This window comes from Puma concolor, chromosome A2 (assembly GCF_028749965.1).
Source record: "Puma concolor isolate L17-30 chromosome A2, mPumCon1.1.hap2, whole genome shotgun sequence".
Classification (NCBI taxonomy): domain Eukaryota; kingdom Metazoa; phylum Chordata; class Mammalia; order Carnivora; family Felidae; genus Puma; species Puma concolor.
The window spans coordinates 131,619,849-131,690,910 of NC_141668.1; the positions used below are offsets into that span (position 1 = coordinate 131,619,849).

Sequence of the window (71,062 nt, forward strand, 5' to 3'; positions counted from 1 at the left end):
ATTTATTTTTGGGACAGAGAGAGACAGAGCATGAACGGGGGAGGGGCAGAGAGAGAGGGAGACACAGAATCGGAAACAGGCTCCAGGCTCCGAGCCATCAGCCCAGAGCCTGACGCGGAGCTCGAACTCACGGACCGCGAGATCGTGACCTGGCTGAAGTCGGACGCAGGTATGCTCTTTTGAAGGGGCACATGCGCCCCAATGTTTATAGCAGCACTATCCACAATAACCAAGGTATGGAAAGAGCCCAAATGTCCATTGATGGATGAATGGATAAAGAAGATGTGGTGTATATATATATATATATTTATATATATATATATATGGTATATATATATACACACCACATCTTAATACACACACACACACACACACACACACACACACACAATGGAGTATTACTCAGCAATCGAAAATAATGAAATCTTGCCATTTGCAACTACGTGGATGGAACAAGAGGGTATTATGCTAAACAAAATTAGTCAAAGAAAGACAGATATATGACTTCACTCATATGAGGACTCAGGTGAACATAAATGAAGGGAAGCAAAAATAATGTAAAAATGGGGGGTGGGGAGAAAACATAAGAGACTCTTAAATATGGAGAATAAATAGTGGGTTGCTGGAAGGGTTGTGGGAGGGGGGATGGGCTAAATGGGTAAGAGGCATTAAGGAATCTACTCCTGAAATCCTTGTTGCACTATATGTTAACTAACTTGGAGGTCAATTACAAAATAAATAAATTTTAAAAAAAGAACCTTGGGAGAAATTCTGTGATTTGGTCTTGTACCCAGAACCAGCGTTTGACAAGGGTCCCTGTGGGCTCTGTGATGGCGGCTCCAAGCTCCACCTCACCTCACCCAGTTCCTTCCGAAAACTCCTCCAAAGGCCCTTTCCTGCTCTGAACTTGAAAATGCATTTACTAGAAAGAGCTGAATTGGCATGGAATGACTAAAAGAGGTGCCATTTAGCAGAGCGATGAGTGGAAATGTCTTCCAAATTAGGATGAAGTGTGTTACTTTCCAGAGTTGTCCTAAGCAAACTTCTTCCAGGACTGTCTCAGTGCTGCTGACCACAGTTATTCCCACCAAGACTGGAGACCATGGTGAACACCGTGGCTGGTCAGACTCTCTGAAGGGGAAAAAGAGTGCTCCTCATCACCTGGCTGGGAGACTTCCCCAAGTGGGTGAGGATGTTTCCAAAGTACTTTTATGGTATTGATGGCATGGTTAAGATTCACTGGGTAAATGATGCATCTATTCAAAAGAAGCTCAGGTTCAAAGCACACCTAACCTCCTTGTCAGCAGGATCCTTGTTGAGCATTAGAACTCCTACCAATTCTCAAGTTCTCCATCACAGGCACTCATGACTTCCACCCTGCTCTCACAGACACAGTGACTTTTCTGAAGGTGGAGGCTTTAGATGGTCACCCTCAGAGGGGTGGACAGGAGCGCAAGAGTGAGAAGTCTTGCTTAGTCTCAGATTTGAGACCCTGGTAATCAACCCAGGCAATGATGGGCTTGGGGTTCCTCCCAGCACCCCTCTTTGATAGCTGGATGTCTTAGGGCACAAAGGGAGGATTACCCCCTCCTCCAGCATCTTGTCACCAAAGAGATGGTTCTGCTATGGTGACACATACCCACAGGCATATCTCTACTTCTTGTGAAACATAAACAAAAATCATCATCGTAAGTCTTGCCATAACCGTGTGAGAGCAGGTGGTGGGACATGCCATGTTCTTTGCTCCTGGTGTTTCCACCTTGGTCCTTCCTCCATTCTGCCAGCTGTGAGCTCTGTACTCCTAGCCTCAGGGAGAGGATGACTCAGCAGAAACTCTGAGAGAAATGAGTGTCAGCTTTTGGCTTTCGAGTTTCAAAAGCTTAGGCCCCCTGGGCATGAGAGAGACTGACGGCATAAATAATACATGTGGGAGAAGAGTGGGAGAAGAGTTGGGGGGGGGGGGGCGGGGGGGGGGAAGGGAAGCTTCTGGACCTGGAGGGTCCAGAAGGGAGGATTTCTGGGCTGGGGGAAGGGAGAGAGGTGGAGGGGTTGTAATAAAGGAGAAGGGACTCAGCTTCTAGACCCTGCCCAGTCCCGCATGAAGGAAGCACTTGGGTCATCAGCTGGGGATGCCCAGTGAGGCTCCACCAGCCCCTCGATACACTGCAGTCTCTTCTTGTAGTCACCTGACACCATAGACAGAGGAGCTACAGAGGTGGTTCTTCCTGTGAATGGCTGCTGAGGTCCCTTTTGGGGTAGTCAGCACACTGGCTCAGAGGAGCACCTCCAACAGTGTCCTAAGACCTTGGGTTCTGGCACCTTCCATCATCCCAGGTGGATGCTACCATTTCAATATCAACTGTAGGGGTGGGTTGGGGGCTGGACACCCATTGGGGATAATAGTGATGGAAGAGACAGAGCACCCTCATTACTACCCATCAAGAGGCACCTGCTGAGGCAGGACAGGGTGAACACTTGGATAAGAAGGGCTGTGGGTTTACGCACATCTCGTAGGATCAGCTGTAACTGCATCATTTCTGTCCCTCCTTGGAGAGCTTAACTGGGTACAAATGTGAGAGAGAAGCCCCCTCTTCCTTCCTCCCTTGCACAAGCTCCGGGGACTTGGTCTGTTTCCTCAGCTCTGCTAACTGGCCCCTGGGGACGCTCCTCCTCAACCAGGCGGCCCCAGGGGCGGAGTCTCCCAACTGCCCCCTGCCTCGCCCTGACCCCCATCCCCCACACACGTCCACAGGCCTTTTCATTTAAAGAGTTCATTGCTGCAGGAAACAGATGGGAGTAACAAAAATAATAAACAGTGAGAATTTCAAAGGTTCCGGAAACTTCGAGTCATGGTCTCAGGACTGCAGTTAAAGACTTCCTTCTGAGATGATTCCTGAAAGCGATTGCAGCCACTGTTTATGTGAGCTTCTGGGATGGCCAGGCAGGTAGTGGCAGTGTTGAGAATTGTCAGCAACGGGGCCCGGACTGTAATCCTCACAGCGGTCCTGTGGAGGGAGGGTGTTGTTACCGCCGGTTTACAGATGTGAAAATTGAGTTTGGAGAGCAGGACTGGGCCTCATGATTTATGGGGGCCCAGAGCAAAATGAAAATACAGTGCCCTTGTTCAGAAAGGATTAAGAATTTCAAGATGGGAGTAGCAGCGTGGGGCATGCTCAGGGCCCTTCTGAGCATGGGCCTGTGTGACTACGCAGGACCCAGACCCCGTCAGAAGGAGGAGTCAGCTTGTCCAGTGACACCCAATGGGTGAGAGGTAAACCCAGCTTTCAGGATAAGGTCTAGGGCAGCCTTAAACCGAATTTGGCTGCCTTGTGTTTACCTGCAGGTGCCCCGATTCTCTCCTTCCCAATGACCACAGCTGGTGACATCTTGGCTGTGATGCTTATTTCTATGACTTACAAAGAATACCAAAAAGCAGAGCATGACTTCAAGACACCAACACTACACAAATCCCGATGTTGTTTCAAGACGCCCTTTGGCTTTTGCTACATGGGAGCCGAAAGACGAGTGGGCATTGCCCTATCCTTAGCCTTCTCCATTCAATTAACTTGACATGTAAACATTTTTGAGACAGATGATTCTCATTTTCAGTGCAGTTTGAAAGTCCCTAGGGGCAGGAAGAATACTCAGGCCTCCCTCACTTCAGAAGTGGTGTCTTCACTCCAATTTATGTGGACTTTATTTTAAGGGATGGCAGAGGGCTCAGCCCATACGGAGCCTCTCCAGAGGGAGCTGGATAATATATGGTTTTCCATACACGTTGGATGCAGTAGCTTAAAACATGTTTATGTGAGTATTTTTGTGTGTTTTATTCTATTATCATAGTTGTTCTCAGTGGAGAGTGCCACTTTACCCCCCCCAGGGGACCTTTGGCAGTGTCTGGGGACATTTTTGTTGTCTTGGCTGGGTATGGAGAGCTGCTCAATGTCCTGCAATGCGTGGGGCAGTCCTCTTATGGCAAAGAATGATCCAGTCCCAAATGTCCATAGTGTTGAGAAGCCCTGACCAGATATCATAAGTCATTTTGGTTTTTTCAAGTAATGAAATAGAACTTTAGCACTGGAACCCCACTTAGGAAAAATCTACACTTAGGAAATGAAGTTTGTTTTGTTTTTTTTAATAAAGTTTATTTATTTATTTTGAGAGAGAGAGTGCAAGCTGAGGAGGGGCAGAGAGAGGGAGACAGAGAATCCCGAGGAGACGCCACACTCATAGCGCAGAGCCTGAGGAGGGGCTCGAACCCATGAACTGAGGGATCTTGACCTGAGCGGACACCAAGAGGTTGATGCCTCACTGACAGAACCACGCAGGCACCCCCAGGAAAAGAAGTTTGGAGAGACGGCAACTGAATTTGCGACCGCTGTATAAGAACTAACTGGGCTTCAAATCAGAGGTCACTTGAACTTCAGATAAGTGTCCAAATGACCCCAAGAAGTTTGACCTGTTACCCTCATTTGGTTGATGGATGAAGAAACTGAGCCTCGTAGAAGAGAAATAATTAGGGAAGGGCTTCCTGGAGGGGGGATCGTACAGAGATGCCTTTGCAGAGCCAGGCACAACCAGGGGATTTCTTTAGCCTTAAGAGACCCACTTTTGCCTCTTAGCACTGCACCTGCTCTGGTTATCCCAGCTGGTTGGACACCCACTTCTCCGCCTCTGGCTCAAAAATCCCCCTCCCTGTATTTGCTCACATTGGCTCCTGGTTTCCTTGCCTTACATCCACCCCATACTGGACTTCGAGGGAACTACTCTCCTAGGATCTTGGGATACACTGGCCCCAGTCTCAGAGCCTAGGAATGGGGCAGGGAAACCCCAGGCCACAGCAATGGATTTGGGAGAGTCTCGTGACCCAATCAGAGCCAGTGAGAAGCTATGAGAGGCTTGCTGTCTTACCGCTACCCCAGGTGAACTAAGGGGCTGCCACATAAAATACAGGAGGTGCAGTTAATTTTGAATTTCAGACAAGCAATGAATAAAAAAAAAACTGTGAAGTTTTTCTCACTAAATATTTGGGACCCACTTACACTGAAAAGAATTAGTGGGGCACACTTATGCTATAAAAGCATTTATTGTTTATCTTAAATTCAAACCAAACTGACATCCTGTGTTTCTATTTGCTAAATTTGGCAATCCATCAGAGGAAGTTAAAGAGGACAGATGCCTCCTGGTGACATCATCTGAGTCCTGAATCAACTGTACCTGAAGCCAAACTACCCAGGCACTTATAGCTGAATGACTGTTAAGGAATTTTCTGGACCTTCTCAAAACCTTGGCCTTAGGAACCTTGGAAAGAGAGCCTCCTAAGGGTGTCCTAGACTTCCTCCTGTCATCCACAGTGCTCACTGTCCAGGACAATAGAGGCTTGTTGAATCACAAGGCTCTGGGCCTCAGTCCCTGGTAATAACTACCTTTATTGTTTTGAGCATCCACAGTGTGCTGGACGCTGTACTGGAGCCTTAACCTCAGTAACTTCCCACCCTTCAGATGTATTTGAGGTCGGTAATATCACACCCATTTCACAGACGAGAAAACAGAGGTCTAGAAAGTCGACATCCTTTAGAGCACAGGCTGGAAACTTGAGAAATGGAGAATGTGGAGCAGGCCCTCATGCCCCCAGCGCAGTGCCCCTTCCTTTCCAGGTTGCCATCTCCCGGCCCCCACGTCCTGCCTGCCAGTCGGCCCCTTGGACAGCCCCAGGGTCATTCACGACCCTGCCTCCCTCTCTCGGCCCCAGAGGACCCCCTTTAGCTGCCCACCTCCTGCTTGAAACAAGCCACTGAACATGTGGAAGCCCTAGGAGGCCTTTTCTTTGACGACCTTTGCTTCAAGGGCTCATGGAAATTCTTGCCCCGACTGCTGTTGAAGCAAGCAGCCCAGGTACACAGGCCTCAGGAGGCCAGACGGCTGGCAACATCTGCTTCCAATTACCCTGGGGAGGGACTTCACTGCCAGCCCCCGGTAACAGGAGCCCCTGGCCTCTGATTTATGGCCCATTTGGAATGAAGCCTCGGGAGCAATTACTTGCTGGATGGAGCCAGGCGAGGGGCCGAGAGCTTTGCAAAGCAAAAAGCAGATCTGACTGGCTCTGCTCCCTCCCCAGGCAGATAAGAATCATCTAGTGAGTACTATCTTATTTATTTAAATTACCAAACTTTTATGGACCTGCCTACGTGCCAGGCACTATTCTGAGAGTTTCATGAATATTCGCTCCATTAAGCCTCCTCTGAGGGAGATGCTATTATCATCCCATTTAACGGGTGAGAAACTGAGGCCCCCAGAGGCGTCATAACTTGCCGCACTCACACAGCCAGGGCCATGCGCCCGGCTGGGATTTGAATCCAGGCACCAGGATCTGTGGAGAACATCAGGCTGCCTTGTGAATGAATCATCTTTCAAGCACGAATACAGGGCCACCAGACTGGCCGCTCAGAAACCCCAGGGGCTTCGATCCACAGAGTGAAAGCCAGAGTGCTTCATCTGTGAGGGCCAACCGGACCTGCCTGCCTTTTCTCTTCTTGCTCAGCCTGCTGCAGCCGCCCGCCCCTTCTTGCTTCTTCTGTTTGTTGGCTTGTTTCTTTTCTTTTTAACAGCTTTATTGAGATATAATTAACATACCATAAAGCTCACCCACTGAAAGTGTGCAGTTCAGTGGTTGTTATCTGTTTTCACAGAGTTGTGCAATTATCACCACAGTCTAATTGTAGAATATTTTTATCATCCCCCATCGAAACTGCATCCCCATTACCAGCCCCTCTCACCAGCACCCCCCCCCCCCCGCCCGGCCCCCGCCCCTGCACTTCTCGCCAGCCCTAGGCAGCCACGGATCCACATTCTGTCTGCACAGGTTTGTCTACTCTGGGTATTTCATATACATGGAATACCACCATCCGTGTCTGTCTGGCTTCTTGCACACAATTCCAGATTCATCTAGCTTGTATCATCGGTACCTCGTTCCTTTTTTGTGGCCAAATAATATTCTGACGGATGGCTATAGCCCCTTTCCTGCGTCTATTCATCAGTTGGCCAACGCGGGGTTGCTCCCACTTTTTGGGTTATGAATAACGCCGCTGCGAATATACGTGTAGTCTGTGTGGACCATTCTGGTTTCCCGACATGCTGAGCATGCTCTCCCTGCAGAGCCTTCGTCCTTGGTGTTCCCTCTCCTCCAGATCTTCCTGGGACTTGTCCCCCTCACTGCACATCTCTGCTCACATATAACCTCATGTGATCCTCCCTGACCACCCTCCCCGCGCATGATCCCCGTATTTTACCTTGTCCCGACCAGAAATCACTTTTATTCTTACCTGAATACCTGATTTCTCTCTGCCTGCTCTCCTTGCATGGAAGCTCCCTGGCCAAGGGTCTTTCTTGTTCCCTGCTGGACCCTCAGTGATGGGCACACCGGCAGTGCTCAGACAGTGTGTGTGTCGCAGGGTGCTGTGTGGAAGAATGGTAGGGCCTTTCAGAGTGGGTGCTCAGGCTGGAAACATATGGAGATGTTACTCCTTAGGAGCTCTGTGATGTGAGCAGTTCATTTTCTTTTTCTATGCCTCAGTTTCCCCAACTGTCAAAGAGAACATTTCTTTACTGGCTGGTTGTGAGGGTTGTGTTAGTCAGCATTGTCAAGACAAACGGAACCAGCTAAACAGATAAGAGTTAGGATAAGAACATGACTCAAGTGGTGGTGGAGGCTGAGGAGACCCAGGGGTCTGTGTCTGCCGGGGACCCAGGAGAAGGGGGGCTGTTCTGAGAACTGGAGGGCAGACAGTGCGAGTCCCTCGTCGAGGACTCAGATCTCAAGGAGTCCCAAATGCCCCCTTCCTCGGTCTTTATGTTCCATTCTGGCCTTCAAGGGATTGGCAGAGGTCCACCCACCCTGGGAGGGCAAGCCGCTTTACTAGGTCCTCTGGTTTTATTATTTTTTTATTTTTTATTTTTTTATTTTTAAATGTTTATTTATTTTTGAGAGAGACAGATCATGAGCAGGGAAGGGGCAGAGGGAGAAAGGGAGACACAGAATCTGAAGCAGGCTCCAGGCCCCAAGCTGTCAGCACAGAGCCCGACGTGGGGCTCGAACTCACGAACCGTGAGATCATGACCTGAGCCAAAGTCGGACGCTCAACCGACTGAGCCACCCAGGCGCCCCTAGGTCCTCTGATTTTAAATGCAATCTCTTCTGGAAACACCCTCACAGACCTGCCCAGAAATAGTTTAATCTCTGCACCCCACATCCCAATCATACTGACCCAGAAAGTTAACTACCACAAAGCTAATGGGAAGTGATGTGAGTGAAATGCTCAGTGTATGTTGGCTACCTGTATGTGGAGAAATAAAACCATCAGGAGGGCAGAGGCAGTGAGGAGGATGCAGGAAGACAAGGTGGGAGGGAATCAGTGAGGGCTTTCTGGAAGAGGTGGCATGTAAGCTTGAGGAAGTAGGAGGTAGCCCAGGGCATACGACATCCCTCCTCCTGCCGAAGCAGACAGTTTCTAGGCAGACATCCCACCAGCTTGGCCTCCCTGCAGGCAAGTCTGACACCTGGGGGAAGATTCTCGGCAGAAGAGGTGACAGGACATGGTTGTTAAGCCCAGAGTTCAGGTCAGACCAGGTCACTGGGTATTCAAATCCCCTGGCTTCCCAGCTGCCTACCTGGGTGTCCTACCTGGGTGTCCCTGGCCATCATGCTGAACCTCTCTGAGCCTCCACATCCTCACCCATAAATAGGGATGGTGGTCATGGCACAGGAGTGTCGTGAGAATATTCAGCCAGGGAATGCACGGAGGCACGTAGCACATGGTCAGTGTCAGGGTGAGCCTTGGCCAAATCCCTCTTGAGCCTCAGTTCTGTTGCTTCCACTTCTCTTCAGAGCAACAGTAAAGCAGACAACTGGTCTTGAACCCGGGCTTTCTACTTAAAGAGCTGGAGCAGAGACTAGGAGGATGGAGTCTAGTTCATTCAGCTCTGAGCCTGCAGTGTGGTCCTGGGAAAGTGAACCACCCCTGCTGAGCCTGGGGCGGGGGAAACTGCGGCGGGTGCAGGGGAAATGAGATAAAGGTGGTCCAGCCCTTGCTGTCTGCCGCCTCCCTGGGAATCCCTAGGAGCCTTCCCCAGCCCCTTCTCCACCCCCATCCCTCTCCCAGAGCTTAATTGGGCAGCTGCAGTCACTTGGCATTTAACCTTCTCCCCATCTGCCCTCCAGGGAAAGAATTAACGCTAATCCCGGAGCTGCTTCCCCCGCCGCCAGGGAAGTGTGTGAGTGCAGAGAGCAGGGAGCCAGCTCCGGCGGGCCTCCAGAGTAGCCCAGTGACCTGCCCCTCCTGTTCCGACCAGTGGGGGGCCAGACCCCCAAGCCAGTGAGTCACCCTCCTTCCACCCCATCTAGCCTGGCACTGCCCGCTGGAAATCTGACGGAGCCACCTGAGGCATTTTCAATTTTTGAGCAGCCACGTTCAAAAAGAAAAAGAAATAGATGAAGTTTTAATAACACACTCTACTTAACCCAATATATCCCCCAAATATGATCTTTTCAACGTAAAACCAATACGCACAGTTATTGGCCAGATACTTTACATTCTTCTGAGCATACTAAACCTTCCAAATGCAGAGTGCGTTTTACACTTTTACAGCGCTTTTCAATTTGGATACTAAATTTTCATGGGAATACTTGATCTGGGTTTAGATTTTATAAAACGTATAGTTGGAAACGTACATTCACCTCCTCAGGTTGCTCCAGACCGACAGAAAAGTTTTCGAGTAACGATTGAGTATCTCTTTTTCCATTTAAATGTAAATTAATTAAAATGATAAAACATGAACAATTCAGCTCCTCAGTCACAGTAATCACCCTGAGAGGGCTCCCTGTGGCTGCTGGTTGCGGTACTGGGGGGCAGGGCTCTGGTCTCTGAGGCGAGTTCCCTCAGCTGGCCTCCCTGGAAGGTGTGTGGGGGGCGGGTAGCACGCGAAGAGGTGGGAACTCTGCCTCCGCTTTGCTGTGTGACCTTGAGTAAGTCTCTGGGCCTCTCCAGGCCTTTCTTTCCCCAGCTATCAAAACTTCCCATTCCAAGAAACCAAGGGCTTGCGACTCACCGCGGTCTGTTCTAGGCTCTGGAAGTGTGCAGTCACTGCTGGGAAGAGAAACAAAGCAGGAAGAAGGGAGGAGGGCTGTTATTTTGGATCAAGGGGACAGAGGCCACTCGGTCTTCCGGGCTGACCAGTCACTCCCTAACATCCCTTGCAGCTTGATCAAGGACCTATCCCGTGCTTGGCTTATGCAGGGGCGTGGGAGGCCCTAAAACAGAGGGTGGTGAGCAGGCGGCTGTGGGGCGGGTCCTGGCTCACATTTGCCCCGCAGCGCAGCAAGAGGGGGTTGGGCACCTGAGCTGGCAAGCACAGCCTGCCAGGCAGGTGTGTCCCCCAGACTGGGAGACAGTGAATCACAGCTGCTGGACTGAGCCTGGCCTGCGCCAAGGACCACGGTCCGGAGGAACATCTGGACCCCAGCCTGTCTTGAGCGTTTAGCTCCTTTCCTTCTGTCATCTTTCCCCCTTTATCGTCTGTCTCAGCGTCATTCGCTTCTTTCTCTCTCTCTCCTCCCACGCCCCTTACTTCCCCTCCATCCACCCACCCCGTATTTACGGAGGGCTTATTCTGTGACAGACACTGTGGTAAGCTCTGGGGACGCTGCACTAAGACGCTGTGGTCCTCAAGGAAAAACTGAGGTGTCACCGCAAACAAAACTACAGTACCAGCTTAGGAGAGAGATGTGCGCTCTTCGAGGAGAACACCGAGGTGCACTGGAGGAATTTGATCCTCTTTTACCTGGAAAGATACTTAGAATTAAAAGCCAAACGACTGGGGAACTATTTGCACCCTCTGGGATGCCTAAGGAGCCCACATCCATGCACACAGCACGCTGTTCAAGGCCACTCCCTTCACGGCTGAGCCTGCTCCATTTTCTTTCTTCTTTTTCTTTTTGTTGGCTCATCTTCTATTCCACACAAAATAATAGTACGGAATGAGGAGATGAGGGCACTAACTTCCTGACTCAGTGATTACAACATGAGGTCAGTCAAGAATAAAAATGTCATGGAATCAATTCATGCATCTGTCTGTTGACAATTTATTAAGCATCTACCGCCTTTTCAGGTTGAAGCTCCAGCAGGGAACAAGACAGAATCCCTGGTCTCAGGGATTTTGTGTCCAGTGTGGGTAACAGGCAGGACATTAAAAAAAAGGCTCTTTGGGGGCACCTCAGTGGTTCAATAGAGCCTGCTTCGGATCCTCTGTCCCTCTCTCTCTCTGCCCTTCCCCTGCTCTCATGCTCTCTCTCTCTCAAAAGTAAATAAACACTTTTAAAAAAAGGCTCTTTAGGGGCGCCTGGGTGGCGCAGTCGGTTGAGCGTCCGACTTCAGCCAGGTCACGATCTCGCGGTCCGTGAGTTCGAGCCCCGCGTCGGGCTCTGGGCTGATGGCTCAGAGCCTGGAGCCTGTTTCCGATTCTGTGTCTCCCTCTCTGTCTGCCCCTCCCCCGTTCATGCTCTGTCTCTCTCTGTCCCAAAAATAAATAAAAAACGTTGAAAAAAAATAAAAAAATAAAATAAAAGGCTCTTTGAGGTGACGAGTGGGAACAGGCAGGATAGTTGCTGGGGAGACTCGTGGAGGTCACCACAGTGTAAACCATTGAGGGTGGGAAAGGACATTGCTAAATGTGACAGCTAAGGAGAGCCTTGAAGCATGAGGAATGGTGAGCTAGGAAAAAAGGGAGGAGAAATTGTTCCAGGCAGAGGGCACTGCTTGGAAAAGTTTAGACCTTCATACACACACACATACACTGTGGACACAAAGTAGGTCCATTTTGTATGTATCTGGATCAGGGAATCCCAAAAGATTGGGCTGAAGAGGTAAACGGGTCAGATTACAAAGGATGCAGTAAACTATGCCAAGGAGATTGGACATTTTTCGAAGATCAATAGGAAGCCTTTGAAGAATTAGAAGCCTGAGAGTAAGGTTCAAGTGTGTGTTTTAGAAAGATTACATTGGCTACAACCTGAATAATGGAGGGAGAAGCTGCAGCCAGAGAGACCAGTTAAGGGGCTGTTGCCAAAATCCAGGGGGTACTGATAGTGGCTTAAAATAGGCAAAAGGCAGTGGGGATGGAGAGACATGATGGAGGTCAAGGTCAAGATCAAGGTGAAGGCCACAGAAACTGCTTATGAGGGGAAGGAGGAATCAAGGATGACCCCAACTTTGTGGCTTCAGCAATTGCAGGGGCTGATGGGGCTCTTAGGCAATGGGAATGCTGGACGGGAACAGCTTGGGAGGAAGAAGTTTGGATGTTCAGCTTCAGGTTGGATGATGAGTTTGGGATCCTTGTGAATCGCACCGTGGAGGTATTCACGAGGCAGGTGAATCGGCTGCAGATCTGGAAATGGGAGGTACGGGGTGACTGACAAGACTGAAGCTGGGAGAAGCTGCAGAAATTCAGGGAGACTATATCATATATAGCTTTCCCCAAGAAGGAACCAAATACACTGGGTTGGTTGGTTGGATCAACTCCTGGGTTCTTGGGCCTGCCCCTCACCGGCTGGGTGAATTTTTCCCAGCCACATCTCCTCTCTGGGCCTCAGTTTCCCCCATCTATGAAACGCTGGAGCTTGGAGAAAATCATTGACCACCTTCTGTCCCACAGGAAGCACCCTCAGAGTTCCTAGGAAGTCCTTCAGTGGTCGAGGCATCAGCTGAGGTGGCACTGGGCGGCTGTGGCTTGGGACGGTCACCTCAGCTTCAAGCACAGTAGTTCCATCACATTTTGGCAATTTGACCTTCTAACTGTTTTGACTTGGAGAAAGGGCTCCATGACCCAAAAAAAGTTGACGAGAGGATGACCTCTCATGTGCCATCTGGCAGAGGGTAGAGCCACACCCAGCGGGGAGTTTCTCTGATGCCAGAAAGAACGACGTCTCCATGAGTTGGAGGAAGTTCACAGCAACCACCGACCTTACAGCACCTTTTGGTGCGTGCTCCCGATTCAGGGGACACTCATGATCACTGTGTTCACGGGGTCCCAGTGGACTCGTGTGGAGAGTTAGCATCACTAGCCCAAGTAGTCCAGGGATGACAAATGAGATTCAGTTCTGGTGACACTTGCAATTGATGGGAAGGTTGCCTGGAGCTGCACCGAGGAGGATTCTGAGGCCACATCTCAGTGAGGATAAAGTGCTGTGATTGATTGACAATGTCTGCCCTGGGCAGCAGATAAGTGGTAGCGGTATGTGGGCCGTGTATCTGCTAGCTTTGATCTAATCTTTGTTCTTAACAAGGACATGAACTTTTCATCCCCGTCATAGTCCCTGGCCGCTCTATTGTGCTTTCTCTTCTTTCTCCTCCTCTCACCGTGGAGCACTTCAAAGGTTCATCCTGGCCCACTTCCCAGTGGACCAGTCACTTCAGGAAATAAATGGGCTGCTCTCTGGAGGAAGCCAGATCACTCAATGAGTTCCCATTTCTCCAGAATTAGATGGTTAGTCATGCTGACCAGGGGCAGTAGGTAGGCTCGCGGCCAGGGAAGCACAATGCCTCTCTGCTGAAACCCAGGGTGTGGGCCTGGTTTCTGGAGACATTCAAGGCCATGTTCAGGAGGCTCTTGACGCACCCCTTAAGACTGCTTGCTGTATTGTAACGGGGGCCTGCCAGCAGGAATAGTGAGGGTGGAGGCGGGAGAAATAACGGGGGACTCGACTTCATCCCGGGACGTTTCAGATCTGCCTGTTATCTTTCATGTTTTAAAAAAGTAATTTCCATTACTTAAGTAAACTGTGTTTGCTGTAGAAAAGCTGAACCCATGGCTAAGCAAAAAGAAAGAAAAATGACCTACCTTCCCAATACCTAGAAAAAAGCATTATTTCAACAAGTTGGTGTGTGTCTTTCTAGATCTTACCAGCTCTAGCACCAGTCCATCAGAGGGGACAGTGGCTATAGCCCTGGGGTGCGTGGGGGCCCCTTGCTGTTTCCGACAGTAACCCTCCAGCTGCTGGATCGTGGCGTGGGGCCAGGGCACAGGTGCGATGGCACACATGGCGTTCGGGAGGTAACTTCCATCACCCATACTTAAATTTTTAACGACCTGAGCTGGTCCTTTATGGACAATTGTCAGTGTCCACCCCCTTTCTCTGAGGGTGTCACTGGATGCATTGGCTGGATATGGGCCTGGGCTTAGGAATAAAGTTGGTGGGTAGAGTCAGGAGGCCTTACTTCCTAGCCAACATTTCTATCTGCAATTTGGAACTTTGCTGCTTCTGGAAAGCAAATGGGCCACAACTCTTTATCTTCTTTAACTAGCAGCCCTCTCCCTGTGCTCCCTCCCCCGCCCCACCCAGGGACCAAGGACTTTCCTGGAAGTAAAGACTCTAGGATTCTGGCCTTCACCTTGGGTTTCAAAGGTGAACACAACCTCACCTTTCTGGTTTGGCTGACTTCAGTCAAGGTCAGACAGAAAGGACCACAGAATTTTAGAGCAGACACTTATAAGGGAAAGGTCAGCCTGGAGAGGAGCCAGGACTTGGCACCCGTACCCGGGGAGAGTGGGAAACAAGGGATCATTCTGGGTATGGTTTGAGGCTGAGACTAGAATCCTGATGACGCCACCCTGGCTGAGTGGGCGCCCTTCTCTTTAAAGGTTCTAATGCTTTGAGGCTCAGGTAGCATTGCTGTAGGGCTTTCTCAACGGCAGGAGCCTTTGTACTCGAATCTGAAGGGATAGGGAGGCCTCCCAGATGAGGGACCCAGGCAGCAATGACAGATCTCACACATGATCAGATCAGGGAGGGACACAGAAAGGCAGAACCCCCAGCAGCCGCAGGGTCCAGTCTCCCAGACTGGCGCTCTCCTCTACCAGCTAGCAGAGAGGCTCAGGACTTAGTTCACAACTAGTTTAACTTAGTGGTTCGGACCACAGATTCTAGAAAGACTACTTGGGCCTCCATCCCATCTTGAGCACTTATTAGCTGTGTGACTTTGGGCAAGTAATGTAACCTCTCTGTGCCTCAGTTTTCTCATTTATAAAGTAGGGGATACATAGTACCTATGTTAGAGTCGTTATGAGAATTAAATGAATTAACATAGGTAAAATTATATATAACTGTTACAAGTAATTGCTGACACACACAAAATGGCATTTGAGAAGGAGAAATGCTGGAAGTTCTTGTTCCTTTGGAAGGTGTGTCCTTGACCTATTGTGCTTTAGGGAAGTGGTTCTCAGACTTCCTTCTGCATCAGAATCACCTGGAAGCCGTGTTAAAACAATGCTGAGCCCCACCCCCGGTAGGTAGGTCTGGACCTGGGCTGAGAATCTGCATTTCTCACCAGCTCCCGGGCGGGGGGCATGCTGGAACTCCACACAACATGCGTGGAACAGCACTGGTTTTGAACTCTTAGAGCACACTTCCTTTGTTCTCCCAGGTGTGAAACCTGGCTCATGCAGGTTACATGCCTCTTTGTAGTGAAGTGGGACCTTACCTGACATTTTGTAACCAGACCGTAAACTTCGCAGGAGCTGGAGCCCTGACTTGTGTCCCCAGTGTACATATGGTGTCGGATGCACAGGAGGTGGATATCTGTTGGAGGAAGGAAAGAAACGTGCTTTTTGCACTCAGCAATATTCTTGTGTACATTTTTCCTGTTAATAAATACTCTTCCACAACATTGTTTGGTTTGTTGCATAGTTTTCCCTTGTATGGATGGAAGGCAGAGAACAACTTGAGCTGGCTGGAACAAAAAGGGGCAATGTATTTGGAGAGGCAGAGTGCCTGAGCAACTGGAACAACGGACCGTGGGAAGTCATCAACCTACGGAATGACCCTTCCCGATGTCTCTCCTCAGCGAGGTCACCTCACTGGGACAGCTTTGTTTCCTTTCTTTGGCTTTTGCTGCACCTCTGTCCACATGACACCCAACATGGCTGCCTACATAGCCCAGTTCCGTTGTTACAGATCCTGCCTTATGACTAGTCAGTCTGTAAGCCCCTCAATCCCTCTCTTAGTAACCCCAGCTGGGGCTCTCATTGGCCTTCCGGGGTCAGGTGCTTACTCCTCATTCAATCACGGAGAAGGGCCACGTTGTTCCAATATGGAGGCCAGGTGCTCCTGTGGTGGGGGTACAGTCAAGTGGGTCATGAAGATCCCCGAGTGATCTACTGGAATTGCCTTCTATTCCTCTCTCCATGTCTGTACTTAAACCTGATTTCAATTTCAATGTGGTGACCAGGATTGGTTTCTGTGGACGTTTCTGGGCTCAGAGCAGGGATTTGACGGACTTAACCCCATCTCCCATCCATTAGCGATAATGGCCCATGGCAGTGTTGTAGGTTTGTCTGATGTCTTTGAACGTTTAATCCGCACAACGTGATTTCGACGGAGGCAGGAGGCCTCACCCAATGATGCCTGTTTATCACCAGCAAGTCTGTTCATGATCCGAAATGCAGCTGAAAAAATAAATATAATTAAAAAGATAACTCAGGCCAGCGTTGCCGGAGACTGTTTTACATGGGTGCATAATGAATGCTAAGCTCAGTGCTGCAACGCCAAAAAGCAAAATAAATTCTTGGAGCTGGTCTGTTTCCTGCCGACAATACATTTGCTTGTTCCAAACAAATATATTTGTCAATACAACACAATTAGGAAGGCTGAGCCAATCAGACCATCAAATACCCAGAGAAGCAGAACGTGGCTTCCATACGCCCTGCTAGATGAAGCCAAGGTCTGAGCATATTATGACCAAATCAATTATAGCCCAGGCAAGCCTTGCATTCCCCGCCAGGACAAGCTTTCTCATCTCTCCTGGTTACTGAGAGAGTTCAACTTCTTTTTTCTTCTTTCTCAATGTTACTCATAACCCTTGAGGCAGGCCTTCCCCCACCGCCAACCCCCAATCTTTGAGGTTAACTTGCTTTTTTTTTTTTTGCTAACAGCTAGAAACAATTGCTGACATATACAGTTTTTAGAATGAGAGCCTGCCGAAATGGGACTAATAATTAGTTTTGATGATAATAGCTACCATTTCTTCCATAGATGCCAAGCTTTTGACACTCGTGGTTTTTCCTTGCAACAACCCTGGGATAGGCATTACTAGTTCCATTTTATATATGAGGAAACTGAGGCTCCCAGAGGCCAAATGGCTCATCAAAGGCCACATTGCTGGTGAGTGGCTGAGCTGAGATTCAAACTCTAGTCTCTGATGGCAGAGCTTGTATTAGGACTATAGATGTTCAGAGACACAGAACTCAACTCAGCTTGGCTTTATACAATGGCCTTTGTGACTTGATAGCCCAGAGGTGAGCTTCAGGCAAGACTTAATCCACCCCAATGACGCCCCCAAGGACCAAGTTTCTCTCTGCTCTGCCGGCCTTCATCGTTAGGCTCCACGTTGCTGGGTTTGCAGCCCACCACTTTGGCCTCTCCCCTAGCGGAAGGAAATGGCTGCTACATTCTTTAAATCCTCAAGCCACAGCAGCCTGGGGAAGAAAGAACTTTCCTTGTGGGGCCTCCTGTGGAAAAGAAATGAACTTCTACTCTCAAAATCTTGTATCCCATTTGCTTGGCTTGAGTTAGGAGCCCACCCCAAGTACCTGGCAGAGGGAAACTACGTGCTGATTGCCTTAGGCTGGAACGGGGGTAGTGTCGGTATCACACAAGCCACGTGGCTGAGCAGGGGAGGGGCTGTGATCTTCTGGCAAAGCTGGGTGCCGTCCTCCCAATAGAGGGAATGACCTCAGTAGTTAACCAAATGGCCTGAAGCACAGGCACTGACCAATGAGAACTGATCCACTTAACCCTTTGCTGCTCAAAGTGGCCTCTGACAGCCACGTTGGCATAATTTGGGAGCCTGTTGGAAAGGCAGAGTCTTGGGACCTACCCCTGATAGAGTGAATCAGAATGTGCATTAATAAGATCTTTAAACCTTCAATAAGGTTTAGCAAACTTGAGCAATACTGATTTAGCAGGAAGGACAGACAGGGTTGTGTCAAATACATGGGGTTCTGATACCCACTGGATGGCTTACTGGCTGGGTGAGATTGGGCACGGCGGAATACACCATCCTCACAAAACCGTTGAGAGGGGTAAAGGAAGAAAGAATTTTTGGAGAGTGCCTGGCATGTGGTGAGTCCTTAATAAACACAGCTCCTTTCTACCCATCTCAAATGTTTATAAATGAGCAAACTGACCCAGAGAGCTGTCTGCTTGCCCAGGACACAGAAACGGTCCTCAGGTACCCTGAGCCCTAGCCTGGGGCTTTGCTTTCCTCAGTACACCAGAGACTCAGCCCTGGCTACACAGTGGAATCAGCTGGAGAGCTGAAAATATCTCAGGGTCCCTGGGGGGCTTAGTTGGTTAAGCGTCTGACCTCGGCTCAGGTCATGATCTCATGGTCCATGAGTTCAAGCCTCACATCAGGCTCTGTGCGGACAGTTCAGAGCCTGGAGCCTGCTTCGGATTCTGTGTCTCCCTCTCTCTCTGCCCCTCCCCTGCTCACAGTCTCTCTTTCAAGAATAAATAAACATTAAAAAAAAAAAATCTCGATACCCAGGTGTAACACCAAATCAACCTAGAATCTCTCAGGGGAGACCCAGGCATCAGTAATTTTTAATTCTTTAAAAAAAAATTTTTTTTTAATGTTTATTTATTCTTGAAAGAGAGAGACTGAGCATGATTGGGGAGGGGCAGAGAGAGAGGGAGACACAGAATCCGAAACAGGCTCCAGGCTCTGAGCTGTCAGCACAGCCGGCGTGGGGCTCAAACTCATGAGATCATGACCTGAGGTGAAGTCGGACGCTTAACCCACTGAGCCACCCAGGCACCCCAGTAATTTTTAATTCCCACAGGCAGTTTTTATGAGCAGCCAAGGTAGAGAACCAGTGCCTTCCACCTTCTTGCCTCCTAAATTAATTTGGCTATAAGAAGGCTGTGCTTTGAACCCTTCTGGGTGGCTGGCCACAAACCCACTGCTGGGTGAGCGTTCTTGCTTCCCAACACTGAGCATGTGCTCTGCCCTGGCTTTATGAGGGGACGTGGAAGGATTTGATTCCGGCTTGTACTCCTCAGACATTCAGCGAAGGTTCAGCCTTTGAACCAGGGAGTCAATGGGCTTGAACCTGTGGCCTTGGTGCTAGGGATTCAGTGGAGTGGGTGGGGAGCAAGGACCATTTCTGCACCTGAGTGAAAAGGAATAGGCCAGAAATTCTAAAATTTTATATGTTCTGGATCCCTTAGCATCTGCTGAAGCTCCTGGACGACTCTCAGAAAAATGTTTTTATTTTACAGAAAAGGGCTACAGAAAGCAATTGTTTTGAGATACAATTAGCAAAATAGTAAGAAGAGAAAAGATGACACTTTGGAATATATATGCTTCTTTATTGACATCAAATAACATCTAGCAGCAAGTTTACGAACTGCCAGAAGTTTGAGGTAGTGAGGAACATACATAATATCTGCAATACCGTATCTGCAACAACTGTCCTGTGAGAAAAAAAGATTTCGTGATTTCTACTGGTGACCAAGTCGCAGGCACTGCTAATCTTAGCACGGGTTCTTGGTTACAATGCTGACTTTTGGTCAGAGCTTAGTGAAAATAATGATCTGTTTTTGTTTTTGTTTTCCCCCGTGTCCACTGACCCCCTGAATTCCATTCACAGACTCCCGTTAAGGACCCTGGGAACAAAGCAGGACTGAGAGCAAGTCACTGGCTGCCACAGTGCTGTCGAAGGTAGGTGCCTCGCCCATGACCAAGCTTTGCACCTCCTTCAGAACCTCCAGGCTGTTCTGCAGTCTTCTGGACGCTGAGACCCCGGCCACAGGGGTGTATGTCCTGGAGTTAGAGTGTGTAAGACCTCCAGGGTGAGGCATGCCCAGCTTCTCATCCCTGTTCTCTTCCACGGGTTCTGTAACTCATGTGTGCTGCATTATGTCTGCTTAATCTATGAAATGGTGGTTCTCATACTCACTTCAAGGGTTTCTGTGATACCAGATGAAAAATACACAGTAGCAGTGACCCTACTAGTTAGGTGTGCTGGCTGTGTGTCCTTAGACAGGCCCCCGGCCTCTCTGGGCCTTGGTTTCTGCATCTGCAAAATAGGCTGCTACAAGTGCCTGCCTTACTGTGAGGATGCCACCATGTATGGCAGCAAGGGAGCATTTAAAGACCTTGACCTTTCTGGCCATTAGAGCCGGGCCTGGCACAGCCACAGCCCGCCAGACACAGTGGCTGTTGAGCGGAGGGCCTCATACATCCTGTGGGATGCCAAGCACGGCGGCTTTGGAGCCTGCTGCTTCAGACAGGCTCCTTGGCTTGTGTCCTTGGCTGGACCACACAGGCAGCTGCCAGTTGCAGGGACAGCCTTGGAGGCTGGTGACCTCAACTCCTCAGGCGCCCCAGCCTGTCCCTGAGGTGGGGAGGAATTTGATGGGAGCCTGGTGGGGAGGTGGGGAGCCACTGCAGACGGGCCCTGCTGCTAGCTCTCCCAGCTGCTGGCCCTTACACCATTGGGCTGGGTTCCTCGGGGTCCCGGCGTCTCCCTGTGGCTCGTTCCTGACTCAGCTGGGCCTTAGGCACACCTGGAGGCCGGGGCAAGCCAGACCTCAGCCAGCGCAGCCTGGGGCCTGGTTTTCTTAGGAAAGAACTCAGCTGCAGGCCTCGGCCTTTCACGTTGTTCCTTTCTGTCTGGAGTCTCTTACGCTCTGTTTCTCTCTATTTCTGTGAATCATCCGGTGCTATGCTGCCATTTCGTCCTCATTTGGTCTCTCTGCCGGCCTGTCTCCACCTCTCTGCACTTCCATGTTTTTTCACCTGCCCGGCTCCTGTCTTCCCTCCCTCCCTCTCTTTCTTTCTCTCCCCACGTCTGGCTCTCTGCCTCGTTCTGTGTCTTTCTGTCCTTCTCTTTGTTTCTCTCTGTCTCTCCCTCTGTCCCGCTATCCGTCTCTCTGTCTCTGTTCCTTTCTCTCCATTTTCTGTCCCCCGGGCTGGCATCTCCAGCATTTCATACACCCCACAGCCCTCGGGCGCGCCCATGGTGACGGCACTCGTGTGACGCAGCGACCTGTGTGACTCTAGAGGGTAAATGCAGCCTGAAGCTTCCATTCCCCCAGTGCCGGAGGCAGAGTGCGGGGGGGGGGGGGGGGGGGGGGGGAGAAAGTGGCGCAGAACTTGGGGCGTGCCCAGGACGTGTGAAATGTGCCAAGGTCTTGGTGGTTAGAAGTGGAGGACAAGACCGTGTCTGCACTACCTTCAAATCATCAGTGACCGGCATTGCTGCACAGGTGCGGGGCAGTAACTGTGTATTCACACGAATCTGTGATAGAATGAGAGCGCGTACTTACGATTATCTTCTGTCAAGTACCGTTCACTCCTGGCACGTTTTTGCTATTGGTACATCTTTATAGTTTTAGATGCTGAGATCCAGAGGTCATTTGTGCTTTCTTTTTTTAAAGTTTATTTATTTATTATGAGAGAGACAGAGAGAGGGTGAGCAGGGGAGGAGCAGAGAAGGGGGGGGGAGAGAATCCCAAGCAGGCTCCACAGGGTCAGCGCAGAGCCTGATGTGGGACTTGAACCCATGAACTGCGAGATCGTAACCTGAGCCGAAGTCAGACATTTAACCGACTGAGCCACCCGGGCACCCCCACGGGTAATTCTTGAAATAGTTCATTCTTATTTGCTTCTTTAATTCTAATTCTCCTACCCTCATCCTGCAACCTCACATTCCAGAATATTCCAGAATGCGCCATGCTCTTTTTAGCTGCAGGGTCTTTGTCCTGTTGGTTCCTCCTGCTTACACCTATTCCTTCTCCCCATTTCCTCTCGAATGTCCCATTCTCCAGGAAGCTTCCCTGACTGCCAGGCTGGGTTAGGTTTTCTGCTTCCGTTCTTGCCCAGGAAGCCATGCGCACACCTACTTCATCCTCCTCTGTTCACCTGCCCCTCCCCCCCGCTGGACCGTAAGCTGCTCGAGAGAAGGGAGCAGGGATTTGCTTACCAGGTGCTGGGCCTGGCAGCAGGCTGGGCCAGTCCCGCGTGCCCACCAAACGTATCCCCGACACATGAGCACGTGAGGGGCTGCTGGGGGTGCCCAGTGGCACCGCTGTGCTCCTCAGCCCTATCTCTAGTTTTTAGCTGTTAGAAGACACTCCTGTCCAAGAACGAGAAGACCACACGGGGCGCAGGCAGAGGCCAGCCTGGGGAAGCCACTCCCAGGAACGCCAAGCCGGCTGTTGCCTGCACAATAGTTACCTGGCCTTCAACTTCCACTTTTGACATGTTGGTTCTCAGCCAGCCTGAGCCCCAGGCAGAGAAATAACTACCTGTTCAGACCAGTGGTTCCACCGCCCGCCCCCCCCCTCGCCATCCCCTGCAATATTTTTTCAACAGGAGGAGGCGAAATGAATTAATTATGAGCCATGTGTGCTCACAGGCATGCATTCTGTCACTCGAGCTCCTGTTCTTAAAGTGTGCAATCCCAGTTGCAAAGGGACCTCTCCCTGGCCCTGCGCTCCAGAGGGTTTTCATAACAGCGCCTTTGTGGGCTCCCTTGAATGTCTGCCATGCCAGGGAGGCTGCACATTCCTCCGGCGGCCTCGCAGGGCTTTGAGGAAATCTGCTGGCGGAGGCCCCACTTTGCAGGAGGTGGGAGGGCATGTGGGAAACGCTGCTCTTAATCTGCCCATCTCTCCCTCCAGCCCCAGCAGCCCAGGGAGGGGGGCTGAGATAAAGCCACATGCAGCAGGCAGGAGATTAAGACTGCTGTTTTGACCGCTGCCCTCAGAGCCTCCTGTATGTAACTCGGGCGGTAGCCAGCTGGGCGGGGCGGTGGGGTGCAGGGGCCGCGGGACAAGGGCCAGCGCCACCCGCCCAGCAGCCCATCACATCCCTGCCGGGAAGCACGCGGGGGCAGCTGTGACGAGGGGTAAAAGACACACATGATCCTTGGCTGTGGGCTGGAAATGTGAGCTTCGTACAGCGGCTCGTGTGTTGAGGGTTGGCGTCGAGGAGTATTAAACGTTCCTGCGAGGAGAACGCGGCCCCTGACGTTCGCTGTGCCCTTGCTGTGTCCTCGGCACTCCCCTACGTATTTTTCGCGTGTTGCTCGAATTCACCCTCACAGCACATCTGTGCTCTGGGTGCTGTTCTGATTCTCACTTTTCAGAGGAGGAAACTGAGCCTCCTGGGAGTGGGGGGCTCCCGAATATGCAAAAGGACTCTGGAGAGTCAGCAGTGGAGGTGGGATTTCAGCCTGTGTAATCTGACTTGAGCGCATACACCTCTGCTCCTGTGCCTTTAAGGTGGCAGACAGAGGCGACAGACGGACTCTGCTGTTTAGAGGGAAGCACAGGAGCATCTTCAGCCTTAACCTGCTCTCACCGTCCAGCTCTGTACCTCCCTAGCTGGGTCGCCCCAAGTGGGTCCCTTCACCCCTCAGAGCCTCTACGTCCTCATCTGTGACGTGGAGACCATCCCCCCTGCCCTTCAGGCTGCTGCTGTCGGGATTAGAGGATATAACACGTATAAGGCATCTGTCATCGGCTGAACTGTGCGCCTTCCAAAAGATACGTTGAAGCCCTCACCCTCCGGTCGCCCAGATCCTCAGATCGTGATCTTGTGTGGAAATCGGGTTGTCACAGGTGGAAGCATTTGGAGTAGACGGGCCCTTAATCCACTGTGACCGGTGTCCTTATTAAAGGGATCCATTTGGACACAGGCAGACGCACAGCACAGGCACAGGGAAGCCGGCCATGCAAAGACAGATGTGGCATCGTGCTGCCACAGGCCAAGGGGTGCCGAGGATTGTCGACAGCTTCCAGGGCTGGGAGAGGCAAGGAAGGGCTCTTCCCTGGGTCCTGCGGAGCGAGCCGGGTTCAGCTGACATCTTGATTTCAGATTTCTAGCTTCTGGAATTGTGAGAGAATCTATTTCCGTTGTTTTTAAGCCCCCCGGTTTTTGGTACTTTGTTACAACGGTGACAGAAAGGAATCAAGTGCCTCATCATAGCCAATGCTGTCAGTGCCCGTCTGCCTTCTTCAGGCTACCCTGGAGACTGCCTGCGGCCCGGTGTGTGCAGTGTGGCTCAGACCTGCCAGCAGGCTTTCTCTGAACGCAGAAGCAAGCCCAGCTGGGCACCGAGCAGGCTGTGAGCACCCAAGAACGAGCATCCCCGGAAGCAGCCTGCAGCCAGTGAGGGGTGGGAGTTGATGGATAAACACCCCGGTTTCCTCGGCCCTGGATAGGACAGTTCTGAGGCACATGTCACCCTGTCTCAGAGGTGTCTAGTGGGAGTGAGGCCAGGTTCCCAGAGTGGTAATCCAGTTATTAACGCACACTTTATCGGCCTCCTCCCATTCCCCTCCCTTCCTTACTCTCTTCCTGGTACTTCCTGGGATCAGCTCCTACGTGGACTACTTGTATCCAAAGTCTCGTCTCAAGTCGGCTTTTGGGGGGACCCAAGAGAATGACAGGCATGGAATGGTGCCCAAAGTCCAGCTGCTTTTGCTTCCGGATCATGGGTGGAAGGTGGGATGTTGGGCTGAAGCTGAATGGACCGGTGGGATGATGGGATGAAGCTGAATGGACCGGTAGCTAGTCCTCTACCACGTGAGGAGCTTCAAAGACTGATCCAGTGTCTCAGGGTGTAGGTGACACGGATGACAATGGAGAAAATAGTGTGAATCGGAATTCTTGGACACAGGCCTGGGAAAGGAAGGCCGTCAGATAGGACTGCCCCCAGAAAATAGTAGTGAAGCCTAGGCTGTTGCTCCCCAAGGGCCGCTTGGGCAGGGAGGAGTCTAGGTTGGGAGCCTGGACTCCTGGAGGGTGGCAGAGGGGAGGGCCGAGAGGCTGAGAGGCTGGTTTGCGAGCAACACGATCCCCAAAGGGACTCCTCTTTGGGTCCCTGAAATCCATGCACATGACAGGATTTCTTGTGAAATGAGTGCAGGGCTAGGACCCGAGTACAATCCAAACTGAGCCTGCACGGTAGGCTCCAGAGTCAGAAGTGAGGTGAGCAACTGCCAGGATTGTGGAGAGGGTCCCGGAGCCACACAGCTTGGGATGTGGGGGCTAAGCCAAGTTCACCCAGACCACGAGAGACAGAGTAGTGCGGAGCAGACTTGGTCGCTTGTGGCTTCCCATCACCCAAGAATCCTCTCCCTACATCTCAGATAATTCCCCGGCTTTCAGTCCTGCTTTAAGGATTGGATGCACATTGCTAGATTCTCTTGCCTTCTGGAACATAACCTGCAAAGTTCTGCAAGTTCGACACAGCCACGGGAGCCTCCTATTCAGAACTGAGTGCCGTGAGAAAGTAGCTGCACAACGGGAAGCTGATCTTCTGGCGAGATGGTGGCCCAGGAATTCTGCCTTCCAGGAGAAGAGGTGTGGAGCTCCTGGCTCTGGTTCTGTGTGTCTGAGGAGCCTCCAGCAATGACGGGAGAGCCGTGTTTTCTCAGGGGAGGTCCCCACGGTGTGTGGCCAGGGTCCCCGCCGCAGCGCTTCAGAGAGGCCTTCCTCAGCCCTCCCGGGGATTACGCGAGCCCTCTGGTTTCCTTGAATGAATGCTGTCCTGCAAACCCACGTGGATTCTGTTATCGCCTCTAACAATCCCATCTGATATGGGCCCGAGTGCCTTCTTAGTTTCAGCAATAATAGCTGCCCTTTCCTGGGGGCTTAGTAAGAAGCTGACTGTGCCCAGTGCACCTGACGTGCGTTATTTCAGTGAGTCGCCCCAACGGTCTCATGGGAGGAACCGGGGGGAAGCAGGTCTTTACAGACCCAGACTTAATGCTTTCCCCCTTTTCTTGGAACGTCAGACCTCCGACAACATTCCTCATGGGCCATGCTGAGTGGTGACCGCCTACCTTATTTTGTGTACACGAGCCCAGATAAAAACTACCTTCTTCTCTTGCTCTCCTTTCCATGGCCCTAATGACGGACACCTACTGCTACAAGTCAAAGAAGCCTGCATCCTGAGCTGCGTGCTTCAATTACAGGAAGGAGCAAGGTTGGAAGTCGGGAGGGGGTCGTTCCTATAGAATCTTCTTGTCTCCTACATTTAGCCGAGTAGAAATGATATAAAATTAAGTCCTGCTCTCCAGTGTGGCTCCCCTGTACCCACTACCCCAGAAATAGGCCATAATCAATACTCCGGTGGTCTCCTTAGCGTGAACTCAGAAGTCATTGTTTTTGAACTCTTTCTGAAGCCCACAGTACCGCACACACGTTGAAGGTGATGTCAGCTTTTAGATACACCGGCAGTTTAACAACAGCAGGCAGAGAATAAACAAAAAGAAGTAATAGCTACCGTATGTCACGAGCTCACTACCTGCCAGTGCTACTCTCCAGCTCTCTTTCATTTACAATCAACTGGGTACTGTTATTAATAGCTTCAATTTACAGGTGGGGCAACTGAGGCCTACAGAGGGGGTGCGGTGTGCCTAGGGCCGTGGGGTTGGGAAACGGCAGAGCCCAGAGTGGGATTCTGGAGCCTGGCTCTTCTCTTCACTGTCGTTCTGGAACACCTCCCACGGAATACCACCTTAAATCCTCCGATTGATTTTAAGTCACGTCTTGATTTTCGAAACGTTACAAAATGAAGAAGCATGTGTCTTAGAGGTGAGGAAATATGGAAGTGCTCAGCTCATGGGGGATCCCTGGGAAGGTCTCCATAACTCACCACTGCCTCCCCCGCCACCTTCCCAGGAGAAAGGACGCGAAGATGGGATGTCTCAGGGGCCGATGGCTCAGCATAGCCTGATCCGTCTCTGCCTCCATTTCCCTCTGAGGCTACCCTGGTGATGAATGCCAGTATTATGAGTCTTGGCGGGACCGGACCCTGCCATTCAGTGCAGAACTTTTCATTGGGCGACACCATCCCCGGTTCTGTGCTGCGTCTAAAACCCCGGAAAGGCTCGTCAAGGGGCTGAATCACGCTCTCCTTCTCTTTTAATTATTCAGGAACTGACACGCTGCCTGGGAATACATCACTCAGAGTACATGGCTGGTAAGATTAAATATTAGAGGAAACTCCTTTAATTAATTTTTAATGTGTTCTTTAGAACAATTCTTCATATCTAATCACACACTGAAACAGAGTACTTAAAAGACAAGTTAACGTTCAGGATTTCAGGGGCTTGTAAGTTCTGGCCAGCCCCTCTATTTTGGTTATCTCTGAGCTACACATCAAGATGTACAACAGGTGACATTCACGGCATGGAAGTAGGGTGACCACATGTCCTGGTTTTATTGGACAGTCTCAGCTTCTGTCTGTTGGCTCAGTGTACTTATTAATAGCGCCCCCTTTTACTTCCTAGAATGTTCCAGTTTGGATGCTAAATTATACAACCATCCCATATAAAGGTCACCACCCTCCCTTCCACAGCCAGTGACAGACATCACCAGTTGATCACAGCATTCTTTCTGTGCTGATTTCACATGCCTCGTCCAAGGCATTTTCAATCAATCCTCCAGACAGCCACTATAGGTGATTACAGTTGGCATTAAGATGAACCCTATTTTTTTTGTTTGTTTGTTTTGCTGAAAGAGCACTTTATATCAAATCCTTATATCTTAATTTCATCTTTATCTTTAAACCACTTTTCCATTCAGGCCCTTACTTTTGTGACTTAACTGTTTTTCAGTGGGAACACTATGGTCATTTTATGTGAGGCAATTCATTGTGGATGACTCAGTGGATGTCTCAAGCCTTATGGGATATTTAATACACTTAGTATCCTTGACCCCATAGGCATTAAATTGTAGTACAGTGTCTTCCACTCCCTAAGCCTGGTAATTGTGACAAACAAAATTATGTCTCTCCTCCCCCACATTTCCACAACAGCCTCGGGGAGGTACTACTGCCCTGAGCTGGAAATAAACACAAGTATTAAGAACCATACCGTCCAAAAAATGTTGCTCTGGTTGTCTATTGCTATGCGCTAACCCCCTTTGGTGGGTTGATACAACAATTACTTTTTTAAACACTTGCTCACAGTTTTGCACTTTCGGCAGGACTTGATGGTGCAGCCTAATTGGTTCTTCCAAGAGGGTTCACTCAGAGAGCAGACAGATCGGTGCAGGCTGTCAGCTGTAGGCCCAGCCGGGGCTCCAGCTACAGGTCGGTCTTCTCTCCTGTGGCCTCTCTACATGGCTGCTTGGGCTTCCTCACAGCACGGAGGTTAGGCTTCAAAAGGGAGGAAGTAGATGCTGCTGGTCCTCTTAAAGATGAGGCCTGGACCTGGCATGTAGGCCCTTCTTCCATATTGCATTGGTTAAAGCAGTCACAGGCCCAGCCCAGAATCAGGGGGTGAAGGAAACAGACTCCACTTCTCACTGGGGGACGACAAAGAATTTTATTCTATTATTTTATTTTTTTTTTTATTTTACTTATTTTGAGAGTGAGTGAGAAGAGACGGAGAGAGGGAAAGAGAGAGTGAGGCAGGGAGGGGAAGGGAGAGAGAGAGGGAGAGAGAGAGAGAATCCCAAGCAGGCTCTGCACTGCCAGCACAGGGCCTGATGTGGGGCTTGAACTCGTGAATCGCGAGACCATGAGCTGAGCTGAAATCAAGAGTCGGACGCTTAACAGACTGAGTCACCCAGGCGCCCCTAACTGACAAAGAATTTCAATCCAGTCCATGTTCCTTCACATGATCTCATCTTGAGAATCATGACAGTCTTGAGAAGTTTGGTGGGCAGATCCCACGAGCTTTCTCACTTTACACGTGGTGAAACAGTCTCAGAGGGCTGATGCGGCTGGCCTGTCGCAGATGGCTACTTACTAAGCTGTGGGCTTGGAGTAGAAGGAGGGGTCATGGCAAGCCCTGAGGTATTCCTGGGCTTTCCTTGGAAGCCGTGTGGTGAGAACCAAAGCAGACAGAGTCAGACAGGGTCCCTTGGATGAGGACTCATTTCCTGGTAGCTGCGCCCTGACGTGGCCCTTTGCTGTGTTAGACACGTTAATCGTGCCAGGTTCCTGTGTGGCCCCTGAGCCTCTGTCATTTCCTCAGTCGTCAAATATTAATTGAGCATCGCCAGGGATGAGACACTGTACTTGACCTGGGGGATGGCAAGGCGAATGAGATGGCAGTGGCCCTGGTGGCCCCACAGAGGAGACAACCAACCTCACTGCATACCTGAGGGACAGCTGCAGCTGTGAGGGGAGAGGACGGGGTGCTGTGGGTGTGCACAAGAGGGTGGCTGACTGCAGGGCATCCGAGAAGCTGTTTCCGAGGAAGTGACACTTCAGCTAAGATCTGAAGCCCAGGGAGCAAATGAGGAGGCAAAGAGAGAGGTGCAGGAAGGATGGCCCAGGTAGCACAACACCATATGCCATGATGGGGGGTCTGTAAGCAACCAGAGGAAGCCAGGTGGTGGCGTCTCAGAGAGAGGGCTGTGGGGGAAGGAAGGGACTGGAGGGGGCAGGACCTGGTAGGCCCAAGAAAAGGCTCCTCTGCTTGTTATTCTTGTGTGTTATTCTGAGAACAATGGGGAAACATCTTGTTTTGGAGAGATTGTTCCAGCTGTTTCTTGGAGAATGGATTAGGAGGCGGAAGTGTATCTGGGGAGAGCAGGCCCTCAGGCCCTGCTGAGAAAAGCAGCTGCTTCCCCGGTAAGACATGCCCGTCCCAGTGACCAAGCTGAGACTTTGGGCTGCTCTCCACCTCCTCCTTGGCCCACCACTTGAGTCGCAGTGATCGAGACAGAGGCTCTGCCCCGTGATGTTAGCAGGGGCTCCCCATTCCCGGCCCGGTGCCCTTGTCCACTTGGACCAAGGGGCAGGGCAGGGACGGGGGCGAAGTGAGTGAGAGGTCTGGGAGAGACATTGAATGAGGCCTTTGTTTTTGGCTGCCTGGTGCAACCCTAAGCCTCGAGTGCCTGCTTACGTTTTGTACTCTAGATACCTCCCTTGCCTCTGTGTAGTCCTGGTTTTTCTCCAGACTCACATGGTGGCGGAAGGAAGAGGAGAAGGGGGAAGGGGAGGAGGGCCCCTTCCTTGTAAGGCCATGGCCAGTGGTTGGACGTAACACCTCTCTGTACCCCCCGTTGGCCAGATCGGAGTTGCTGCCGCACATAGCCTGCCAGGGTCCCTGCACGTGTCATTCGGATCCTGGGCGGCCACGCGCCCCACTAACATTTTGCAGCGCTGTTAACTGCAGAAGGGAAACTAGAGAGCCCTGATGTGCATGGCGGATCAGAGAGGTTTTACTGTGTGGCTCTTAGGGGAGGGAGGTGAGCTTCAAGGCTGCACAGGCTGGATTCAAATCCCAGTTCTGCAAGCCCCTGGCTGAGTGGCCTTGGGCAAGATATTTAAGGTGTAAGCCTCCCCTCCTCGCCTGTGGAATGAGGTTTCTGATAGGACTTACTGCGCAGAGTACTAGGAGAAGTTGGTTCCGGTTATTGCGTGTTGGTCAGATTCCAAAGCATAGGCTGAGAAAGAGCCAGGAGGTCATTTCATCAGTGACCTCACCACACAAGTGAGAGCGCTGGGCACTGAGAGAGACAGGGCTTGCCAAGATTACACATGAATAGAGGTTGGGGGCCTGGACCCCAGCTCCCGGGGAGCCCCACTTCCCTGAAAGCACATTCTCCAACAGTCCTGGCATGGAGCAGCTCTGACAAACTCCTCCTGAGGGACAAGATGCTCTGGCAGGTGGCAGTCCTGTGGGAGATGCGTGGGCTTCCTACCCCACTTACAGGTGGGTGGGAACAGACTGGGGAGGAGCGGGAAGGGCCACTTGGAGACTTCTGGTATCTGGCTGAATTCACAAGTAGCTCTTCCTCCTCCTACACTCCCCCCTCCGCTCCTCTCTTTCTTAACCGCTTCCTCTCATCCTCCTGTGTGTTCTCCTGCCCTCCCCCCTCTTTCTGCTTCCTCTCCCCTCCCCAGGATTCTCTCATTCCTGCTGCACTCCCCTGCCCCGTTTGCCCTCTGTCCCTCCCCATGCCATGGTTGACATCTGAGGAATGGCTCACCATGGAAAGTCCCCAGTTTATGCCTTAGGCAAAAAGAGTCCCATGACTCCTGCACTGCGGCTCTCTCCTAGCCTGTTCAGAGGCAAGTCAAGTGGTGAATGCTCCTACCTCCCCTTCCAGCATCCTAGAATGGACCCCTTCCCCCTTCTTCAGGCAGCCCTGCCCTCCTTTTCCCTGGCACCCTGCCCCTTCCCTCCCATCTCGTTTCCTCTGGCCACCCTTTACCCCTCTCCCAGAGCCTCGCTGGCAAGAAGTTCCTGTAGGGAAACTCGGGGTGTTAAAGGACTGGGGACTTTCATACAGAGCAGTCTCAGGCTCTGTCCTGGACCTGCTTCGTGTTCTTTGTGTGAGGGGATATTGCAAATTCTCCTTGGATTTTGCTCTGCAGACAGTCCCTGGGGGAGTGAACCTGGTTTCAATGGGAAGATCTCCTTCCCTCCTTCCTTTCCTTTCTTTTCCTACCACTACTTGCAACCAGCCCCCCCCCCCCCATTCGTTTCTTACTTCTTTCCAGTAGAGCTGCTTGCCTGCCTTCAGTTTTCTTGTTTCCCTTCCTTTTAAAAATAATAAAATACTAGCAAACACTGGGCTGTCTGCTCTGTGCTAAGCACCTTGAATGTATGTTATTACATCTAACCCTCTTAGGATCCTGGAGGGTGGGTACTATTAACATGCCCATTTTATGGATGAAGAAACTCAGATCCCTTGACAAGAGTCACACAGCAAGTACCTGACAGCTGGGATTTGAGCCCAGGCCAGCTATTTTGCCTCCTTACCCTGTCCCAGCATTGCTGCCTTCCATCCAGGATCCAGGAGCAGGGCACACACTTCTCCCTTCCTCCTCCTCATTGCCCCCTCCCTTTGGTGTCTCCCTGTGGCACCTTCACACACTGATGATTTCTGGCCCGACCTCCTTGCTGCCCCTGCCTGACTGCATGCTCATTTTGGGCCAAGACAGGGGCCAGCTGCCTGTGCATCACCTCTCAGTGCTTTAGGCAGAGCAAGCGACCCATCTGTAGAAGGAGAAGAGAGCCAAGGGAACCCAGCTCTCACCAAGGCCTTGAGTGATAGAGATTTCAGGTCAGGGTCAATCCCACTGTGCTCTGTGGAAGGATAAAGAGGGGAATAAAAAACTGGAGAAAGACGGGACAGCACAGCACTTAGGGCAGGTAGCCATTCCCCGCTGTGGCTATCAAGCATTTGAAATGTGGCTCGTCCGCACTGAGGTGCAACTGGGAAATACACACTGATTTCAAAGTCTTGGTAGGAAAAAGGATGTAAAATAATACTAAGTCATTAATAACTTTCTGCATTGATTGTATGTTGAAGAACATTTTGGATATGTTGGGTTACATAAAATATATTAAAATGAATGCCAGCTGTTTCTTTTTACCTTTTATTTATGGCTACTAGAAAATTAAATATAACATGTGTGGCTTGCATTTATGGCTTCTTATATTTCTATGGCATAGCATGGGCCTAGGATGTTTTGGGCTTCAAGAAACAAAGAGCTTGACCCAGTGCTTTAAATAATAAGAAATTAATTATTTCACAAAAGCAGAAGTCTAGAGGTAGGGTGGTGTTGAATTGGTTAATTTAGCAGCAAGACGCTAATTCTTTCCAGCTTTCTGTTGATTTCCTCTTCCCCGTGGTCACAAAGTGGCTGCCATAGCTCCAGGAAGCTTATGTAAACATGATAACAGCCTGTGGAAGAGAGACAAGGGCTCATCCTGTGTATTTCTTTGCATTAATCTGACACCCATCAGCAGACTTGCCTTGTCAAATCTCATTGTCCTAAATGGAGACAATGGTTAAGCTGGTGCTGGGCAAGGGGATGGGACCACCAATGTATGGCCTAGAGAAATCATCTGCTGGGGCTCCAGATCTGTGTCGGTGAGCATTTGCCTTTTGAGAGGAAGGGAAAAACCTGAACATGGCAACTGTGAACCACAGAAAGGAGGGGCCTGAGTTGGGATAGCCATCAACAATATCTTCTCCACCTGAGATATTTTCAGGCACTTGGGAGAAGTATTTCATTGCCTCTGCCAGGCTGAATGTCTCTTTTTAAAGGCAGCAATGGATGCCCTTACATTATATGGTGTTGAAATAGATGACCCTAGGGCACTGGTAGCATAGGACATACATATTTGGTCTTTGTCCCTGGTCCCTGGCACCCAGGCTCCTGAAATCTTTGGAATGTCCAGGGTGATGAGTATCCTTTGTATGCTGATGAGATAATAGGTGGTTAGGAACCCCTAAATAGCTGCAGGTTAGGGACCGGTCTCCAGAAAGACCAAGGCATGAGGAGGGGATTGGAACTTTCAGCCATACCCCCAGCCTCCAGGGGAGGAGACAGGCTATAGGTTGTGTTCCGTCATCAACAATTTAATCAGCCTTGCCTACATCATGGAACTTCCCTAAAACCCCCTAAATGAGAGTGTTTGAAGAGCTCCCCCACTGGTGAACGCATCAAGATGACAGGAGCATGGCACCTGGAGAGAGCGTGGAAGGTCTATGCACACTCCACACCCACATACCCGGCCCTGTGCACCTGTTCCATCCGGCTGTTCCTGAGTTGTATCCTTTTTGATGAGCCAGTATTAGCAAGTAAAGTACTTTCCTGAGCTCTTACCATCGTTCTAGTGAATTATCCAACCGAGGAGGGCGTCACGGGAACTTCTTGAATTTACGGCTGGTCAGTGAGAAACGCCCATGATAACCTGGGCCTTGTGAACGGCATCTCGGGCAGGGGGCAGTCTTGTGGGACCCCGCTCCTTACTTATGGGATCTGACACTAACTCCAGGTACTTTGTGTCCGAGTTGAATTGAATTGTGGGACAGCCAGCTGGCACTGGAGAGTTGGAGAAGTGGTGTTGAAAAGGACACCGTGCCTTTGGTGACAGAAGGTTGTGAGTAAAAACAGCACAGAGCACTTCTGTTATCTCTGTTTGTCCAGCATCTTTTCCTTTTCGAAAAGGAAGAAGTCCTTATTCCTGCTGGCAGGGCTCTCAGTGACAGAGTCTCAGAGATGGGGAACTGACCCTGAGCTGCCGGGAATAGTACAAGTTGGCCAAAAGAGCATGCTGATTTCCTAAAGGGACTGGCCAGGCTCTCGGGGGAGGCTCTAAGTGGCCTGGCTGGAGTTGATGTCGAGAGCCTAGGGTCTAACGTGTCCCACGTCTGCATCACAGGAAACTGCAATTTAAGGATAATCCAGAAACCTGTCTGGTGTCTATTATAGGTGCCGGGATATATTAACTTCTCAATAAATGGCGTGACTGCTGAATATCTTTTTTTTATACTATTTTTTTAATGTTTGTTTATTTATTTTGAGAGAGCAAGAGAGAGAATCCCAAGCAGGCGCCACACTTTCAGTGCAGAGCCTGATGCAGGGCTTGAACCCATGAACCATGAGATCACGACCTGAGTTGAAACCAGGAGTTGGATGCTTAACGGACTGAGCCACCCATGTGTCCCCTGAATGTCTTTTTATTGCCCATCTTGGCAGGAGCTGGAGGCTTGGACTAGAAACTTCACCTGATGATCTCCCACCCTCCCTGACACCCCCTTGTATCCTTACAAGTCACAATTTTCTAAGAGCTAGTCAACCCAAAATAAAAATAGAGCCTGGATTTTGAGACAGTTGACAGATGTTTTCTTCTCTGTGCTTGTGAAACATTTGAGCTCTCATTTTTTGTGTTTCTGCTCAGGACCAGCTAGTTCCGGGGACAAAGGCAGACTTGAGCTCTGGGAGGCAGGTGTGTGTGAGGCTCACACACTTGGTCTCTGGAACCTGATGACCTGGGTTCATATCCCAATTTTGCCACTTGCTGGCCAGGGGGCCCTGGGCAGGTTGCTTAACCTCCTTGTGCCTTAGTTGCTTCTTCTGTAAAATGGGGCTGATGATAAAGGTGCTGTCTCACAAAGAGATGGCAAGGACCAAATGAATTAATAAATACCCCGGGCTGAGAACGTTGCCTGGCCCTCAGTAGGCTCTGTGGGTTAGATCCGTGACCTGAGATACACTACATGACCTTTGCCATGTGTTCTGAGTTTCTGGACTCAGGGACTATGACAAGGGTTCCGTGAGGTCTTGTGTGAAAAGCCACTGGTGCGTCGTAGGTGCTGGGACGAAGGTGGGAGAGTTGAGACCTCACCGATGTGACAACACCAGGGTCCAGGGCAGCAGCCCTACCTCCTCGCACTCCTACTTGAGTAAAGCAGCCGGGTCCCTCATCCCACTCACTTCCTGTTCCTCTAAGACAATGAGTCGCTTGCTTCCAGGGTTTTGGCTCAGTGTTCACGTGACAGTGTTCCATTAAAAATCTCTTTGCATCGCTGCCACGCAGTGAGAGACGATTGTGCTAGGTTTGGGGAGGGGGGCAGGCACTGATTTTTGAAAGGAAAAGGAAACAAAGTGCTTTTATTCCCCGTCGAAGGAAAAAAATACTTGCAACTTCTCTGATGTCAAATCATTTCCTCACTTTCTCCCTCAGCAATTTGCCAGAGACCCTGGCAATGAACCTCTCTCCCCAGCTAATTGTTCTCCTCTTTGACTTGGATTTGAACCGTGGCTCCGAGGAAGCGCATTGATCTGTGAGGCTTTGTGCTTTTCTGTCTTAGAGCATCTGCTTTGGGTGAAGAGAGCAGAGTCTTCGTTCAGTCCCCCTTGGAGACTCAGAGGTGGGGAAGGAAATTCCCTCTGGACTGGCCCTTTGGGGGAAGTGGGAGGAGTCCTCTCCCCTGGAGACTTTGTGGCTCTCACCTTTGCCCAGCTTGACTCTCGGCAGGGGAGAGATGGGCCCCGTTTCTGTTTCCATGGAACCAGGCGAAGGGAGATGTGAATTGCAGCCTGCTCGGGCCATGTTCCCTTGGCCAAACTGCTTTCCCTCTCTGGTTTCCACATCTGTAAGAAAAAGTTATGAAAAAGCACCCAAAACTTGGAGAGAAGGCAGAAGGATGACTGCGTGTTCTTTGAATGCCATATCAGAGCCCTGGCTGACAGGCCCGCCCTTGGGTTATCCGATTCTTCAGGGCACAGGCCAAATGTGGCTGCCGCCTGTTTTTGTAAATAAAGTTCTATCGGAACACAGCCACGCCCAATCGTTTGCCTTTTGTCTCTGCTGCTCCCACATTACAAGAAAGAGTCTAGTGGTTGCAACAGAGACCAGATGGCCCCGCAAAACTGAAAATTATTTACTGTCTGTCCCTTTATAGAGGTTTACTGACCCCTGCTCTAGGGGAATGTTGTGTTCTTTGATTTACTATTTACTACTGATTTGGGCCCAGACCCTGGAAAGTGTGATGCTAATTTGTGGAAGATTGATAACTTGCAAATGATTTTGGTCCAGTAGTCCTGAAAGTGATTTCTATCCAGTATAAAGGACACCCCCAAAGTATACGATTTTATTGACCTGTAGGATATTCATCATTTCTGTGTCTGACTTGGCAGTGTTATTCTAGCATTCTTTCTGTCCTTTGCTGCATTGACTTTGGTATCTCCCATAAGCCTTTGAACTGGCTTTCCCATCCTTCTGGCTCCCCTATTAATAAAGTAATAAGTAATTTTTAGACAGTTAAAGAAATCCCCACCATGTGCTCATTTTCTATTTGTGTAAGAGGCAGTTTCTTAACTTTTTGAAAATTGTTCTCTGACACACACAAGTGAGTCCTCACTGGGCCAGATTGGTAGTTAACAAACACGTTAAGGGGAACCTCGGGTGTCTTTGGAAGTCCCTTAGGTGGACACTAACAAGATAAGGGAGAGAGAAGTCAGAGTCCCTTGCCTATTTACCCACCAGAGAAGCTCCATTTATAAACCTGCTTTCTATTTTGAGATCTCAAACGTTAAGATTCCTTAAGAAAAAGAAAAAACATTTTGTCACAAAATATTAAATATTCCAATTGCTTGATCAGGTGATGGGTAAGTTTTCAAGCTCCTGAGAACTGCTACGTGTGGAGCAGACAGGGCTTGGTAGCTGCTGGGGGCTGTGCATTCCTGGGCTGGGTCGGTGACAGGCTCCTGGTCTGCCTGTGGCCGGTTGGAATGTGGTGTATTTATGCTCCTTCAGAGGGGAGAGAGGCCTCCAGAGAGCTGGCTTGAATACCAACAATTCCCCCAGGTCTTAACAAGGAAAAAAAAAGTGTGCTTTTCCTTCCTAATTGTGTTTCTTAAGCAAACCTATCTGGAGTTGCGCAAAGCGTGGTTTGTGACACCCGGTTATTGACAATTTCTCATGAGAACATTCTGGAAACTGGCAGAACATCATGCCCACCAGAGAACTGTGGGGCTCACCAAGTACTGGGAGGGTGTCTAGGACCCTGTGGGCCTGCTAGTGGCAAAGTGGTGGGAGAGGGGAGGAAACCCAGAGCACTCCTGTGTGTGTGTGTGTGTGTGTGTGTGTGTGTGTGTGTGTGTGTGTGTGTGTTCCCCTTTTATTTTGGGGCTCAGTTATTTTCATTGCAGCTTTAGGAGAGGACTGGGGATTCCTGAGAGCCAGGCCTGGATGGGTTAAATTAGAATAGCTCTAATTGGGATAGCTCTAACAAGCCATGCTTCTTGGTATTAGCTTAGATGAACCTGTCAGATGGGTCTGTTCATTCTTGCTGGATTTTTTTTTTAATAGAGATACAATTTACATAACAGAAAATTAACGATTTTAAGATGCATTGCTGTGGCATTTAGTGCATCCACGGTGTTGTGAAACCATCACTCTGTCTAGTTCCAGAACATTCCCATCACCCTAAAAGTAAATATCCATGAAGCAGTCATGCCCTGTTCCCCACACCCCTAGCCCCTGATGCATAATCTGCTTCCCCACCTGCAGATTTATCTACCTGGATGTTCCCCAGTCTGGAATCCTACAGTCTGCGACCTTTTCAGTCCGGCTGACTTCAGAGAACAATGTTTTGGAGGTTCGTCCACGTCACTACCTCGTTCCTTTTTGTGACTAATATTGCATTGCATGGCTAGACCCCATTGTATCCAGTCATCTGCAGATGGACATTTACTTTGTTTCCACCTGTTGGCCATTGTGAAGAGTGCCTTTGTGGTCCCCCCAGAGGGGGACCCCCCCCAGTCCCTCAGCAGCCTGAGTGCTCACACAGAGACAACCCCCATGGCAGAGTCTCCTCCAGGTATTTCTGGGTGTCCCCAGTGGTGTTTCACATGACCGGTGTTCTGTTCCAGGTGCCTGGTGACAGCCTCTGTTGCCAGTGCCCTCTGCAGCCGGACAGCCACCATCTGAAGCCCTGAGCCCCAGCCCAGCAAGATCATCCTATGATGTGTTGTACTCAAGGTGTGCGTGGGGGGCAGGACCTAGTGACCACTGCTTTCATTATAAGATGGGGACCTTACTGTCTCATGAGGGCATTTCCTTCCTCCCTTTCAGCCCGCAGATCTTTTTTCCTGAGCTTGTCACTTTCCTCAGCAAGGAATCTTCTGGTCTTGGAGAGATATACGCAGGGCAATAACTCATTCTGGTTAACCTAGGACTCTCCTGGTTGTCACATTGAAAGTTCATCTTCCTGGGATATCCCTTGATCCCAGGCAAATGGGGACAGTTGGTCACCCAGATTTCAGCCTGGTTGGGGAGAGCCTCCTCATTCAATGTGTTGAGCTTTACTAATCCCTTTGTTTTGAATCTGATGGCTGAGTTTGGCCCTCCATGTTCCCCTAAGCTCGAAATCGAGAGCCTATTTGCCCAAAGCCGGCTGGAGGCTAAGCCTCTTTTCTTCTACTGGGCTGGTCAGTCGCCTTGCTGCTTGGGTTAGGGAAGAAACCTGGAGATCTAAACTCTCTTTTTAGAGACTTTTTTTTTAACCGCCTCCTCTTGTGTTCAGCCCCATCTGGCCCCATGCTTTCAGGGCTCCCTAGTGCCTCTGATTCTTGATGTTTTCTGGGATTCCGGGGACACAAGTCGCCTTGCGTCATGTTGTTTTCCCCTAGGTTTGCAAGGCTTTAGCGTTCTTGGCTCTGATGCATTTGTTAACCCTCATCTACCTGCTTTTCAGCACCACCGCCCCCACCCATTAACAAAATTTTGTTTGGACATCCCTTGCTGTTCTTTCCCTCTGCTCCCTATTCTTTGCTGGCTTATTTATGACTTAAATTTTTTTCCTTAATTTTTTTCTTTACTCTCATGTCAGTGATTTTCAGAAAGGAGCAGAATAAAACATGTGGGTTTTTTTTTTTTTTTCTGACATTCTTAACAGGAAGTCTCATTTCCTCAATATGTGAGGCCAGCTTAGGTTTCCATCTTGGCTCAGCCTCTCAGCTAAGTGGCCTTGGGCAAGTACATTGACCTCTCTGAGCTCCATTTCCTTTAAAGCCTGGGTCTCCTTCAGAATAAGAAGAGTGGAGTGGGGAAATAATAGCAAGCCAGAGAATGAGTGAGCAGTGCTGAGGGGGACCGGGTGTAGGTGGCCAGCAGGAGGATGTCTGAAGAAGCATGCTGCTACCCCATGGCTCCCAAGGTCTTAGACGCGTGTCCTCAGCCTCTTGTCTCCTCTCCCCACCTCTGCCCCCTAGGAGCTCAGAGCCCAGTGAGCAGTGTGAAGGAAACATACTCATTGTGCCCCTATGTTTTAAATTCATTTTTTTTCTAGGACTTCAGAGCAAAACCTTCCTCCTTCTGCCAAGGAGGTCGCCAGCCCAGCCTTTCCTCTGGAGTCCTGGATTGGGCTCAGCTTGGACAGCTGTCCTCAGCTTTACAGACTTACTTCTGCCCCAAACACATGTCATTGACCCTCATGGCCAAACTCAAAGCCATATTCCCCCAGCAAGCCTTCCCCCCCCACCCCACCTCCACACACACACACACACAGACACACACACACACACACACACACACTTACAACGTAGTAGACATAGGATTAAATGTTTATGTTCTTGAGTTGTTCCCTGCCTCTCCCCACCCCAACTCCACTGCAGGTTTGACTCTCAGTTCTACCACTTACCAGCTGTGCTTCCCCAGGCAAGTGACTGCACTGCTCTGAGCCTCAGTTTCCTCATGAGGCCAATGCATCACAGACAGGATTGCTGACAATCACACAGAGGATTGCTTATTCCCAAGAGGAAATGATGGGGCCTAAGTAAAGAGCACACAGAGGACTGCTTGTATGTGTAAACACCAGGTCAAAGTGTGTTATTATTTCTGGCTTCTGCCATATCTTGAGTTTGATTTGGCTTCACTGTCAGGCTGTGGAGGTGGGGACTTGTCTTCTTCCTCTTTCTACACTTTGCAGCCCAGCTTCAGTGCCCCAGGATGTAGCAAAGTGCTGCATGGAGAATCGCAAAGTCCTGTTTGCCTTCCATCATCGTCAGGGTAACCTTGGGCAGGTCACATCCTTTCTCTGAGTCATTGTTTTTGGAGGCAGCTGGGAGAGAAATTCCTGCTGAGGCACGCAGAAAAGAAAGTGAAAAAGAGACCGTGGCTTTTAATGTGTGTTTCTCCCTCTTCTAGAGAGTTCATTCCCCATCAGCTCAGCCAGAGAGCCTCATTATCACAGAGTCGGGTGAACCCTGGGGTCCCTAAATCTCTGGCTCTCAGTCTCAGCTTTATGTTAGAGTAAACTGGAGAGGTTTCAGAAGCATTAATGCCAGGGCCTGACCTTGGATTAAGGAAACTGGAATTTTGGAGGATGGGGTCCAATCACAGAGGTTTTTCAAAGCTCCTAGATGGTGCTGATGCTTTTGGACCATGGCCCACACTGAGTAGGTAGGCTCTACACAATCCTCCTGTTGCTTCCGGAAGCATCTATGAAGCACCTTTGTGCCAGGCAGAAGGTGCTATCTCCCTTTACAAAGCCCTTCCTTGGAGCTTTGGTTTGAGTTCCTCCACAGACGCCAAGGCCCCTCTCTTCCGAGGTCCCTTGCATTGCTGGACAGCAACTCTTAGGATTAGCAAATTCTTTTCATTGAGCCAAAGCTGGCATCTGTGACAGCCAATCCCTTCATCCTTGTTGAGCGTGGCTCAGCCCAGCCCAAGGAAGCCACCGTGCTTCTGAGCTGCCCCTCAGATGAATGGCTCTGTCAGGGGTCAGACATCAGGGGCATTTGGAGAGCAGGACTCCAAAGGCAGCCTTGTGGATTTCAAATGGCCTTGGATCCAGAAGAGAGGCCTTCCTCCTGTCTTAACTAGGCATGAGTCTATTGTTTTCCTAATGTGCCTCTGCTAGAATTTTCTGGGCAATAAGTTCCAAATATAATTCACTAAATCAGAATCTTCAGGGGAGGGTCCAAGGAAGTTGTTTATTTAATAGTTGTCCCAGGTGAGGGTTCTGATCAGGCAGCATGGGAAATACCTTATAAGTTGATTGGATTAGCTTGTTCTGGCGACAGAAACTTCCAGGGGACAGACTCTGAGATGGGAAAGGACTGGGCACTTGGGGGTGCGGTGGGGGGTAAGGAATTGGGGGTTGTGGGTGAGCAGACAGAGGCAGAGGGAATCCAGGCCTGGATGGGCTCCCAGCTGGGCCTGGGCCTCAGGCAGGTAGTCTTTCTGGGACCATGTTGGTCTCTGGCTGTTGTACCAGAATCCTTTGCTCCTTCTTTGCCCCAAGGAGTCCTTCCCTTTCATCCTCAGTTCTCAGGAAAATGAAGAAAACAGCAAAGACCATTTATGTTTCACTTATGCCTACAGAGTTCTGTTCTCCAGGAAAAGAGTTACAATTTTCCGGGTCAGTTCCCTGTTTTTATTTTTTGTTTTTTCTCAACCCTTGGAACAAAAACATTAGTCTTGATTAAACAATGCAGTTTTTTGTGTGTGTGTGTGTTTTTTTTTTTTTTTTTTGTCATGGCTGCCATAACAAGCTACTACAGACTGGGCAGCTTAAACCTCAGAAACTTCTTTCTCACAGTTGTGGAGGCTCCAAGTCTGTGGTGAGGGTATCTATCAGGTTGGTTTCTCCTGAGGCCTCCCTCTCACCACATCTTCATATGGCCTTTCCTTTGTGCTCAAACATCCCTCGTGTCTCTCTGTGTGTCCTAATTTCCTCTTCCAATAGGATGCCAGCCATCTTGGAATAGGGCTACCTTAAGGGCCTCTCATTAATCATCCCCTTTAAGGCCTGACCTTGACATATGTCACATCCTGAGGTACTGGGGGCTCAGATTCCAACATATGAATTAGCGGGGACACAGCTCAGGCCTTCTCAGTTCTCCTCAGGATCTTTAGGTGAGTGGCTGACCAACCACAGTGTCCAAGGAGGCCTCGGGGGAGCCCCTGTTCAACAGGAGGGGAAGGAAGCAGAGAAACAAGGGTGAGAAAGCAGATTGGGGGGTCTCACTGTGGTTACCCGACCCTTCTGCTATCCTGTTTTCAATTCCCAGAGACTTCTATTTTCTATAACTTCGTGAGAGTATCTCGTTCTCGTTTAAAGAGTTTGTCATCTTCTCTTTCTTTCGCTGTTTTTAACAACATTCTTCCACTCCTTGCACCCTCTCAGTCTGAATTTCCCCCCTTTCGTTTGTTTTGGCTTCTGAGTGTCAAGGTAGAAGCACTCTTCCAATGTCCAGGGTGTGCAACCTTCTGATTGGGAAACGTGAGAGGTAGACAGACATGTTTTTTTTTTTTCTAAGGGCCCCAAATATCAAATTCTCTAGGTCTTTGCTTTTGGCTCAGTCAGCTTCCCTGGAAAAGAAAACTGATTTATCTTCATGGGGTGTTCTGTGTGTGTTTGTGTGTGTGTGTGTGTGTGTGTGTGTGTGTGTGTGTGTGTGTGTTGGGGATGGGGGCAGGATACTGATAAGCTAGACAGTGGGCATTCTGGAGCTGAGTTGGTAGAAGAGGACTGAGCATCACTCTTTGCTGGTGGACATTCACTGACTCCCTGGTTTCAGTACAGCTCCTCATTTCTACGTGAGTGGGGTCTGGTGGCCCCCAAGCCACGGTGCCCAGCGTCGCCTGTCTCTCAAGATTTGCCTTCCTGTTGGCAGCTACAGAGCTCGATGCTTGCCTGGCAAAGTGGGCCTGGAGAAGGGGGCCGGGGATCTAAGTTTGCACCCACTTTCAACCCACATTCCTGTTTCAACGCCACCCCCCACGCCTGCCTCCAGAGGTACCTGGTACTTCCCATTCTTGAAACTTCCAAGATTCTGCAGGGCGTCATCTCTGCTTCGTGTTGGCTTCCTCTCGTGGGCACTTAGGACCGAGGAGAAGGCTGAGATCCACATCCATTGTCACCTGTCTGTCCTTTCTCTGTCTTCTGACACTGGGCTGATGTTCCCCATTCGCTGGTGTTTCCTTTCTTCTTGTTTATAGCTTTGATCTTCCTTTATCCTACCTCTAGCGAGTTGTGGGGACTGAGCAAAGACCAACATCTGCAAGTCAACCTCCCCTCTAAGCCTTAGGTTCCTCATCCATAAAATCCAGCCAGTAATAGTTTCTACAGCAATGTCAGTGGGAATTAAGTAAAGTACTGCCAGTAGAATACTGAGTGTGGGGTCTGGCAACAATATCTAATAAATACTAAGAAAATAACAAAATAGAATTATTTACCTTATCCAAGGGCCCTTGCAAATCCCTGGAAACAATGAGCTAGTTAGAACTACACCAAAGAACATGAAGCTTAACACTGTCCGCCAGCCTTTGGTGCTTCCTTTTTCTTCCCATTCCTGAAAAAAGAAGCAAAACTCGCATTCACCCACAAAGAGGTCTACCAGTAAGATGCTCCTCCGACTTTGCTGTGTACTCCCAGTAAGATGCTCCTCCGACTTTGCTGTGTACTCCAATCCCCAGAGCTCTTATGACGATGCTGATTGTGATTCTGATGCTCTGGGGGGTGGGGGTGGGGTGCCTGAGAATATGCACTGCCATTGGTCCCACTGGTCCGAGGCCCACGCTTTGAGTAGCAAGACACTGAATGATAGAAATGGAACCAGTTGGCCAATGAGGAGCAGGTAAAGGGAGGACATCCTCCTGGGGCTCCTTTGGGTGGTGACCTTTAAGTAGGGCTTTTCTCCTTCAGGATCAAAACCCGAGGGGAATAGTGTGGCTTCCTCTAAACGGCCACAAGATGTCATAATGTCATTATAGGAATTCTCCCAGAAAGGTTCAAGTCTGGGTGTCAAATTACATCCCTTAAAGCAGGAAATGGAAAGTGGCAGTTATCCAATCAGTGCTGCTCAGGGACCAGCCTCGGTTAACCTCTCCTCTGGGTCCAGGACAGATGTCAGGCAAAGAGCTGGAACCTTTGTCTTACCTACCTTCTTTCACTCTTGTTCTTAGCGACATAGGATAGTCACATGAGATCTGTCAGGAGAGGAAGCTGGTCTTCTTAGAAACACCTTGGGTAAAGGTATTTCCACAGGGTAGTTTCTAGAACCACAGTCGGGGATGTTTTGCTTATACAAAGATCTTCCTGGAACTAATCAGCTGGGGAGCTGCTTCATGCTACATCTCCATCAGAGGACTTCAAGGAGCCCATTAGCATGTCAAAGGCTGTGACAAGACCTGCAGGGACCCAGCCTGTTTAACAACAGTTACTCCTCTGCTTCTCATCCTCAAAGGAGTCAATCCTCTCCCTTCCAAGAATGCTATCAGGCACTTACGTAATTTTAGCAGCAACCCAGGGTTGCATATTTCATATAAAAATAGAGGTTGACTTAGTGCGTTTCAGGTGCTAGGTGGGGTAGCCAGGGGTCACCCGGCTAGAATCATTAGCTACCTCAGATGATCGTTTCAGAAGAACCATCCGGGAAACAAAATCATGATTATGGCCTCTTGTACTTTCTTCTTCATGTAAGAGTCGTCTGTGTTTATTTAATCTCCCCAACCATTAGATGGGACCACGTGACATTGCCAACAATATCATGTGTTTTCATCTAGACCAGGGGTCGGCACACTGTGGCCTGTGGGCCAAATGGACCCCACCTCTGTTTTTGTGTATCAAAACACAAAATGTACTGGGATACAACTACCCTCATTCATTCGTGTGTTGTCTACGATTGCCTTCAGGCTACCATGGCAGAGTTGTGAATTTGCCACATAGGCCTTCTGGCCTGTAAAGGCAGAGTATCTACTATCTGGCCTTTTGCAGAGAAATTTGCTGACCCCAGTAAAAGTGGTAACTCCTGGAAGGGAATGCATAGATGTGTCATTTTTGTAGTTTCCCTGCTCCCCACCCCCAACACTGCACCCCATAAATGATAGGTGTTTAATAAATATTGGATATGGAAAAGAGCTGTGAGCCTCCTTTCTGGAGAAGGCTGATACCTGATCCTTCGTCTACTTCTCTGGACCTTTGGCTTCTGTATTGTGACTCACTCTCAGACATTTGGCAGGCAAACTCCTGCTGCTGCTGCCAAAGGCAGCTTTCTCTTTTTTGAGGAAAAAGAAATCCTTCAAAAAGTCTTGAGGGCCTGTGGCCATCAATCAGCTTGCTCTTAGAGCTGTGTGGATGAGGATGTATGAATGAAGCAAACATATGGATTGTATTTCCATTGAAATACACATAGGTTCCGAAATTAAGTGGGAAAGGGCTTTGCAGGGACACTCCATTGCTTGTTCGTCTCCAAAACTGTGTATATATATATATGTGTGTGTGTGTGTGTGTGTGTGTGTGTGTGTGTGTGTGTGTACACATATATATACACATATATATGTATATATATGTACATATATATATACATATATATGTGTATGTATATAAATCTAAAAAAGAAAATGATTTCGCATCATACAACATACATGTTCATTGTCAGGAAAGTGAGAAGGGATAGATGAGCATAAAGAAGAAAATAATAACTGGTCTGGTGTCATTTTACAGTGATGTGATGGCCAAATGGTCCCTATGCTTAGATATCTGAGCAGAGTGCCAAGGGAAGGCAGAGTTGCAGCAAAAAACAGGAGGAAGCATCAACTTGCTTAGCATACAAGATACATTTGAAGGTTGAGGAGACATGACAGCATTCTCATGGAGGTGAGGAGCTAGAGGGTGGGAACCTAGTTTTGATACCATTTTCAGTCCCTCAGATGGGCAATCCAGATGATTCTGCCCTTAGCCCCAAACTTCTGTGTTATGCAGCTGTAGGGGAAGCCTGGAGTTTGATGCTGAGTACTGGGAAAACATCAATTGCTCCAACTTTTTGTGGGCCGATAGGGCCACACTGTAAAAATACTCAGGGTTTTTGGTAGCATCCTTGAAGGGACAAGGTTGCTGGCTGAATAGGGTCATTTATTGCCTCAACCAGCAAAAGTCTCACTTGCTCCAGAAAAAACACAGGAAATGGAAGATGGTAAGTCTAGCTTGACCTGGAGTAGTGCTCTTCATTGCAAGTTGTAGCTATGTTATTTTTTGGTACACCTGGGAGACCTCACCGTAGGTTGTTTTTTTTTTTTACCCTCATGTAGTTTACCCTCATGTAGTTTCCAGTCTCCTTTTCCCTTGCCCTCTCCCTGTGTGGAGAATAGAATTCCAGATAATTCCTCTCTTCGCCTCCCTTGCAGCTATGGAGATTGGCTACACAGATCCAACCTGTAAGTGAGAATATGCTGGGGTGGGGAATGGGGCTTTGGGAAATCTTTCTCTTTCCTGCACAGAAATAACTGATGATGACTTTTTCCGACGGCCAATTTATTCCTGGCCTGGGCATGGATGAGTTGCCTGCAGCTGAAGCAGCCATCTTGTGTCCCAAGACAAAGCCCACGACAATAATAGAGGTTGGCCCAGAAATCATTAAAATCCATGTCGGCAGCTGCCTACCTCCAGCCTTTCTGTTATCTGAGAAAATAACCCCCCTCTCTGTTTAAGCCAGTGTGAACCCAGTTTTCTATTATTTGCAGCCAAATGGCCTTTTAGCAGATGTACCGCATGACCCGCTCAGCTGGGCGTTGAAACAGGCGCACGTCATGATGACAGTCTTTAAGCTTTGTTGTGGTAAAAATAAACCTGACACCCTGTTACAAATTTGGTGGCTGCGTCTGGGTCTCAGCAGGAAACCGATGACACACTCACACAGGTTAATTGAAGAGAGTTTAATAAGACGACCATTGACCAAGGTGTCTAGAGGGTTTAGGGAAACATCAAGAGCTTGGTCAGTGCTCCAGGGCTACCAGCCAGGAGCTGGTGCACCCCGGGGCTACAAGGACAAGGGAGTAAGGGGTTTTACCTGCAGCTGGGGAGAGCTGCCAGATGGAAAAGCGTGCCAGAGGAGTGTAGCTGGGGCTAGAACGACATTGCTAACTTGTGGTGACCCAGCACGAGGATAAATTCCCCAACCTTTCCATCCCTCCACCCTCCAGTGTCTTGACAGCACTCATCGGAAGCCAGAGGGCAAAGGAGGCTGCGGATACATTCTCTATGGGGCAGCCTTCCCGACAGAGTGGAGTGGAAGAAGATGGCGGGTGGATCTGGAGGGGCAGATGGGAGGTCTCTGGCACAGGCAGCTCCCTAACGAAGGGTCTGAGACACTCCAGGGAGCCACGCTCCATGGGTGGAGAACCACTGGTCTGGTATCCAAAACTGTCCCTTCACATTTCAGGGCTCTTTGACCTATGTCTTCTTCTTAAGAAGTGATCTCCAGCATTTTGGGCAGTGGCCCACAGCTGGGCCTCCAGCTATCCCTGGCCTCCGAGCTTGGGAGGCCTTTTGTAAAAGCTGGGTGTTTCTGGAGCCCCTGTGGGGCTGGCTTAATGTGGAAAGTTAATTGGGCCCCGGGAGTCTCCATGGAGTGCTCTGGCATCAGATTGGTTTTTACAGTGCTGTCACTATTTAAATGTCTTCAGGGGCTGAGATCAACCACATTACACACAAGCCCAGAGAGGAAGGAGAATTCCTGACCCTGAATCAGGACCCCTGCCCAGTGCATCACCTTCATGTTTTCATTCCATCCGCCTGACACAACACACCTCAACTATACACAAGACTGAGGGAAGGCTTAAGAGGACAAGTGAGGGGCAGACTGAGGCTGGTTGCCGCCTTGCCTTACGGGGCAGCCACTGTAGCCTCCCTTTACCGGAGTGTTGGAGAGGTTCAGGGACTTGCCCCAGGCCATAGAACTCCTACTGGGCTCCTCCAGAAGGAAAACTCAGGTCTCCCGATGCCAAAGCCTTCTTAACCAGTGGGGCCCAGTGTCTTCTTAACCAATGGGGCCAAGATCCAGTCTCCTCAGAAGACTCTAGACCCACCTGCCAGAAGCAGCTCTCGGGGGGGGGGGGGGGGGCGCCCTTTCGGGGTTTCCTGGCCTGAGCTGATGTCTCCTTGGCTCCCAAAGGATTCAGCACAAATTATAGTGATTGTAGGAGAGAATAGTCGTTACAAGCACTTTGAGTCAGGCACGCCCTGGTAGGTTCTCTGGAACTTTTAAGCCATAGTTTTCTCATCTGTAAAATGGGGCCATCACCCCTGTATGTTGGATTCCCCCAGAAATCAACCTTGGGGAAAGGATTCTAGCACAGGGAGTTTATTCGGATGGGTGATCCCAGGAACCACTAGTAGGGGACAAGGAAGGGAGATAGGGCAGGGAGGCAGGCACACCAAGTGTGTTATCAAGCAACTGACTACACTGGGTGACCAGACCTGAATCCCACTGGTGAGGAGGCCCAGAGACGGCGGGAGCTGGTGGTGGATGTTGGGCCTCGTTGTATGTGAGGGCGGGAGGTGGAGGGCACGACCAGGGGGTCTCCCACACCAAACCCATCGAGTTGTTGTGAGGAGGCAATAAAACCATGCCCGGCACCTAGTGCGTGCTCATTAAATGGCGGCCATTATTATTACTGTTACCATTCTTGCCGTCACTAGTGCTCTGAGTGCTACTGACTCATGGCACATTGAGCAGGCATTTAGTGCTTGTTACTTGTCTCCTGCCAACGCGTTTTGACATCAAAGTGTATTGTTTCAGCCAAGCGTTTTATTTCCCCTAGGGACCATCCGCTGGGCAGAAAGCTCTGAGCTCCTGGCCCATGGCATGAGAATTCTAGCCAGGTGTGTTTCCCAAGCACAGGAAAGAATTCTCCTTGTGGGAGGAAATTGGGCCTGGCCAGGTTCATGGGGCTGGGCTCTGTTCTCTCCAGCTCTTCCGAGGAAAGAAACAAGCACCAGCCCTCTCCCTTCCGTAGCCAGGCCGGCCTGTTTTTCCTCCAGCTGGCAGCCGCGGGTGCCAGTGCGCCCAGCCAGGACCTGTGTGCAGCTGTCTCCTCCTGGGCCGCCCACCCTCCTGTTGTTGCCCTGAGGGCCTGCTTTGAAGCTACTAGAGGGTGGAGTTCTTCCTCCGATTGCCCTCCTTCCTTCCTTTGTGTTTTCGGTTGCTTCCTCTTCCTACCCTCCACCCCCAACCATTCTATTTCCTTCTCATCCTTTCTCCTCTGGGCTCCTTGGGGAGGGGTGACGTTTAGATCTGGATTGTTACCACATCCACCCCTTAGAAGGCCTGGCCAGGTTTGGAGTGGGTTGAAGGGGGCTTTTCGCCTCCTTCCTCCTCTTGGGTCTGCTCCGTCTTGTGTTGGCTTTGATCTCCAACGGATGCCGACAAGTGGACAGGCCCACCCACTGATCCCATTCAGTGTGGCTCAAAAGAAATGTTCCATGTTCTTCAGGCTGCTGCCTTTGCTCTTGCAGAAGAGAGGGCGGCCGGATGGGAGCCGCTTGAGCCTTGCAGATTGCGAGCTGGCATTGCCAGCTGGCTGATTATTGATGGTTGATGTGTGGCTGTGCTGCCCGCGGAGGGTTGGAGGCAAGGCAGGGCGGTGAGGTGTTGTGGCAGCAGGTGATATAGGACAGATGCCCCCAAAATGCAGCGGGCTTGCTCAGGAGGGACTTTTAAGGGCTGCTGTCCAGAAGTCTCTCACGCGTTTACCATGCTGATGAGAAAATACACATGAGAAATGCGTTTAAATGCACATGAGAAAATAAACCGGCAGGACACCTGGGTTCAAATTCTCAATCTACTACGATTTGGCCTTGGGGCCTTTAATAAAACATCCAGTCCTGTGCCAGCCTGTTTTGATTTCCAAACTGGTTAAAATTATACCTGTCCCACTTAGTTTGGGAGCTCACGGTATCAGCTCTCGCTGCGTAAAAAGAACCACCCAAAGCTAGTGGTCCATAACGACGGTGGCTTAGAAGCTCACAATTCTGAGAATCAGCAGTTTGGGCTGGGTTCAGCTAGGCAGTTCTTCAGCTTGGGCTGGGTAACTCACGCACCAGGGGACAGCTGCCAGTGTAGGCTGGCCCAGCTGAGACAGTCTTTCTCCACGGATCTGTCATTCTCCACCAGGCTAGTCCCAGGGGTCTGTGGAATACAAGACAGAAAGCCAAAGTCTACAGCCTCTTGAAGCTTCGACTTAGGCCAGTTACATTGTCCCTGCTGCCGAATTCTTTTGGTCAAAGCAGGAGACAAGCCTCACCCCGATTCAAGGGGTGGGGGACCAGACTCCATCTCTTAACGGCAGAGGCTGCAAAGTCACATTGCAAAGGGGTGTGCATACAGGGAGGGAGATAGTTGGGGCCATTTTTGCATCTGATCTCCTACAGGCACGGAATAATAGATTCAAAGTCACTTGGAAGTGCATAAAGTACCTCAGAGTGCAAGGAAACAGGCAAAAGGCAGAAAATCAGTTTAATCCCACCTCCCAGAGGGGCGCATTGCTGATACATTTGTCTGCATAATCCTGTCATGTTCTAAGCTCATGTAATGGTGTTTTGGCTGCGTAAGAACAAGAATTTCAATGACCAAGTGCCCAGAATTAGATGAGAACTTTTGCGGGTTGTCTGTTTACGACCTCTGAGAAATCTAAGCCTCCCGACTGGTCCACCTTCGGGTCTGACATCCACTGAGAAGACTAACGAATTTAGATAGCCGGACGGTGGTCTGGTTTCAGGGACCTCATCATAGGGGATAGCGTGTAGCATGGTAAACCAGATGTCTCACGGGGCAGAAACATCAAGGAGAGAAGGGGTTCTGGGTGCTGGGTACTGTGTAGCTAATACCAGCACCTGTCCCAGTTCATGGTGGCATTTCTGGAGTCAAGGGACCATAGTTGTCACCTGAAGAGGAGCATTCTGTAAACTAATGCTCGGAGGGCTTAAGCCACCTTGTGGTGTCACCTTTCCAAGCGAGTGTATCCCACAGAACATCCCATTTATTTCTCCCAGGTGATGATGGGATTTGCTGGCCACCAGGAGCTGGGACCAGTAGAGGTTTGGGACTCTGGAGAATGGTGGTTTTTCAACTCCACCAGCACCAGCAGTGAGAGTGCATTTTCAATGCAGAGAAAACATCCAAGGCTGTAGAATCCCAGACTTCCTAGCCCCGTGGTGACTGTGTCTCCCGCATGGACACATGGAGCCCACACCGGCCTCCAGAAATGTCAGCCAGTTGTCATCCTCACCAGCAACCTACTAGAGTGTCTGTCTCTCTCCTCTGCTTTTGCCAGCTCTGAACACTTCCATAAAAAACAAAAACAAAAACAAATCCTGCATGGTTTAAGTGGCATGTCTTTATGCATACATCCATGGAAGCTGAAGTGTCCAGCAGCCATTCAGACTGGGAAACAATTTGGAAGACAAATGATAGCAGCCACATTGTGGGACACTGCCAGCCGACCGCCATCCTGCTCGAGAGGATCGTTCAGTCTGCACACGTTTTAGTGCTCACTTGGGAGAGTCCTTCTCTCTTCCTCTCCAATTAGCCCACATGGGTATGCACACTCTTCACTCGCCCTGGCCTGCCCAACCCCAGGCTCCTTAATGACTCCACACAGCACTTGTATGAGCAGGAGGTACGCCTTGGCAGTCCAGTCCCCGCATGTGGACTGCCCAGATGGGTGGGACGTCCCTGCCCTCACCGGCTGCCAGGGTTTGCTTTGTTTTCGTTTATGTTGGCTCTGTTTCAGTGCAGCCCACAGATGTGGTCAAAGTGGAGAGGGCTAGGGGGCTGGAAGCAAGGGGGGGCGGTGTGAATAAAGGAGTCAATCATTTCTGATATAATTCAATGTGACTAGAACTTTGCGGTGAGAAAAGCCAGGCTCCGTCTGGGCCCCTGCTGGCCTCTCTTCTGGGTCTTTCTCTGTCCCACCCAGACAGGGGGAGCTCGGGGCTCTTGGGAGCCATGCAGGACCTCACCTAAGGAGCCCTGCCAAGCCCGGTGACAGTCGCTCCAATTTCTAGGCCACAGCAGGGATGGCTCTGCTCATTTGCCCCCTCCCCTCTTGGGGCTCTGTGGGAAGGGCTCAGCTCTAATGAGAGGAGACAGTTGAGAGAAGGAGCTGGTTTGACAGAGAGCGGACCCCCTGTGGCTCTCTCAGACTTCTCACCTGTCAGGTGAAAAGGATCCCAATTAACCACCTCAGCGATGCAGAGCCCCGCAGCCTCACAGCCCATCCTGCCATCTGTCTCCCAAGGTGGTAGAAATGGGGGCAAGATGGTGGGGGCAGGCACTGCAGGGTGTGAGTAGGGGGAGCCATCCCTGGTCACCCCTCTCTGGGGTTTTCTGCCCTCTGGTCACATCGCCCTGAACGCGCAAAGCTTTGGGACCCTACTGGCTCTCACTGTTGCTTACCTCTGGCCTCAGCACACTTAGAGGAGGGGACATGAAAGAGTTAAGAGCTCCCCTCCCTCACTTATTCTACCTCTGCTGCCCTGCTTGGCTGGCTCCCATTCCTTCTGGGGGTTTCCTTCCTTCTCTGTCTTTTCCACAGGGAGGCACACAGGGCCCTGCCCCTGGCCGCATTTGCCAAATGTAAATAGTTGCTAAAGTTATTTAGTGTGTCCTCACATCTCCTTTATGTCACTGGTGTTCCCTAGGCAACCGCTGCGGGAATGCAGTCAACTTGTGGAGGATTTGTGCACACAGGAATATGAAATGGCTCTTGCTCATTTCTTGTTTGGGGGCATCTTGGAGTGGGCTTCTCCCCCTGGGAATTAGCATGTTCATTTGTTATTGGAAAAGTGGGCAGCAAGACAAGTCTGACCGGACTGCCCCTGGAAGTTGGAGACGTGGCACCTCCGGGTCCCTTTGCTGAATTCTCTGGATGGGCGTGAAAAGGGTGGCAGAAGGCAGTCCTCTAACTCGCCCATGTCCGTCCACCGAAACCCTGCCATGGGAGGGGCCGTGGTCATAGCGAAAGAGAGAGTGTGCTGTCTTTTCTTTCTAGAGACCATAGGCACGTACAGATATGCAATCGCTAGGTTATACACCTACAGCTAATATAATGCTCTATGTCTACTATGTCTCAACAGCGACACAAAGACTATTTGGACAAGCTAACTTTCTTTTTAATTATTGAAGTATGTGTGACATACAATGTGATATTAGTTTCAGGTGTACAACATATTGATTCGACAATTCTATCCATTACTCAGCGCTCACCATGCTAAGTGCAGTCCCCATCTGTCACCATGCAGTGTTATTACAACATTATTGACCATATTCCCTATGCTGTTACTTGTCATCTCTGTGACTTACTTATTGCACACCTGGAGGTTGGTACCTCTTAATCCTCTTTATCTTTTTCCTCCAGCCCCCAGCCCCTCCCCCTCAGGGAACCTCCAGTTTCTCCTCTGGATTTAAGAGTCTGGGATCTTTTTGTTTGTTCATATGTGGTTGTTTTTATTTTATTTTAATGTTTATTTCTTTTTGAGAGACAGAGAGTCAGAGCGCAAGGAAGGGAGGGGCAGAGAGAGAGGGAGACAGAATCCGAAGCAGGCTCCAGGCTCTGAGCTGTCAGCCCAGAGCTCGACACGGGGCTTGAACCCACGGACCATGAGATCATGACCTGAGCCAGAGCTGGACCCTTAACCGACTGAGCCACTCAGGCATCCCCACATGTTTTGTTTTTAAGGCTGTTTTTTCTTACATGAGCAATAAATTTCTTACAAAAAATGAGAAAATATGGATAATTATAGAAAAGATGATCACCATGAACATTTTGGTTGTATGCATATTTTTGTATGAAAGCTTTCAAACAAAAGAGGCACCCTTGCAGTGTCTTCAAAGACCCAATGATATAAACCTCATTCCATGTTGATCACATGCCTCTACTCTGTATCAAAGATATACTCCCGCTTAATAACTTAGCCTCAAACCTCGTGGTTTAACACAGTGGTCCTCACATACTTTTGGTTTCAAGACATTTTTACACTTTTAAAATCAGTAAATACCTCAAAGAACTTTCGCTTTTGCCAGCTATAGCTATCGATATTCACTATATTGGAAATGAAAACAAAATTTTTATTTATTAAAAAAATTTTTTTGGCATTTATTTATTTTTGAGAGACAGAGAGAGACAAAGCATGAGCAGGGGAGGGCCAGTGAGAGAAGGAGACATAGAATCTAAGCAGGCTCCAGGCTCTGAGCTGTCATCACAGAGCCCGATGCGGGGCTCAAACCCAAGAACAGTGAGATCATGACCTGAGGTGAAGTCGGACGCTTAACCGACTGAGCCACCCAGGCACGCCTGAAAACAAAATTTTTAAGGCAAGAATACGCAAGCACATATTCCACTAGCCATCACGGTAATGATGTCATTACATGCCATGTGACTTCTGAAAAACTCCATTGTACGCTCATGAGTCAGAGCAAAAAGGCAAGTATCATCTTCACAGTATCACAAAATGAGGTTTGACCTTGTAGAGACTTTAATAGGGTCAGGGATCTTCTGTAGTCACCAGACGACACTTTGAGAACAGCTGGATTTTAAAAATTAGTATTTATGGGGGCTCCCGGGTGGCTCAGTCGGTTATGTGTCCGTCGTCGGCTCAGGTCATGATCTTAAGGCTTGTGAGTTCGAGCCTTGTGTTGGGTTCTGTGTTGAGAGCTCAGGGCCTGGAGCCTGCTTTGGATTCTGTGTTTCCCTCTCCCTCTGTCCCTCCCCTGCTCTTGCACTGTCTCTGTCTCTCTCAAAAATAAACTTTAAAAAAGTTTTTATAAATAAATAAAAATAAAAATTAGTGTTTACTATTATTGCTTATAAGTCATCAGACCAGGTAGATGGTTTTCAAGTCTTGGCCGGGTGCACTGATGTGTCTGCGATCAGCTGTGGCTGCCGGGGGTTCTGTGGAAGTTGGCCAGCCTCACACGTGTCGGAGGGTCAGCTGGTTGGAGGCTGGTCTAGGGATGGCGTCAGTTGATACAACTGGGCTCCCCCCATGTGGCCTCTCATCCTCCAACAGCTGGCTTGAGCTTGTGCACATGGTGGTGGCAGGATTCTGAGACATGGAGAGAGAATACGGAGTAGGAAGACACAGCTACCCGTCCCAAGTAAAGATTCGGATGGTGAGGACGGCAAAGATCACAGAAATGCCAACCACCAGAAGAGAACCCAGGCCTGGCCCCCTGCACCTGCTAGAGGTTCAGAGTCACGAGGGGGGACTCAACATACAAGGTGTTGGTTAGAACAACATACACATGTGTTTTAAAAAACATGGGGCACCTGGGTGGCTCAGGCGTTTAAATGTCCGACTTCGGCTCAGGTCATGATCTCGCGGTCCGTGGGTTCGAGCCCCACGTCGGGCTCTCTGCTGACAGCTCGGAGCCTGGAGCCTGTTTCAGATTCTGTGTCTCCCTCTCTCTCTCTGACCCTCCCCCGTTCATGCTCTGTCTCTCTCTGTCTCAAAAATAAACTTTAAAAAAATTTAAAAAATAAAATAAAATAAAATAAATAAAAATAAAAAACATGTGGGTTTTGGGGAGCCTGGGTGGCTCAGTCGGTTAAGCATCTGACTCTTGGTTTTGGCTCAGGTCGTGATCTGATGGTTTGTGAGCTACTGGCAGTGCAGAGCCTCCTTGGAATTCTCTCTTTCTCTCTCTCTGCCCCTTCCCTGCTCGCATGGGCACTCTCTCTCTGTGTCTCTCAAATAAACAACAACAACAACAACAACAAAAAAATATGTGTTTTAATTCGCATATAGAAGAGATGCACAAGATCAGTGTCTGTACTGTGTGTCAGTCTCCCATGGCCACGGGACCCTTCCGGTAGCCAATGCAGGGTGATGTACTACATACACCCCTCTTTCTTGTACCACAGGCAAAGACCCCATTCCTTACCCACAGGAGTGGGGGCACGGCAGATATACTGGTGTGCTGGCCAAGTCCCATAAGGGGCACATGCTTGGGCAGGTCACATGACGGCTGTTTTCCCAACAGAGAGGAGGGACTGAGGGAGAGGGAGAGAATGGGGGGGGGGGGCAAGCAAGAGGGCAGGAGAGCTTAAGGTCTCTAAAGACTTAAGCTCAGAATAGGCACATTGTCTCCTTTCTCTGTATTCTGTTGACCAGAGTGAGTCACGTGGCCAGGAGGGTGCGAAAGAGACCCCATTCCTGGGATGGGAGTTGCTGCAGAGTCGAGTTGCAAAGGGCAAGCACAGAGAAAGGAGAATGATTGTGGGTATTTTTGCAATCTACCACATACTTCCTACTTGTTCAATGACTACATTATTTTCTATTGAATGGACATGCTATAATTTACTCTAGCCCCAACCACTGGACATCGAGGTTGATCTTCATTTTCTCTTCCTACAAATGGGGCTGGAACAAGCATCTGCTACATTTGTCTGACTCTTTACTTAGGACAAGTTCCTGGAAGGGACATGGCAGCAATGTTAGAGCGTTGTTGAAGTTCTGGATACACCCTGTAAACCTCTCTGTTGAGAGAGCTCCCGCTGGTCCGTGCTGCCCCAGCAAGGAAGGAGGCGTCTGCCCGCCGAGAGACTGGTTTCTGCGGGGGTTTCCGTGTACACATGGGCATGTGAGGTCACTTGTTAACCGTGGTCCTTCATCCCCAGTGCCGACGAGGCCTGAGGTCGTCAGTGGTTAACTGGGCTGACCACAGCTTGAAGCGGCTGAGGAGGGCTGAGGTGGCCTTCTGACAGACTGCTGAGTCTGGGTTTCTCTGAGTGCTCTCCCTTCTTTTCTAGCCCCGATTAGTTACACATGAGAGATGCACCTCTTCCCAGAGAAAAAGAATAGGTTGTCTCGTTTCATTTTCTTTTACACAGTCAAGGACAATGCAAGGGGCAGCTTGGTCAGGAACGGAGCCCTGAGCCCTCAGGGAAACAAGCTGTCCCAGGGTGCCAGGCGGGGAGGCTCTGGATAGGCACCAGCTGATTCTGGGCAAACCCCACAGATCTGAAGTTCTCTCCTGCAAGCCTTACGTCCTCTCCCTACACCACCACCCCATGGCCTCCTGTGTTCGTCAACCAGCAGTCGGAATGCTTAGTCTACGAGGTCCATGTGATCTTTCATGCGATTCTCACCAATACCCCACATGCCTCCTTGGCCTTATGTTTCTTCCAAGCCATGTTCCCTACAGTTCCCAGAGGAAACCCTGATAAATGGCTCCCACTTCTGGGCTTCTGCTCCTGCTGTTCCCTCGGTCCAAAATCTTGTCCCCACGCTCTGTCTGGCCCATCTCCCTCTAGCTAATTCACAAATGTTCTTCAAAATCCAGCCTAAGGGAATTCAAAGGGTTTACCTATGAGGCTGGGTTGAGGCGCTCAGACCCTGAACAGACACTTCTACTGACAGCAGTTCGGGCTGAGATATGGGAGTCCTGCTGTTTTCTAGCTGTTTTCTTGCGGTTTTCTAGCTGTGTGACATTTAGAAAGTCAACTGACCTGTCTGAGCTCCATTTTTCCTTTTCTCTTTTCGGTTGCTCTGATGGTCAAAGGAATTATTGGAAGGACATACTATCAGGGGCACCTGAGTGGCTCAGTAGGTTAAGCATCTGACTCTTGGTTTCAGCTCAGGTCATGATTTCACGATTCGTGGGTTCGAGCCCTGTATCAGGCTCTGCACTGACAGTTTAGAGCCTGCTTGGGATTCTCTCTTTCCCCTCTCTCTCTGCTCCTACCCAATGCTTGCTCTCTCTCTCTCAAAATAAACAAAATTTTTTATAAGTATATACTATTTTAATTGCTAAACATGCAAAACAATATTAAGAAAAAAGTCCTACCATGGTTCTCCTAAAATGCAGATGATAAGAAAAGAGTTATGTGCAGATAGTTTATTTTGAAGAAGTGATTCTTGGGAAAGGGTGTGGGGACACTTGGGAGACCAACAGGCAAGCCAGGCAGGTCAATCCTGACTGCGGTGATGCTGTGGGCATGGGACCCTCTGAGAAGCAGTGTGGAGCACACAACAGCACCATCCCCCCCCCCCCCGAAGACACAAAAGAGGGGAACATTTGTTCCTGACTTGGTTAGGGCTTCTCTTCAATGTTTGCACTTAAATGTCTGCCAGGGACCACACGGCCGAGCAGGATCCTGGGGGCACCTGTCACACAGCAGAGAAGGTCTGCAGAAACCAAGAGATACCCAGTGCAGCTGAAGCAAGGCACCGCTTGTTGCCACAGCTCTGGACAGGACAAAGAGGTGGGTGGCCAGGGTCTGAGATGGCGCATAAAAGGTGGCCCCCGTAAGCAAGCTGCACCTGTCATAGCCGAGTCTGCACCTCCAAGCACACTGACTGGCACAGAGCAGACCTTAAACCAGTGGTAAGTGAGAAATGGAGGGGGCATCCCCATTTCCTGGCCCCCCAACTCTGGTCACGGCGGCCAGAAGTTCTTTTTCCATGGTGTTTTATGCCCTTCAGGAGCCCGGATGGAGACGGATGCCCTGCTTCCAGCCAGAGGCTTGTTGGGCAGCTCTCGGTGAAAGGGTTGGGTTGGATGGGGTTTTTCCAAAGATGTCCTCCAGGGACCTGGTGGGGTGGGGTGACCTGGGTGTGTCAAGAAACATTCCTCCTTCCTCTCCCATCTTCCCGTCTACCCGAAGGTCTCTTTCTTCTGAACCTAATTCCTGAGCGTCATCTGAAACAGCATTTGCCACAACTGTATTCCATGAATCCTAGCCCCAGCCCCACCTCACCTTCAACCAAAGCCCTTCCATGTTACTTCTTTGATATACTGAGATTGTCTCTGTATCGGCTGGGACTTGGAGGCAAGCAAATGAAACCAACCGCTTTAAGTAAAGAGAAAAGGAATCTATTGGAAGTGGATACAAATCAGAGACCTGTGTGCAAAGAAGTTTGGGCACCCGGGAGTTGAACCAAGTGAAGTAGGCATGTCTGTTGCAGGACTTATCAGAATCTTTAGTACACCAGTGCACATCTCCAGTATATAATTTGCAGTTTTCCAAATGTATTTCTTCAATGCCATGATGCACTGATTGTAAGGTGTATCAGCATTTTAATAACAGCATTTTCAGGAATCAGAACAAAAAAGGAAAACTATCACATGGGGCGTGCGAATTGATTTTCGGAAGCATCGTCATTTCAACCTTGTTTGTTTTAACGCAGTCTGTACAGAGTACTAAGATGGACCAGGCATGTTTTTAAGAGCTTTTACCTAAATTGACTCAGTCCTACCTTTTGAGGTAGGTGTGGGGCTGGGAGGGGCTGAAGAATCCCAGAGGGAGTACTCCAGGGAGTGTGACTGACCTCAGGCCCCAGGGGTGCACTCTGAACACACCTCGCATGGCCTGGGGCAGAGGCCAGTGACTGAGCATGTCAGGGACACCGAGGTAGACCCCATCCTGGGAGACCTGGGACTCGTCTGACAGCTGACTTGAACTCAAGAACTCCTCAAAAATTTGCCCAAACTTTCTTGGAACTGCATAGCAGTCTAAGGCTTTTGTTTCTCCTCTTTTGTGGCAGGAACAGGTGTTCCCCAAGGCCTCACATAGTCCCCAGCCTCCTCCAGCTTCACCCCTGCACTCTCGCACAGGTGTTTCTCCCAGGACACGTCCGACACATCTCGTCTCATGGCAGAGTCTGCCTCTTGCAGAATGTGAACTAACATGGTTGGATCTTTTATTTCATTGCCAATCTACAAATGGGAAAGCTGAGACCCGGAATGGTTGAGTAACTTGCCCAAGGTCACACAGCTAGGAAGGGCCAGAGCCGGTCATCAGACCCAGGCATGCCACAGTACATACTCATAACCATTTCACTACACCACCTCTCATTTCATAGTAACATGTGGGAAAGTAAGAAAATGTGCCGTTGGGTCTAGAAAAGGGGGCATTTGTTCTTGCAACTCATTTTTTTTTTTTTTAAGTTTATGTATTTTGGCAGAGACAGAGAGAGAGACAGAGAGTGCAAGTGGGGAAGGGGCAGAGAGGGGGAGAGAGAAAATCCCAAGCAGGCCCCGTGCTGTCAGCACAGAGCCCAATGCAGGGCTTGAACTCACGAATTGTGAGATCATGGTCTGAGCCAAAATCCAGAGCCCAACGCTTAAGCGACCCAACCATCCAGCCGCCCCCGTGCAACTCATTTTCTGCAGAGCATCTTGTAGGACTGGGGACCAGTCAGGGAGGCGTGCTGTGGGAATATGGCAGAGGGCCTTTGTGACACACGTCTGTCATGACTTGAAGGTGTCGTGGTAAAGGTGTGCCTGCACGGACCCGCTCGCAGCCAAGGAAATAAAGAGCAGGGATGAGCAATGAGCCGGCTGCCTGGGGTGGAGCCCTCCCAGACCATCGTGTTGTTGCTGTTTTCTGTGACTTCCAGTAGCAGAGACCATGCCATGCACCTGATCTCTACCTGGCCCTGTGGTCTCCTTGCCTCTTTGATTCTGGTGGGCCTGCCGCTGCGGGGGGTGGGGGGTTGGGGGGGGTGGGCAGGAAGGGTGCTGCCCCAGGAGGTTGGGGGCCTGAGTTTTCCACTCTCACTTGGCAAGTCAGAGGACCCCTCCTGCCTTGCTCTCCTTATTTGTAACAAAGGGATGGGGTGAGATCAGGAGTTTCCAGCCAAGCTCTCCCGGGCTCCTGCGGCAGTTTTGAGAGAAGAAACCACCGACAGGTGCGGTGTGAGAGGGAGAAGCCCCTGTCCACTCTTCTACGTCTCAGCAGACCATATCCACTTTTATTCCTTTTAAATATTGGGATTCTGCGTGTCTGTAAGCATTAGTGGTTGCAAGCTACAGAGACTGACTCTCCTAGCAGACGAGAAAGGAATTAAAAAAAAATTTTTTTTTAACCTTTATTTATTTTTGAGAGAGAGAGAGAGACAGCGTGGGAGCAGGGGAGGAACAGAGAGAGAGGGACACACAGAATCCGAAGCAGGCTCCAGGCTCTGAGCTGTCAGCACAGAGCCTGACGCAGGGTTCGAACTCACAGACTGTGAGATCATGACCTGAGCCCCAATCAGATGCTCAACCGACTGAGCCACCCAGATGCCCCCACCCACCCCGGTTTTTTATTTTTAAAGTCCACTGGCCTCTCTCCTCTGGGTGGAGACGAGAGGTGAGACTCTTGCTTTGGAAATGACTGCTCATGGTCCTGAGGTCCGCAGCCCTGTGTTCTGATCCTGGATCCAATAGATTGCTATTGCTACAATTTTATTTCCAGTAAGTAGTCATTAATAATCAGTTCCACTTGCTGGTAGTTATCAGGTCCCAGGCACGGTGCTAAGAGCTTAGGGTATCTTCTCTCATTTTTCCCTATTTATTTCCCTACTCACCTTACAGATCTTAACTGTCCTTCCTTGGGGACGCTTTCCTCGACTTGGGCGCCTCTGCTTCCCAACCCCTCAATTACATGGTCTAATTATACCACAGACCCTCCCGTTGAGGCACTTACCTCAGTTGACATTTTTACTTTATTCGTGCCACTTTTTAATTCACGTGTGTCTCCTACAAGAGACCTCAGTGCCGTGTGCTCACTGCCATGTCCCACACCAAGCACAGTGCCTGACATTCAATAATATACTTACTGAATGAAAGAGGGACTGAATAGCCTATCAGAACCCTGCAGTGTGGGTTTACACTGAGGCCCAGAGAGGTTAAATGCTGGCTCCGGGTCACACAGCTAGTAATGGCAATGGTAGGATCAAGCACAGGTCCATCTGGTTCCAAGACCAGATCTTCACCATTGCCCCCCGATGCCTTCCAGTGTCCAAGTGTGGTCTTCTACTGCCCTGTCCTTCCTGTGAAAGGCAGAGAGGTCCTGCCCCTTTCTGTGGCCCTCTTGTTTAACTTCTGCCCCCTCACCTCAGGTCCTGGCCTTCAATCTCATGACCCCTCCAGCTGTGAATCTTGCCCTTTGCAAATGCCTTCCACACCGTTCAGCGGTCTCTTGGCTGCCGGCACTGGTCTCCATCTGCTGAGATGGCGTGGTGCCCGCTCACAAGATGGCACGCTATTTTTACCCGGCTTAGGTGCCAAGCCAGCCAGATGTTTTTTAGCAGTGCAGGGAAGCTGAGCATTGCTGGGGTGTGGAGGGAAGCTTCCAAATGTCAGCTCCTTGGGGGGGCTCCGGGACAATCAGAGGAAAGGCTCTGCCTGGAAGTGGGCATCCCGATGAGATTTCCAGGTGCCGGCACCTGTGTGGGGCTCAGACAGCACACTGTGCACTGGCTGCTGGTTATGGGCACCTGCCGGGCTGTGATGGGTCTGCTCCAGGCAGGAAATGTCCTGGGTCATCCTTCCCCAGAGGGCTTGTGCTTCATCCCCCCTGCTGAGATCCAGGCAGTGATGCCTGGGGACCTATCCTTCTGGGGCTTCACTGAATGCTTGGAAAATTCTAGGTGTGGCTGGCTGCGTGAGGAACCCGCCAGATCAGGCTGAGTCCAGGCAGTCGTTAGGATCAGCTTTCCCTCAGAACAGATGGAGCCAGAGGTATGGTGGTCTTAATCTCTACTCTCTCCTTCCTGTGACGGGTGACCTTCAGTTGAGGCACAGTCCCTCAGTAATAGCCAGTTAGAAACAGCAGGGTGTGTAGACTCACGCCGCTGTCCCTAGCTCCCTGTTCTGCAAACTTCTCCACTGCTCCCCTCGGTGACCTTGAGCAAATCACAACCTGAGCCTGTCATCTCATCTGTGAAACTTGCAAGGCTCCCCCCGTCTAATTACAGTTCCTAATTGTAGAGAATCACAATTCGTTTGGCGCAAAGCAAGCTTTGCTGACCTTTCCCATGACTGGCCATTCTTGGGCCTGCAGTGGGGGTGGTGAGCAAATTCTGTTCCTCCCTCATGCTGTGTGCAAGTCTCCGCCCGTTTGCTCCCCCTTGGGGAACATTGCGAAATGCTCAGACCACCTATAAGAGGTTGTCTTCGAGCCCAGGTTTCCGGACAAAAGGCCCATGAGGGGCTCGAGGTCGTGTGGAGACAGAGGGCATGTTTGCAGCTGTGGCCGCTGAGCCAAGAAGAGCGGTCCTCGTGCCTCGTGGCCTGATTGAACCCGCTCATCTGGCGTCCTGTGCCTGGTCTGAGAGATGTCTACACTGGCAGGGCTGCCAGGCCAGGGCTTCCCGAATTGGAATGTGCCCCTGAGCCACCTGCTGGTCTTGTTAAAATGTCCACTCTGCTTCAGTCTGTCTGGCATCGATGGGTTGGGCAGATGATGGGCCCCCAGAATGTCCACGTCTTAATCCCCGGAACCTCTGACTGTGGTGGGTGATAGGCTGAGGAGGATAAAGGCTGCTAGTCAGCTGACCTGGAGATGGGAGATGATCCTGGCCCATCCAGGTGGGCCCAGTGGAGGTCTGACGGATGCAATGTGAGACGGAACCAGCTGCTTCTGCTGGCCTTGAAAAGGGAACTGGGGAGCTTTGAGGCAAGGAATACAGGTGCCTTCTAGAAGCTGGAGCAAGCAAGAAAAAGGATCTTCCTCTAGAGCCTCCCGGGTGACATAGCCCTGCCAACACCTTGCTTCTAGCCCCAGGAGACCTGTTTCAGACTTCTGCCCTCAGCAACTGTGAGGTCATACTTCCGTGTTGTTTTGAGTTACTAAGTGTGTGGTCAGCTGTTACAGCAGCAATAAGAAACCGATACGGGCTGCATTTCTGACAAGCTCCCGGGTGATGCTGAGGCTTGAGTCTGTCTGAGTATGGCACTTACACCTGAGTGACCTGGGTGACAGCTTGAAGGTGGGAGAGAGCTGTTTATTCAGGGGCTCCCATGGACGCTTCTCATTATCCTGTTTTATCTGTGTCTCCTTATTCCTCCCTAGGCAGAGATTATTTGAGGTCCCTGGGTTGTCTCTTGATATGATCCAAGTCAGGGGCTTTCCTGGTTTGTGGCCTCCAGCCCCCCTGAGAGAGCTCAGATTACTGTAAGGGCCCCCCTACTCTTGTGGGTGCTCTCTGTTACTCAAATAAGTGAGGCGTCATGCAAATTGCATTTCTCAAACGTATGCAGGTGCCATGAATAGGATCCCAGTGGACCGTGGTGGCTTAGAAAAGAGGCTTTGCCCTTCAGCTAAGATCTAAGCGCTATCAGGACCCAGGTGTCCCTATGTGATTCGGTCTCTCCCTCCTCCTCTGATTGCACCACACGCTTTTGTCCCCATCACGTGTTGAGTAGGCTCCAGCCCCACTGGCTGCTTTCTGCCCTTGAACACGGGTCTTTCCTTCTTGGCATCTGTGGGCTTCCTCTTCTTTCTCCCCGTTTGGGTCGATAAGTGCCTTCTCTGACTGCAGCGAGCAAGCACGGCTCACCTGGTACTCTCCCTTACTGCTTGGGTGCGTTTCATTTTAGTGTTTGTTCCAGTTTGTAGCTGCGTATTTATTTGAAGGGTTTGCGTGTTTGTCACCTGTCTTTGCCTCTGGATTGAGTTCAGCAAGGGCGGGGCCCGGGGCATTTTGTGTCGGTCTGTGCCGGACGCACTGAGCACAGGTTACATGCTTAATCCGTATTAGACTAGGGAATGAAGGAATAAATGAGTGGGAGTACATCTGAGCCCTCATGAGAACTCCAGACTGTGTCCACTTGCCTTAATGCTCCAAGTTTATCACTGTCTCCTAGAGCACTAGTCCCTGAATCCCTCTTGTAAAATAGAAGCCCCACGGCTGACCGGATTGGTCCGTGTTTACCTTCACGTATCTTTCTGCTTTTCATGTCTCCTCTCCATCTCCACGGTTTATCTCTGCCACAAGGAGAGAGAGCTTTGTCACCCTCCTCTCAGTGTGATTGGCTGTCTCCTAATGGGAAAAAAAAAAAAAAAAAAAAACGATGCATGCTCGGTGCCTGGACCTGCTTTCTTCCATTGTCATCTCAAGTCAGGAGGGCTTTTGTATGGCCTGAAGCTGAATACTTGTATTGACTTTTGTTTTATCCCCAGAGCTTGTGTGCTTCATGTGAGCCCTGGCAGCTGCCGGAAACAGTTTCTGGTCTTGAAGCTCACCTCGGTGAGAGCAGCATGGGCTGAGAACACGGGAGCTGACTTCAGGTGTAACGGGAGGGCTGCAGGCTAGACCGCAAAGGAACAGCTCCCCGCTGACAGAATGGTGAGACCAGGACACGTGTCCCCAAGCTGCCACGGAGCGGATGTTTCTGGAGAAATCCAGGGGAGACCTGACCCTGTCGTGAGGGGCTGATTAAAACACAGTGGGGTCTAGAGGCGGGCAGCGGGCAAGACGTAAACCACGGGGAGCTGGGATAATGGCTGACTGGAGTTTGCTCTCTAGTTTTTATTATAGACATTTCCCACCATGAGTGCGAATGATTAGAAAACTCGAATCCTTAGAGATGACAAAACTGAAATTGCGGGAGGTTAAGTAACTCATCCGAGGTTATACATCCAGACTGTGAATTCAAGCCTTTCTGACTCCAAATCTTTTGTACTCCTACTGCTTCCTCTCGTGAACCTGAAAAATTCCTATTGTGTTCCACAGCTATTTGTTTGTATACATCAGTTCCTCAAGAGGGTTGCTTTGTTCTGGCTTGGGGAATCCGGGACCACTTCCTGGAGGGTGTTTAGTGTTTGGATGTGTGTGCAAAGGGCGGAGTGGTACACAACTCAGCATGGTCTTCTCAGCGTCCATCCTCCCTGTTTCCGGCATAATGCCTGACTTTTTGGCAGGGGGTGGGGAGACCCATTTGTCACCAGTTCTCAACCCTACTTGTCTGTCTGGGTAGAGTCTAAGCTAGCTCCAAGAGGGGAATATCAGGCCTCAGCCTAAGCCAATCAGTGCATCCTATCCTTTTGGCCACAGTTCAGGGATGGTCACATATTCTATGCAGGTCCAATCAGAGAAGAGCTAAGGATTTTAGAGGGGGCTATCAGTAAAGGTTTTGGTTCTATCTAGCTGTATTTGAATGTGAGAGGAGGTGTGCTTGGTGCTGTGGTGGCCATATTGTCTTGAAGGCTGAATTGGAAAATGCATGAAATTGCATTCTAACATCCTGGTTGGACTCTTGATCCAGCCATGCCTGAAGCTGCCATACCTTTAAACTTTTCCACTTATACGTACCAGTGAATTCCCTTTGTCTTTGCTTAAACCTATTTGAGTCTGTTTTTCTGTCACTTGCAATGGGGAGAACCATAGCTGATGAAGGTGAAGGTAAATCCACCACCCCCACTTTACAAGTTGGGGACAGCAGTAGTAAGAGAGACATATCATTAGCCTGAAAGTGTGGGCATGAGGAAGTCTCAGTATCCTTGCAAGTTCCAGCAAGTGGCTGGAAAAATGAATAGGATATAGTTTTCTTTGAACTCCCCTGTCCTGCCCCATAAGAGGATAAATATGAAACTGCTTGCTCAGAGCATTTGTGTCCTGGAGTATTATTAATAGGTGTTTCATTGGGGGAAGGGGTTGTGTGGTCTAACAAACTTGAGAAACACAGGAGCAAATAAAGAGATAACGAACGCACTACCAGATTGAAGCCTTTAAAATGCTAACATGTATTGTGAACTCTAAGGAGAGAGAAAGTGTGTGTGTGTGTGTGTGTGTGTGTGTGTGTGTGTGTGTGTGTTTCCAGAACTTATTTTTCTTGGAGACTCTCATGGGACCAGTGTTGCAAAGAATACTCTTTTGAAAACATTGGCTTAGAGGACAGTTACTGTGCAGGCTTCAGAGAAGCCACGTTCCGGGATGAAAAACTTGGCAAAGGCAGGAGTGTTTGTCTAGATGTGGGCAGGACAGGGCTCTATGCAGGAAAGGGAGGTAGCTCTTGATTCATGGACTCCAGAAATACTGTCTGTCCTTAAATGGCCCTCTGGCCAGCCAGCAGCAGGACTGAAATTCCCGTGAGTATAAGCAAGATTTGGGCTTGGAGCAAATCTTGAAGAAATTCCGACTGAACTATAAACACAGAGCTGCTTGGTGACAGTATCCAGTCTGCTATTCATTCATTTATTTGTGTAACACCTATTTGCTGAGTACCTACTGTGTACCAGATACTGTTGTACGTACTAGGGATGCATCAATCAGACAAATTCCTGCTCCTGCGGATCTTAAATTCTAGCAGATGAAAATAGACAGTCAAGTAGATATAGATATACATGTACATAGTATATTATGTGGTTAAGTGCTAAAATAAATAAAGCTGGCTCATGGGTACTCAGAATGCCAGGGAGGCGATGTTTGATAAGGCTGCTGGGATGGGCTTCATTGAGAAACACATTTGAATAGACACTCGAAGGAGGTGAGAGATGAGCTTTGAGAAATGTTCCAGGCATTGAGAACGCCAGCGAGAGGGACCCGTGTTGGGAGCATGCCTGGACTGTTGGAAGCACAACACGGCATTCACTGCAGCTGGACAGGCTGGGCAAGGGGGAGTGGAGGTAATGTTGAGGAGGGAACTGTAGGAAGACCAAGTCATGTAAAGCTTTGGATGACTTTGGCTTTCACCATGAGTGCAATAAACTGCCATTGTGGGGTGTGACCAGAGGTGGCGCATGATCTAGCTTACATTTGTAAAGGGGCGCTTTGGTGGCTTTGTTGAAACTCACATGCATGCAGCACTCTCAACAATAGCCAAATTATGGAAAGAGTCTAAATGTCCATCAACTGATGAGTGGATAAAGAAAGTGTGGTTTATATACACAATGGAGTACTACGTGGCAATGAGAAAGAATGAAATATGGCCTTTTGTAGCAACATGGATGGAACCGGAGAGTGTTATGCTAAGTGAAATGAGTCATACAGAGAAAGACAGATACCATATGTTTTCACTCTTCTGTGGATCCTGAGAAACTTAACAGAAGACCATGGGGGAGGGGAAGGGAAAAAAGGTAGAGAGAGAGGGAGCCAAACCATAAGAGACTCTTAAAAACTGAGAATAAACTGAGGGTTGATGGGGAGGGGGGGAGGGATGGGAAGGAGGGGAGGGCGGGTGATGGGCATTGAGGAGGGCACCTGTTGGGATGAGCCCTGGGTGTTGTATGGAAACCAATTTGACAATAAATTTCATATTAAAAAAAAAGAAACTCATATGCATGGGCCCAGGGTGAAAGTTGGCAATGGGGAGGGGGCTGCACAGTTTGCCTGGGTCCCGTGGTGGCTCGAGCAGTGGCTTGGTCTGGGGCTGTAGGTGAGTGAAGGCAGGGAGCAGTAGCTCGTGCTGGATGCCTTCTGAGGGTGTAGCCAAAGGGGCGTCCTAATAGATGGGAGGTGGGGAGTGAGAAAGGGCAAGTTGAATCAAGGATAACTTTTGGTCCAAGTGACTGGAAGGATGAAGTTTTCCTCACCGGGGATGGCGAGTCTTGCATTATGTCTAGAAAAAAAAACAATGTTTAAAAATTGGGAGATTTCACGTGAAGAAAAAAAAAAAATCCACATTTCTATCCACTCTTGAGAAATGGAAAGATCTGATAAAATCAAGCCCACCTTCTACTTTGCATCCTTTGGGTAGAGCTGGCTGGCTGTGCCTCTCTTAGCTGGGAAAGCACATTTGAGTTTCCTCAGCTGGATCACACACCTGGCTCCTTAGGGACTTGAGTGGGAGAACCTAGGGGTGGGTAATAAGTAGTGAAAGAATCAGGGCACCCGGGTGGCCCAGGTGGCTGAACATCCGAATTTGGCTCAGGTCATGATCTCGCGGTTTGTGAGTCCAAGCCCCACAATGGGCTCATTGCTGCTGTCAGATCGAGCCTGTTTCAGATCCTCTGTCCCCCTAGCTCTCTGCCCCATCCCTCCCTCAGCTCGTGCTCTCTCAAAAACAAAACAAAACACCCCCCAAAATAAAAAATAAAAGCAAAATACGCACACAGAAGAATCTGCAATCCTTCCAAGTTCCCAGATGATGCTGATGCTGCTGGTCTGGGGACCACACTTTGAGAAGCAGTGAAGGAGCACGTCCTCCCCTTAGCACCACTCCTCACATGACTGCAGACGAGGATCTCAGAGGACCTGGGAATGGACTGTGAGACTGAAACAGGTTGATAGGGTTGGGCACAGGAGGGGCTAATCAGCCAGGAGGTCCTTTGAGGACGCTTCAGGGTTTGTCAGAACTCCTGAAGGCACACTTGGCTTGCTTTCTTGCTCTTGGCAAATTCTGGCTCTTCTGGGTCGAGGTCACCAACCATCGTGGCGGGGAGGCTGAGGCCTGGAGGAGGACCAGGGAGGCCCTAGCAGCAGCCAGTGTCTCCAGAGGATGCAAGGGGCAGATGAATTCCCTGCAGCCCGCCCAAACTGTTGGCACTAGCTCTCTTTCGCTTAGGCTCCCGGCTCATTATGTAGCCCTGGAGCTCATGCTTCTGCAGCAAGAAGCAGAAATAAGATTTCCATCTGCTTCTCCAGCTTGGAGAGATCCCAGGGAGAGCCCCGTGGCGACCACAGCACCGGCCTCCAGGTTACCCCAAGCACATGAGGCTGGAGAAGGTTCTGGAGTGTCTTCAAGCGGTTCAAGGTAAAGTTTGGGAATCTAGCCTGTGCTGGAGGTGCAGCAATGTGAAAGCAGGATAAGTCACTTTGTCTTTTCTTCCTGACCAGGAAAATATTTCCCTGTACATCTGGTTTGCATTTTTCTTTAGGCTTCTGCCAGAAACAATTGGGAAAACAGAATGCAGCCCAGGATCGAAAGAATCTATCCATTCCTCTGGAATTCTCCATCTGTCCGGCTGGGCCCCATATTAACATTTGAGTAATTCCCTAATGTGAAGTCGCCAGGCTTTAAAAATAGTGCAGGCAGGCTTGCGTTTGCTAGTGGTTTCTCGCCTTCAAATGTTGGCCTCAAGCCCTCTGTCCCCCTTGAACATTCTCCACACCCCTGCCTATCATAATACCCTTGCCTGTCCTAATCCAACCCATTCATTTATATGTACAGTGTTTGTCACCCCCCTTCTCTGTGCTGGACCTTGGTGGGTCTTGGGGTCGGTGGTGAGCAAAATAGCTGTCACCATCATGAAACTCAGTCTGTGAAGAGGCAGGCCAATTAAAATCGGGTTATTAGTGATGGTTTCTATAAAGCAGTGCTTCTCTGCTATCTGTGAGCAAAGACCTATTATTTTTCATTTCCCATCAAACATGGTCCTACTGTGCATGATTTGTGTGTAGTTTGTATCATGAGTTGGATGATACTTCACCCTGTCTAATGAGATGGGTCCACCCATCCCCTGCTTGGATGCCCTATAATAAAAGTTTCTAAACCCTCAAATGCTGTATGTTGATATGGATGCATAACAACCTGTTGGTGGCCCATCACTGGTCCACACTTGGAATGGTATTCTATCAAGGACCAGTGAGGGGTTAGGAGAGACAAAAACAGATGCCTTATTTAGGCTGGGTGATTACTGAAGGACCCTTGAAGAAGTGAAACTGGAAAGATGAGTAGAGACAATCAACCTGGGTTGGGGGGCAGGGAGTGAAGGCACCAGTGTTTATGAGTAAGGAAGAGCAAGTATCAAAGCCCAGAGGAGGTAAATGAGGGGCTAAACGAAAATGGAAGGCAGGGGCGCCTGGGTGGCTCAGTCAGTCGAGCAGTGGACTTTGGCTCAGGTCATGATCTCACAGTTCATGGGTTCAAGCCTGGTGTTGGGCTCAGTGCTGATAGCTCAGAACCTGGAGCCTGCTTTGGATTCGGTGTCTCCATCTCTCTCTCTGCCCCTCCCCGACTCAGGTTCTGTCTCTCTCTCTCTCCCTCTCTCTCAAAAATAAATAAACATTAACAAAAATCGAAATGGAATGCAGAGCGATGGGAAGGGTGAGTGAGTGATCTGCTCCCATATTCACTCTGAGGAAGTCCCTCTGGTTGTGACTGAGGCATCCTTTGTGGATCTTTGAGGGTTTTGTGGTGGGTGATGGGACTACTGGAAGAGGGGACAGGTGTTGGTTGCTATATAGCGGTCGTGTATGTACTAACTACTGCGCTAGGGCTGCTGTTACTCAAACGGGGGGCTTAAAACAAAAGCCATACATATTCTGTCATAGTTCTGGAGGCTAGGCAT

At 49.9% G+C, this 71,062-nt stretch overlaps 2 long non-coding RNA genes across 3 annotated transcripts; one reads left to right on the forward strand and one right to left on the reverse strand.

Annotated features, from left to right (window-relative positions):
- Positions 1-1,974: 1,974 nt before the first annotated feature.
- LOC112858777 (uncharacterized) lies at positions 1,975-9,106 on the reverse strand. Of its 2 annotated transcripts, none has more exons than XR_003223413.2 (3): positions 8,681-9,106; positions 7,323-7,582; positions 1,975-3,005 (listed from the first exon to the last, which is right to left on the reverse strand). It is a non-coding gene; the product is annotated as an uncharacterized LOC112858777 (long non-coding RNA). The 2 variants fall into 2 exon arrangements; XR_015243159.1 differs by having other exon boundaries at positions 8,668-9,106.
- A 54,635-nt stretch (positions 9,107-63,741) lies between these two features.
- On the forward strand, positions 63,742-70,272 carry LOC147583516 (uncharacterized). The gene is made up of 4 exons (XR_015243163.1): positions 63,742-63,821; positions 65,015-65,180; positions 69,417-69,525; positions 69,650-70,272. It is a non-coding gene; the product is annotated as an uncharacterized LOC147583516 (long non-coding RNA).
- The last annotated feature ends 790 nt before the right edge of the window (positions 70,273-71,062 follow it).